Source organism: Nicotiana tabacum, chromosome 21, assembly GCF_000715075.1.
Source record: "Nicotiana tabacum cultivar K326 chromosome 21, ASM71507v2, whole genome shotgun sequence".
Taxonomy (NCBI): Eukaryota; Viridiplantae; Streptophyta; class Magnoliopsida; order Solanales; family Solanaceae; genus Nicotiana; species Nicotiana tabacum.
This window is the reverse complement of record NC_134100.1, coordinates 13,397,873-13,469,961: the sequence shown is the minus strand read 5'-3', so window position 1 is coordinate 13,469,961 and position 72,089 is coordinate 13,397,873. Positions and strand designations below refer to the sequence as shown.

The 72,089-nt window shown below is 40.0% G+C and overlaps 2 protein-coding genes across 2 annotated transcripts; both read right to left on the bottom strand.

Moving 5' to 3' along the window:
* Window positions 1-1,757: 1,757 nt before the first annotated feature.
* Window positions 1,758-4,008, bottom strand: LOC107778058 (amino acid transporter AVT3B-like). Its single transcript, XM_016598240.2, has one exon. The coding sequence runs from the start codon at window positions 3,367-3,369 to the stop codon at window positions 2,089-2,091; it is 1,281 nt and encodes a 426-aa protein (XP_016453726.1). The 5' UTR covers window positions 3,370-4,008; the 3' UTR covers window positions 1,758-2,088.
* A 45,171-nt stretch (window positions 4,009-49,179) lies between these two features.
* Window positions 49,180-68,706, bottom strand: LOC142175435 (uncharacterized). The gene is made up of 2 exons (XM_075242213.1): window positions 68,352-68,706; window positions 49,180-51,381 (listed from the first exon to the last, which is right to left on the bottom strand). The coding sequence occupies exon 2, from the start codon at window positions 51,378-51,380 to the stop codon at window positions 49,344-49,346; it is 2,037 nt and encodes a 678-aa protein (XP_075098314.1). The 5' UTR covers window position 51,381; window positions 68,352-68,706; the 3' UTR covers window positions 49,180-49,343.
* Between the last annotated feature and the right edge of the window lie 3,383 nt (window positions 68,707-72,089).

The following is a 72,089-nucleotide window of genomic DNA, read 5'->3' as shown; positions in this document are numbered from 1 at the left end:
TTATATATTTATGTTGAGTATCACTCATTCTTATCAAATTTGGAGATAAAGTAGTATTTCTAGTTGTTGGTGGGTGGACTATTAAAGGTAGATATTTATTTTGGTTAATTGATAAGGTCATTATCATTTGAATTGCTATTAGGATGTTTGGTTGCTGATTTGAGACAGGGAAAATTTTGGGATAGTCCAAAAATCAGGGAAACTCTGTCCAATTTTCTGTAAAATACCGATGAGGCTTACTTGGGGGCACTTGCTCCTAAGCGCCGGTCATGATCCTAAATTGGGTCGTGACATAAGGTAGGGGTAAGGTTTGCGTACACACTATTTTCCTCATACCCCACTCGTAGGATTATACTAGGTTTGTTGTTGTTATTGTTGTTGTATTAGAATGTAATTAGTTTGTAACTATATTTTTTACCAAAACTGTGATCTCACAAGTGGGGTATGGGGAGGGTGGGGTGTACACATACCATTTCCCTACCTTGTGTGAGGTAGAGAGTTTGTTTCCGATAGACCATCAGTTCAAAAAAAACATTTTTCAAGCATATTTAAAAAATATAAGAGAAAAAGTTATGATGAAAATACTGAAGAAAAGAGAAGTATTGACAGCAAAAATAATAAAGATAATCAAGCAAACGAATAGTAACAATTTGAAGAATTAGATAATAATATAATAAAAATAAAGTCTTTGTTGTCCTGAAAATCACCAAATTCCACTCAATGCTACTTGTAATTGACATCCCCTCCCATTTGCACAGCATAAAAAATTGTACATTAAAATGCAGTTAAATTTCTAACACAAATGATATCCTATGTATCAATGTGAAAATAACTTTTTCAAATTCTTTTCTTGTCAAAAGTAACAGAGCATTTCTATGGACATACACAAAATAATTCTTATCATTCATAATTGAGTATTGTTTCTATACATACAATTAAAATAATTAATTATAATCGAATATATGTCTGTAACAAATTAAACCATAAGAAATAAGTAAAATGAAATCTTTGTTTGAAGAAGTGCGTGCAGATTTATCAATTCTAGGTGAAGATACTTACAGAATGTAAGGATTATATTTACTCAATTCTGCCTTCCTTTTCTATGCACAAAAACATTTAAGGAGCTAAGCATAATCAATAATTTAGATTTGTGTAATCCATTTAAATCAAGATGCTTAATTCTATGAATTATGGCATTTTCTGGTCAAAGTTTCTGTTTTTAATCTTGGAAGCTTGAAAGTAGTGTATTTTTGTTCTTTCTCTCATTTGTTTGGTTTTATTCTTCATCATCTTTATAGGCTTGCATTGAATTTTGTATTTGTGCTGTTTGTTTGATTCAATTTATTAAGTGACTGTGTTTGTTGTGGTCTTCTGTAAAATCTGATGTGGGGTTTTGAAATAACAACCAGATATGTAATATTGAGCTGGTTTAGTCATAAGCTTTATGCTAAAGGTGTCATCTTTAATGTTGTTTGTAGTTTAAAGATTGTTGAAGCAATCAGCTTTTGTGTAGATGTAGAGAAAGATGAAAGGGAATGTATGTGACATAAATCACTTGAATTTAGATGTGCTTTTGCCTCCTCGGAAAAAGGAAGAATTTTGATGTTAATTCATATACATAGTCCCCTCCTGCTGATAATATTCCAAGAATTTAAACTAGTACTAAGAATAGAACCAAATGGTCATTTAATCAAACTATGACCATTTGCAATGAATAATAAATAGACATGATCATAAATCTCACTCAAATTCCATGATTGTACAAAGCCTATTATCAATAGCCTTCAATGGAAACAAATTTACAAGTGGTAGGAATGAAAAAAAAATGGACAACTTACTCTTTTGGACCCTCCTCTATAGTAAATTAAATTCCAATCTTAACCATAATAAGATTTCAATTTTCACACAAAAAGTAAAACAAACAGTTCTAGGCTCTCTATTGCTTCGTTTTACTGTTCTTGAACCAACGGTCGTGGTCGTTCGGAAACAGTATCTCTACCTTCATAAGGTAGGGGTAAGGTCTGCATACACACTACCTCCCAAGACCCTATTCGTGGGATTTCACTGGATTTTTGTCATTGTTGTGCTCTAAGCCTTGGCTCCAAAGATCTCCAGCATAGAAGAGAAAGTTCCATACACTGAAAAAACTGTAGCCATTACAATAATTGCACCATCACAAGCCAAACCATGCCATCTTAACTCATCTTTGAACACAATCAAATGAAACAAAGCAGGCAATACAAAGCCAAGAATAATGCACACACTGCTCCCAACAAGTGACAAGAAATCAGCAAAATTTGGTACCAATAATGCCACAATTGTCACTACTAAAACCACAATCCATCTTATCCAAAGACAATACCTCCCTTCACAAAATCTCCTTTCCATTACTTCATATACTGGATTCATCATAAGTGGAAATGTAAAGAATAAATTTATACAAAGACCAATTTGAACTAAGCTGCTAAGCCAACCTTGTCCAAGATTTGTGGTAATTATATCCTTTGTCTCTTCACCAAAAGCAAAATAGCCTAATACTCCAAAAGCACCATACATTAAAGATATTAAAGCCATTGACAAACCCAATATTTTACCAAATTTTGCCTTGTTTTTCATCTCAGCTTCTAAAGGCAAAACCATTCCAACACCTTCAAATGCATAAACAGCAACACCAAGACCATAGAAAAATACACTAAACCCACCAAAAGCTTCAAGAATATGACTACTTTTGAGATAAACCATCACATCTTCAACCATAACTACACCCATAGCTCCTAATTCAACAACATCAGCAAAAATACTCAAAGGGGCTAAAAGGGTAAGACTAGGAATTGAATTCAACCCCAACTGAAATGGAAAACAGCTCCAGATATACACTGTTTTAGGTGGAAACCCCAAGATTTTAGGACTTGGATTTGACTTGGAGTAATTAAAACAGTATGCTAAAGTATTAGCTATGAAAATCATGTAACTGATACAAAAACCAGCTTGTGATAACACAATCATAGCATCTACAGCAAACCTACCAATAGGTCCACAAACAGCAAATCCCAAATCACCAAAAGATGAGATTTCTGAAGTTTTAAGATGGGATTCAATTTTTCTTCTTGAAAATACAAGAAGCATCATACAATGGTAAGTTAAAAAGGCTACTGAAAATAACATAATAGCACCCATTATCCATCCTGTTCTTTTAAAAGTATAAGGAAGGCCAAGAACTCCTGCTCCAACTATAGCTATAAATACATTAGCAAAAGTTTTGGATGGTGAAGAAAGGTGTTGATTCTTGGCTAAAAGGGGTGTATCTTCTCTTGGGATTTGTAAGACATGAGAGGATGAACTTGCTTTATTATTTTTCTCAAACCCCATTTGGGAAAAATCTTAAATTCTTAATCAGGAATCTCAATACAAGTGCAAAAATCAGATAAAGATCAAAACTTTATTTCAAGATAGCCTCAAATTTGAGTGAAAATAGTGAATATGTGTTTTTGTGAAAAGGGGAAAAAGTTTTGAACTTTGCTTATGGTTTTTGCCTCTGCTAAAATCAAGAATCTAATACAAGTAAAAACCAGGGAGATAAAGATCAAAACTTTATATCAAGATTGCCTCAAATTTGGGTGAATATAGTGAATATTGGTTTGAAAAGGGGGAAAAAGTTTTGAACTTTGCTTATGGTTTTTGCTTCTGCTAAATTAATCAAGAATCTCAATCCAAGTGCAAAAATCAGATAAAGATCAAAACTTTATTTCAAGATTACCTCAATTTTGAGTGAAAATAGTGAATATGTGTTTGAAAAGGGAAAAAGTTTTGAACTTTGCTTATGGTTTTTGCCTCTGCTAAATTAATCAAGAATCTCAATTCAAGTGCAAAAACCAGAGAAAAATCAAAACTTTTATATCAAAATTGCAATCAAATAGTGTGTTTTTTGGAAAGGGGAAAAGGCTTTGAATTTTGCTTATGGTTTTGCTTCTGCCAGAATTCAGGAGTTTAGAAAGAGATTTAAAGGTGTCAAATCTTAAAATGGCTTTTTGGGAACTGTGGAGCTGTGGGCTGTCTTATCAACAGGAGTAAAACTTTCAAAAAGGACAAAACATGAAAGTGACAATTAAGCAATATTTATATTTGAATAATATTAAAGTTTATAGTTCGTACACGTCTCTTTTTTTGAAAAATTTGTAGTATTTGTTTGCAAAAAGAAGTATTCAAGTAAACAATAATCGTAGACGTGTCCATTTGTTAATTGAGAAAATATCTGCTTGCAAAAAGAAGTCATTCTCTTCCTCCTTTTTTCTTTTCTTTTTATCTCATTCTCTTTGTTTTATAGTTCTAGTTGAAAAGGACAGAATGCTATATTAACGACGCCTTTGATACATTATAGAACTTCTCAATAGTTTATGCATAGTGGTGATAAAAGAAAATAGGTATCCACTCATATTATTTATTAAAAAATAAATTATGATGAACTTTTTAAAAATAAATTAAATATAGATAAAAACCATATTATATATTTAGAAAATAGATAATCAATTAGTTTAATTTTTATATTTGTAAAGTTTCAAATTGGGGGTTTTCAAGTTTGGGAGACTAAGCTGGCGTTTGGCAATAGATTTCCCATTTTTTCTTTTAAAAAAAAACCTAATTTGGGTGAAGTTTGGTTTGAAGATTTAAATTTGTTTGGACATAATTTTTCAAAATACATTTCAATTTTTTTTGTTGAAAACATGAAACGTGACATATACCAATTAGTTCTAAAAACTATCAAAAATACTCATCAATACCAAAAAATAAACTTTTAATATTGTATTGGTCAAAATCTGACCGCTATGGTCGACCCAACCGGGACCCCATCCAAATGGCGGGGTAAGGAAAGACGCCCTGACTTGCTGCAAACCACGTACTCACAGTGCCCGCTAAGTCGAAGAACAATACTCAGGGAACGAAGAAAACGAACGTGGTATGGAGGTGCTTTGACCCGAAAACATAGCAAGGACGCCATGACTATATATATGGAGGAGATCTTCCTAGAATGGTGGGGAGGGGAGGGGTTTTTTCTCTCTTTCCTCTCCTCTGTAATCTTCTCAGTGAAAAGAAGGCAAAACAACTTTCCATTAATAATGTACAACAGTCATCTCCATCAATAAGTGAGAGAAGAAATGAAAAATCTGAATAAGATTGATCGCCCCTATTTCATCTTATACATCATTTTCTGATTCGTTTATAGATCTGGAGTTTATTATGTTTGACTAAGATTTACCTCTTCATCCCCATCAATTGATTTAATCAAAAAGGTTTCAATATCTTTTGGTCAAACAATTTGGCGCCGTCTGTGAGGATTTCTTAGTGAAAGCTTCTTAGTCTCCTCCAGATCAAAAATTGGAAACATGATCGCCCACCAAAAAGAACGGTAAGTAAACCTCACACACCAACCTAGATCATGATGTTATATACAAGCAGAAATTGCAACCAACATTCTTCGCCGCACGCCGGGCAGCCTATGAACCAGCCAAAACGAGCCTAACCCGCACAGGACAAAGACGTAAAAAAAAGGGAAGGGAAAGAGAGCTGAATACGGTTACCGAATTCAGAAAACATCACCCCCATCAACTATTAAAACGCCAAAAAAGCGAGCAACGCCACAGATCCACCTTCATTCACCAACTCATCAAATCGAGATAAGGAGAATATCGTCCTGGCCCACCTTCTGCTGATTGCTCAAACAAGAATGCAGGTGTCGCGCGGGCGAGCGAGCGAGAGAGGAAACAACCCAACCGAAGAAGGGGAAATTACTACAAAACAATCGAAATATCGTCCATCAGACAAACCCAACTCCTAGGAAATGATACCCCTTAAGTGATACCCCCTCTCCCTCGCCAAGAAGGCGTCCCAAGAGAATTTTCATGGGGTCTTAAAAACCAGGCAGACGAGGGGGAAATCCTCGAGGTCAAAGTGTAATTCATCGTCCCACCCACCAATGACATCTCCAGACCGAAAAGCGAAAAGATAGATAGGGAAACTCCAATATGTGCGTGAAACGAGTGTGAGCAAATCATCAACGTTTTCTTCTCTCCGACATCACACTCCCCGATGTAAATAAAATCAAGCGAACTGAGACTCCCCCAAAAGATACCAAACTCTCCAAAAAATCGAGACTCACGGATGGGTTAATATTTCGATGAAAGTTCGAAATAACACCATTTAGGCCAAGGGCCTTCGCCAAAAGAAGAGTTTGACCTCGATCGAACCGCGACGGGTTAATATTTCGACGAAAGTTTGAATCAAATAACACCCTTAAGGCCAAGGGCCTTCGCCAAAAAGAAGAGTTCGACTTCGATCGAACAACGACATGTTAATATTTCGACGAAAGTTCGAAATAACACCCTTAAGGCCAAGGGCCTTTGCAAAAAAGAAAGAGTTTATCTCGATCGAATCGCGACGGATTAATATTTCGACGAAAGTTCGAAATAATACCCTTTAGGCCAAGGGCCTTTGCCAAAAGAAGAGTTCGACCTCGATCGAACTGCAACGGGTTAATATTTCGATAAAAGTTCGAAATAACACCCTTAAGGCCAAGGGTCTTCGCCAAAAAGAAGAGTTAGACTTCGATCGAACAATGACGGGCTAATATTTCAATGAAAGTTCGAAATAACACCCTTAAGGCCAAGGGCCTTTACCAAAAAGAAAGAGTTCGATCCCAATCAAACAATGACGGGTTAATATTTCGATAAAATTTCGAAATAACACCCTTAAGGCCAAGGGCCTTCGCCAAAAAGAAAGAGTTCGACCTTAATCGAACAACGATGGGTTAATATTTCGACGAAAGTTCAAAATAACACCCTTAAGGCCAAGGGCCTTCGCCAAAAAGAAGGGTTTGATCTCGATCGAACAACGACGAATTAATATTTCGACGAAAGTTCGAAATAACACCCTTAAGGCCAAGGGCCTTCACCAAAAAGAAAGAGTTCGATCTCGATCGAACTGTGACGGGTTAATATTTCTATGAAAGTTCGAAATAACACCCTTAAGGCCAAGGGCCTTCGCCAAAAAGAAAGAGTTTGATCTCGATCGAACAACGACGGGTTAATATTTCGATGAAAGTTCGAAATAACACCCTTAAGGATAAGGGCCTTCGCCAAAAAGAAAGAGTTCGACCTCGATCGAACAATGACGGGTTAATATTTCGACGAAAGTTCGAAATAACACCTTTAAGGCCAAGGGCCTTCTCCAAAAAGAAAGAGTTCGACCTTGATCGAATAACGACGAGTTAATATTTAGACGAAAGTTCGAAATAACACCCTTAAGGCCAAGGGCCTTCGCCAAAATGAAGGGTTTGATCTCGATCGAACAATGACCGGTTCATATTTCGACGAAAGTTCGAAACACCCTTAAGACCAAGGGCCTTTACCAAGAAGAAAGAGTTCGATCCCAATCAAACAACGACGGGTTAATATTTCGACGAAAGTTTGAAATAACACCCTTAAGGCCAAGGGCCTTCACCAAAAAGAAAGAGTTTGATCTCGATCGAACAACGACGGGTTAATATTTTGATGAAAGTTCGAAATAACACCCTTAAGGCCAAGGGGCTTCGCCAAAAAGAAAGAGTTCGACCTCGATCGAACAATGACGGGTTAATATTTTGATGAAAGTTCGAAATAACACCCTTAAGGCCAAGGGCCTTCGCCAAAAAGAAAAAGTTCAACCTCGATCGAACATCGACGGGTTAATATTTCGACAAAAGTTTGAAATAACACCCTTAAAACCAAGGGCCTTCGCCAAAAATAAAGAGTTCAACCTCGATCGAACAACGACGTGTTAGTATTTCGACGAAAGTTCGAAATAACACTCTTAAGGCCAAGGGACTTCGCCAAAAAGAAGAGTTAGACTTCGATCGAATGACGACGGGTTAATATTTCGACGAAAGTTTGAAATAACACCCTTAAGGCCAAGGGCCTTAGCCAAAGAGATGAGTTCAACCTCAATCGAACAACGACAGGTTAATATTTTGATAGGAGTTCGAAATAACACCCTCAAGGCTAAGGGCTTTCACCAAAAAAATAATTCAACTTCAATCAAGTAACGAAGGGTTAATATTTTATTTAACGTTCGAAGTAACACCCTTAAGGCCAAGGGCCTTCGCCAAAAAGAAGAGTTCGACTTCGATCGAACAACGACGGGTTAATATTTCGATGAATGTTCAAAATAACACCCTTAAGGCCAAGAACCATCGCCGAAGAAAGAGTTTGAAATATCCTTGAGGCCAAAGGACATAAAAAAAAGGAAAGAAAACTGGGACTCACGACGGGATAATACTTCAATATAAGCTCGAAAGTAACATCCCTACGACTAAGGTCGCTATTAGAAAAAGAGTTCGATACCATTCAGACTATGATGGTACAACATCTCAACACAATTTCGAAAACATCATTCCGCTAGCTAAAGTCGTTATCAAGGTCCCACTCAACCCGAGTGACATTAAATTCCCAAAGAGTAGGGAACTCATCACGCGGAAATCTACTTCTTTGCACCAAAGTTATGAAAAGCAAAATAGGGAAAAAAGTACAATAGGCATATAACAATGGAAAATTTCTCTTTATACAAAGCTACTGCGCAAACATCCGCAGATTACATACGGCTAAAACCAACAAAGTCCAAGAATAAACAATAAACAACAAATAAATAAAAGATGACAAAGACAACAATTCTTTCACTCGGTGTTATCATCGCCACCTTCTTCACCACCATCTCCAAGAAGTCCTCCCTCGTCATCCGTGCCCTCATCAGCTTCCGGCGTCGCAGAGTCATATCCACAGGTAACACGAGCCTCTCGTGCCTTTGCCTGTGCTCCATCATATGCGGCCTCGGTAACATTGCCCGCCTCCAACAAACTCTTATATAGGTCCCGCTGGGCTTCAGCATGAACCCAAAGCTCGTGCAAATGATGGGGAACAATGGCGGAGGACGATTCAACTTGAGCCAACAGTTGATCCTTTTCGGCCTCAAGGGCAGCGACCCCGTCTCCTAAGGATGATGCCTTCCGGTCGATCTCACCAATACGCTCCTCGAGCCTCACTTCCCTTAGCCTGGTCGTCGCCCTCTCCAACTCCTGCTCGGATTGGAGAAAGCAGATAGTGTTCTCTAGAGCCGCAGCCCTCGCCAAAGCTGACGACCAGATGCTCTCGATGTTCTCCAACCCGGCAACCTTTCTCTCCAACTCGGCCAATTTTCCCATTCACTCTGCGCTCATCGCCTCGACCCTGATAAGATTCTGATCCATCTCAGACTACATCGATCTCAGCTTCCCATGAAGATATTCACACTCTGCAGCAACCCCTTTTCCCAACTCAAGCTCTTCATCCTTTGCACGAAGTTTCTCCTCGAGTGCACTCTTATTGCAAATAACCTGCATCAATTCCTGATCCCTCTTCTCCAATTCCTCGCCAAGAGATCGATCACTAGGGTTCGCCTTCAGTCGCTCATCTCACGGCACTTGTAGCGATAGCGCCGATACTTCTCTAACATCTTCAAGAAAATCTTAGCCTGAATGTCAGCCCTACGAGCGCTCTCAATTTCCATCACGTACGTCTAAAAAACGAAAAGATGGGTTAAGACCATATCACTGAGAAAAATGAAAAGAACATGAAAGAAAAGTGCAACATACTTTCAAGCCCATAGCGGCCACTTCATGCATCAAATCAATATCAGGAACGTCCCGAAAGGCTGCGTTCTCGGCGGCAGAACACAAGATGTCGAACTGCGGCACCAGGTCCTCCGTGTCCCCTAGGAGATTGATATCCGATGAGATCTCAAGAATACGGGACGGGCCTCCCGCATGAACCACCGAATGGGTAAGACCCTCTTCAAACATCCTAACATCATCAGGATCAAGGTTAGACTCAGATTCGTAGTCGTTGACTACGACACCCTTTCCCCTTTCTGCGGCCGATGAGGAAACACGACCCGACACCGAAGATGAAGGCCCATCCAAAGCAGCAACAATAGTCTCAGGAGTCTGACCCCCTGCCACGGTAGGCTGCTGGTCAATCATAATAGTCGGGATCTCTGTCGATAGGGCAGACACAACGATTGGCTCTATCTCTACAGGTGGATGGCATCAACTCCCACCTCAAACCCTATCAAGGGAAGGTCTTCCTCTAAATGTATCACGGCTGCATGAGCTGCTTCTGACTCCATTTGTCGCCTCTTTGACGCCCTCCCCTTTTGCAGCACGGGAAGATTCCTCCGCTGGGTGAGTGACCGGGGTCGGAATCCTGGTTTGAGGGGTAGCCTCCGTGCGTATAGCCACAACCATAGATTCAACTAAGGTGGCCCTCGACGAAGGTCGGACAGTAGACACTGAAGCAGGGCGAGCGAACAATGTAGGCTGATAAAAAGCTAGTGGATGAGCCCTCGCTCTCCGCACTCTCCCTGACATCGACGAACCTCACATAAGAAATTAAGTAAAAAAGGGAAAGGGGGAGAGTAGCGAACGAAAACGATATTACTCACCAGTAAGGGGCCTGCGTCCATATTTCTCATAGAAGGACAACCATGTGTGGATCCCTGCCGTATGAGGAATGATGACGTTCAACCACTCACAGATACCATCAATAAGTGCATGGGGTAGTTTCGCGGCTGTAAAAACATAAACAGTTTAGTACTACCCAAAGGAAAGCAGTCGGACATCATTCTGACCAAAAATATAGAAACCTATGTGCGAAATTCCATTTCTTAGGGAACCCTGTAGGATCCGCCACAAGGTGCTCGGTTCGCACATAAAAGTAATTCTCGTAGAAGCGATGGTTGGCTCCGTCGTCCATCTTCACCACCAGGCTCTTCGATCCTCAGTGGCACATGTGAATCATCGTGCCATGAATAAGTTGAGGGGCAAAGATATTGAGCATGTGCCCCAAAGTGATCTCACGACCGACAAGTTTCGCAAACTTGAGCAGCATGAGGAACAACTTATACATGTACGACGAAAGTTGAGCCGGGCATACCTCGTAAAAGCGGCAAAAATCTACCACTAAGAGAGGGAGAGGAAGCGTGTACCCAACAATAAAGGGGTAGGCATAGAACACTCAATACCCTGGGCGGTCAAAATTAACTATGTCGTTCCCCACTGCCGACAACATTTTGACGTAGTGAGGAATTGCCCACCTAGCTTTCAATTCTACGATCCCCTCCTCATTTATGACGGAGGAAGCAGGTTCCGGTTCCTCCCTTGCGGGACTATGAAAATCGTTCCATGCTTTCCTAGGGCGAGGCAAGATCTCAGCCACCGATGGGACCTCCTCATCTTCTACCACTTCTACTCCTCCAGTGGCCAGAACATCGCTTTCCGGCGTCGAAATTGTGGCGGGGAGGTTAGCGCGAGAAGAATCACCAGCCATTTGTATCAATTTGATAAAGCAAAGGGATAAAGAAAAGGAAAGATGAAAGTTCTTGGCTAACCGAAGAAAATCAAAAATCCGAAGTATCAAGAGAAAAGAAGATTTGCAAAGTTCTTTCAAGTAAAGGCAACGAAGTGGCATTCCTTCTATTTATAAGAGACATAAATTCCCCAAGCACGAAACCCAAGAGTCGCCAATCGAAGCTGATGGGGCATGAAACGGTTCAATCCCCTGGGAACGTGTGTCATAATGGCGGCAACCACGAACAACGTTTCAAGTTAAAAGATGTTTCAGTTCTGAAACGGCCGTAACGATTCAAACATATCTAAAGGGTGCCGTTACGTTACTTGAATCTAAAAATCATACCCAAGGGGTAGATGGTCAGATTTCTCTTAGATAAGCAAAAATCATAATCCGTCTACTGGGCCCGACAAGAAACGACCCCGGCAGACGGAGGGACTAACTATATTGGTCAAAATCTGACCACTATGGTCGACCCAATCGGGACCCCGTCTAAAAGGCGGGGTAAGGAAAGACGCCTTGACTTGCTGCAAACCACGTACTCACAGTGCCCGCTAAGTCGAAGAACAATACTCATGGAACGACGAAAACGGACATGGTATAAAGGTGCTTTGACCCGAAAACATAGCAAAGACTCCATGACTATATATAGGGAAGAGATCTTCCTAGAATGGGGGAGGGGAGGGGGAGGGGTGGCTTTTTCTCTCTTTCCTCTCCTCTGTAATCTTCTTAGTGAAAAGAAGGCAAAACAATTTTTCATTGATATTGTACAACAGTCATCTCCATCAATCAGTGAGAGAAGAAATGAAAATCCTCAATAAGATTGATCGCCCATATTTCATCTAATGTATCATTTTCTGATTCGTTTATAGATCTGGAGTTTATTATGTTTGACTAAGATTTACCTCTTCATCCTCATTAATTGATTTAATCAAAAAGGTTTCAATATCTTTTGGTTAAACAAATATCAACTGCTAATAATAACACAATTACTAACCACTATAACTTGTCAAGTCACAATAATATTACAAGATCTATCAGTCTAAAAGAAAATGATAGTAATTAGCTGGTGGATTAGTTGGATCGTAGTAGATGGTGAGCTTTTTTATAAAATACAAAAGTTTAGGGTAAGTTTTAAAATTATTAAAAAATCAAACAGTAATAATTTGGGCCAAAAACAGGTCTAGAGCTAGTTTTGGGATTTGAAAAATTTATTTTCAAAATCCGCCAAAACATGGATAAAATCTATTAACAAACATGTTTTGCCAAAATCTTTTTGGAAATAACTTGGCAAAATATATGGCCAAACGGGGGTTAATAATTCTCTTAAAAGTGATCATATTTAAAAAGCCATGAATAATATGAATATTTATATTTTAACCTACTTTTTATCCGTATTAAATATGAATCCAATCAAATAATTTATTTATTTTTGAATTATCTATTTTTACCCGTCTCATATCTAATTCGACTCGTCCGTTAGCCACTTATGCATATGCATCCACCTGTTAATGGCTTTGCAAACAGTCGTCTGTCTACCATTTATCAGTCGAAATACCATGACTTTTTCTAGCTCTTGGCATTGTGAGAAATTAAAAAAAAGGGGGATTTTCCGGTTAAGTCATGATTGTAAGTACAAGACTAATGAAAATATCTTAGGGGCCGTTTCGTACTATGGATAAATAAAAATAATTTCGGGATAAAATTTAATATTATCGTATCCTTTCTTTAATTACTAATTTTGAGATAAGTTATTACAAAAATTTATAGGCATATTTAAAATTAAAATTTTTAATTTAAATTTTCAAAATAAAATAAATAATAACTATTTTATATATAGCAGCTCTAAGAATGACTTTTTGTGTACTTCACTTTCGCTTCATAATATATGAAAATTTATATCCTTGGTGCACTCAAACATGACTTTGGATAGGAAGGGGTGGAGGTCGAGCATTAGGGTTGTAGGTTAAGAGAGAGTCGAGCACCTTTTTTTTTTGGGTTTCGGGGGCGAGACTGGCCTGTTGATGTTTCACTGTGGGTTGTTAGTCGTTTATGTAGTTTCCTTACTATTTCCTATGGTAGTATTACTGTTTATTGTTATTGCTTTTATATTTATTTTTCTGTTTCTTACGATGCTGTTACTATTTTTTATCTTCTATTGATGTCACTGATCTATTGTCTATTGTTTATTTTTCTTCTTCTCGAGCCGAGGATCTTTCGGAAACAGTCACTCTATCCCTCCTGGAGTAGGAGTAAGATCTGCGTATACTCTACCCTCCCCAGACTCCACTTATATGATTTTACTGGGTTATTGTTGTTGTTATTAGTATTCATCAATTTTGGTACAGCTAATTAGCTACCCAAATTGAACCAGGGGCCATGAACCTATGTTTACTTTTATGACAATGACCTAAAGAAAACTTGAACATAAAGATGTCGTGTTTTGTGTTTTCTTATTAGGTCGGTGAGGTTATTGATTCCTAGTTCGTACCATATTTTCAGAAAGTTTGCCTATTTGTATAAGATCACAGGAAGATCAAGATAAGCAACCATTAATTATCTGTCAATTTATTTACTAATCTTTATGTGCACAAAACCAATTTTTCCTCTTTGAATGATTATTTTGCCACTACCCCTTTTTCATCCTTGACTATTTTTTGGTCTCCAAATGAAAGAAAGAAAGAAACGTGTCAACGTGACACCTCCATTACTTATCAAGTGTTTAATTTTGGAAATTAATTGGTTGAAACTTGGTATGATTTCTATTTCAACCAAAATCTCTTTATAAATATTCGAGTTAAGAATCATGACATCTTCGGTTCATATTTTAATAGAGATAAAAATATTTAGCAATTTCTTTTCACATTTTTAAAAATCTTGATGGATAAAATTATTTAATACTTTTTTAAAATATATATAAACGGACCCGAATACCAGAATTATCAAAAAAACATGATGGAAGCCCTACCTAGTTAATTATCATGTTTCTCGAGTGGGATGGAGTTGGCTACTTCCACGGCAAATGTTGTTGCCTTCTACCCGATTTTCTTTGTTGATAACGATTCATAATGAATGGGTCCATGAATGGTAATGAGGAATAATATCTTATTCTAGCATGTGTAAAAAGAACATCAATAATATTTGGAAGTCCCCCTCATTATAGAATTCATCAACAGGTGGACTAATAAAAAATAAGCGGTCTCTATCTATGATGTACTAGTACCCCCACCAATTTTTGTCTTCCTGTGATACACAATCAAATTTCTCTATAAAAGTCTCTTTTGTTTCGATAACTTTTTGGCTGCTATAACGAAATACTATTATAAAAAATACAATTCTCTTTATAATACTCTCGTTTGTTCCGACAACTTTTTGGCTGCTACAATGAATACTATTATAAAGAACATACATTTTAACATGATAGAAGAAGTTGGTTCCAAAAAGAACTTACTGTTATAATCCTTTTGAAACCCAATTCTTTGTCACTTTCAAATGAGAAACCCTTTTCAACCTTTACTAAATCTTTTAATATTTTAAAAGGTTAAGTGAGGTTTGTAAGAAAAAAAAAGGGGTGTGACATCTCTAGCGACCCTGCTGGGAAATTGCAGGTTCGAGCTAGTACTTGATCTTGTTGTTTTTTAGGATATTCAGTTGAGATTTTTATGTGTTTTGTTTGCCTTTTATTTTGTTTATGTCGTTTTTATTTGCTTGTTGCTTATTTGTTTACAGTTTTTCCTTTATGTGTTACTGCTTTATAAATTGTCATCATTTGCATAACCATGAGTCTTCTTTCTGCAACAAGTCTCGGAGCATGCGTTGCGTGCACGAACTCTTTGTTGAGTCACCTTTAATTTAAGAGGGGGGCCGTCGGACGTATGGAGTGGGTGGAAAGCTTGAGCAGCTACCATCGACCATACGCTCCCCCGAATTGCCTTGTTAGTGAACCCCAAACTTAGGTCAGTCTTTAGGTCATTTTTATTTGCATCATATCATTTAGACCTAGTAGGGCTCGGTCCCAGGCACCGTGTCCCTTTGTAGGAAGCCTATCCAAATTTTGTCAAAAATGGGTCCGTGGCCCAAAAAGATATTCAATCATCCCTATGTGATACAAGTTGCATCTTTGAGGGTAGAAGGTCATTTGGCGGACCGATGTTTGGGAAAGAAGGGTGAAAAATGAAGCAAGTAGGGCCCAGTTATATTTTTCTTTCACGACTTTTTCAAGAAAAGACAAAAAAATTGGAAATAGAAAATCCAAAAAAGATTTTACACTTTTCCATTATTTTTCAAAAATTCAAAAAAAAATGAAAATAAAAAATCCAAAAAGATTTTGCACTTTTCCGTTATTTTCCAAAAACCCAAAAAAAGGAAAAAAAAATCCATTTTTTTTACATTTTCCAAAAATTCAAAAAAAGGAAGAAAAAGAAAATCCGAAAAGATTTTATATTTTTCATCATTTTTCAAAAAAAACAAAAAATATATTTTTTTCAAATTAGTGTCATTTTTTTAAGCTTTCTCCCATGTCCGATATTCCCGAACTACGCGAACCTGATTCTCGTCTTTCGAGACGCGATACGTAGGTAACCCACATAGGATCCGGTCTTCCTAGTGAGTCTTAGGTTCTTGGCTTTGCGGGGTCTTAGCCAAATCTTGCATGTCTGGCCACTTTTGGCCATGTCGGCCATTGTTGCAAAATGGGGTCATTTTCGCAAAAGTGGTTCAATTACCTATGTCTTAGGATCTTGAGTCCACAACTAGGAGTCATATTACTTTAATGCACGCCCTTATTGAGTTTGCATCTTTAGCCACTTTTGGCCACATCGGCCATTCTTGCAAAATAGGTCATTTTCGCAAAAGTGGTTCATGACCCATGTCTCTAAATCCCGAGTTCGCAACTAAGTGTCCCACTACCTTAATGTCCGCCCTTTTGAGTTTGCATCTTCAGCCACTTCGGGCCATATCGATCATTTTTGCAAAATGGGGCATTTTCACAAATTAATTTTGGGCCATGATGTTCGTAGTTTGAATCCATAGAAGCCTTAGTGAGGCATTTTCCTTGTCCATGAGGTCAATCTTCTTGAGTTTGCATTAATAGCCACTCTTGGCCACGTAGTTTAATTTTCAAAAATAGCCTAAGCTTGTCTTGCATGTGTCTAATAGGAGGTGTGGTCTCACATAGTGTCTCGAGTCATTTAATCTGTTTGGTCTTATTTTTTTCATTCAGGTATGGATTCATTTACCAGGACTTGATCATGACAAATACCCCAGGACCATTCTAGTCAAGACCATTGCATGCACGATCTACTTGAGATTTTTTTTTATTTTTAGTCTATTTTATGTTGTCTTTTAATTATTAGTCTTGTACAATAGTATCTAGTCTGTCAGTCTAGTTAAGATTGTCGAGTTTTTTGTTATAGTATTTCCTTTTTTGTATTTGAAAAACCAAAAAAAAAGTTATAAGTGGAAAATCTAAAAGATTTGTTTTAGTTTATTTTATCCATCATTTTTTTCTAGAACTACGCTTGATCTGATTCATGAGGGACATGATACGCAGGCAACCTACATAGGGTTCGATCGAATCATTATTAAAAAAAAAGAAAAAAGAAAAAAAGAGAGAATGAAGTTGTGGGACGTGAGAAATAGGAGGAAAGAAAAGAGCGATGACCAGAAAGAAAAGAGGGGAAAAGAAATGAAAAATCAAACGGTGTTAGAAATGAAGATGAAGAGGAAAAGGGGCAAGAAGAGTGAAATTGGGATGATGCCATATGATCTTCATACCCTCGAAGCCATTCTAGAACCGTTAACTGTGACTAGGGGCATTGCACGTAATGTGATATTTCTATCTGATAAATGCTCTAACGCTAACATGTTGGCTCTGTTTTGCCCCTCTTTGTCATTTTCATTGTTATTATAACAGAGGGTGGTTAGTTTGTGGCACTTTGGTGATTCGTCCATACAACACCAGAAAGCACAAGGCAGTCATGGCTAGCAAAGAAACAGACACTGGGGTTGTAGACCCACCAAAGGAATTTGTCGAGTCGGAGTCTGAATTGAAAGAGGAGGTCCAAAGGTTGAAACAACAGATGACAGAAATGTATTAGTCTTGGGTCAGGGGGCATCCCTTACCTTCATTCCCCACTAACTACACTGAAAACCCTGCAACTATCCTGCCACTATCACAAGCCCAAGTTTCCACTATCGTCGACCTTTCCCCTCAACATGCACTGGGATTTACCCCTTACCACAGTTACCCTGACACTTCCTCCCAAATTTTCCATGCTCCACCAGCCAAAACAACCTCATACCATGCTTCAACATCTGCTCCTATTTTTGTAGCTCCTCCACCAGCTACCCTTCCTCGATCCTCTAGCGAGACTGTGTTCAAAGTCCCCAATGCCCAAGGAAAGAGACCCAAGAAGGTTTTAGGGAGTTTTGGTTAAGATGGAACGAACAAGTTGCTCGGGTCAATTCTTCGATTAATAGAAAAGATGTTGTCGAACCCAGCCAACGACATGATCCAGTGGGCATCCCTTCTAAACGCTTTCAGCCTCAATACCGACCCCATAAATATCCTCGTACTCCAAATAATCCTCATAAATGCTACTTTCCTCCAAGAATCCCCAAAGTCATACCTTCCCTCCCCAGTACTCTATCTATAATGCACCGCCATATGCTCCACACTCACAAAACCCGCAACAGCTTGCACCGCCTCCACAAACGTCATACCCACCTCAACGAGCATATCAACCCCCTAACCGAAAGAGGTTCCAACCAAGGCCGGAGTACAAAATGAGAAGGCAACAATAAAGAAAAAAGTCTTTCACTCCTATACAAGCTTGTTTGAGAAGTTAAAGCATTATGACCTGATTGCACCTATTCCTCTGAATCATGTGGACCCGCATGCAAGAAGCTTTGACCCTTCTAAAAGGTGTGAATACCATTCCAATGCTCAGGGGCACAAGGTCGAAAGTTGTCGGGATTTTAAAAGGGAGATAGAAAGAATGATTCAAGAAGGGATGATTGTGGTCCAGGACAGTGACATCCAGAACATTTCACAGAATCCTTTACCTGCACATGATGATGTACACTTTGTGGGGAAGATGCATGGTGACAAGGAGTATGAGAATCCTCTTGGGAACTTGCTGACTGAAGTTAACGATATTGAAATTGGTGAAGGTCCTAGTAATTTTGATGTGCAACTTAGTGGCTAAGATATCGATCTTGGTAATTGGAAAGACACTCCTTTCTTGGCTAGCCAGGGAGGAGTTTTGATAGTTTATTTTGTTGTCATTTCTGTTTGTCCGGGTTATTTCAGGGTTGTAATCCGGATATTATCTTGTGGCTCAAACTCTTCTTCTTCTCATTTTGTCTAGTTCATTTAGTTATAGTAACCCGTTTAGTGTTATTTAAGATTATTCTAGGGTTATAACCCATGTCTATTTTGCTTGTCTTGTTCAAACCCTTTTCATCATCTGTCTAATGCAATCTCTTAGTTTCTGTTAGTTCTAGTCAATTTTTATTTAGGTCATTTTTCCTTTTATAGTTTTTCTCATGCTGACTCTAGTGACATGACATGCATGCATAGTTCTCAGCATGATCTTGAAAGTTAGTCTAATCATGAAGCAATGGCACGGTTTTTTGAATATGATAAATGGATGCATTTGAGGAAACACGTAAAGATTCACGCATTCTGAGATGACCTAAATTTTGAATTGAGCGAAACTGAGGCAGTAAGTCTGGGAAATCAAGAGGTTGATAAGAGCATACAACAAGAAAATGTCTCTCAAACAGTTTGAGGTAAATCAGTCAGTGCTGAAATGCATTCTTCCATATCAAGATAAGGTTGAGACACTCTTTGTTTGTATTGATACCATCAGTAGTTACTATGTGTGATTTGTTTGCTTATCTTCAAGTGTATGTTTGTACTTGGCATTTTTGAGTTTGGTATGACGAAAGCATTTTATTCTGCTAGCCAAACACTTTTATCCTTTGCTACCTATTTGAGCCCTAATTTTTCGTTTCATACCCCTCTTTTGGAATCATAAATAGAGTGGGAACTAGAAAAGGAAAAGAAAAGAAAAGAAAAAGTAAAAAAAAAAGAAAAAGGAAAAAAGGGACAGGAAAAAAGGGAAAAGAGAAAAAGAAAAAAGAAAAGAAGGAAAAAGAAAAGAAAAATTTCTTTTGAACTACGTTCGACCTGATTCTTGACACCTTAAGATACGTAGGCAGCCTTACGGTTCGGTCGCACCAAATAAAATATTTCATAATCCCCAAAGCCAAGAGTGGAGATGTTTTTCTTAGAAATCCCATCAAAGCAAAGATCCAAAAAAAAAGTAAAATAAATAAATAAATAAAAAATCCCAGACTCTAGAAACTGGGACAGAAGTTTTAATTTTGCCAAAAGATTTGATTCCAAAAGTTGTAATTTTGAACCCTTTCATCTTAAATTATTTTGAGCCTTCATGCCACCCTTTCTTTCCAACCCTGTCCAAAAGCCTACATTACGGCCCAAAGAAAGACCTTTTGACCAATCTTTGAGGATGTCAAATCAAGTGTGTGGTGAAAGTATGATCTTTCTGCATCATGGGTAATACCTTTGTTCTCAGCACAATGAGAGAAAATCATAAAATGAGAGTCTTATCGGTGAAAACTCTCAGGGGCACCGTAAGGCGACGATGGGTTGAGAAAAGAGCAAAATGAGAGAGACTTGATGGTGAAAACCTTTAGGGCACTACAAGTCGACTGAGGATTGTGGATCAAATGGGACAATTGAAGCGCTGAAGCCCAGTTTCACATCGAAGAGGTACAACAAGAGTTGAATATTAGACTTGCTTGAGAGATTAGGCCACTTAATCCAAAGGTGCATGTCATGGTCATTAGAGTTGGTATCCATATCCGATAAGTTTTCTACTTTGTAATTTTCTTGTAGGTATCATCTCTTTGCCTTGTCCCTTATTTTGTTCCTCTCGTTTTGTTTGAGTCCCTTCTTGAGTCTGTTTGGTCATAACAAGTGAGAAATGACTTCAAAATTTGCTACCAGCTTTCCAATTGCACAAAACGAATTTGGCTAGCACATCAAAGTGGCATGAGTCAGGGAAAAGTGGTATGCACATTGAGTTGGTAACAATCAACATGCTTTGGGATTCTTGTGACATGCAAGGGTTTGGTAAATGTCAATCCATGAGCAAAACGCAACAGATAGAGGATATTGGGAACGAATGGAGCAGAGGTACTTTCTGTGATAAGGGTTGAAAGAAAATGGGCAGTCGATAACAGTCAAGGTCGTCCAAGTTGAAATCAAAGTTATTTTGGCAAGTGTATAAGCAGCTGCTCTCAAGGTCAAGGCCACAAACTAACCACCACGTTTTCAAATTGACAAGATTTTATTTGTCTGAAACAGGGGCAAGAAAATTTGTTAATCCACAGGGACCTCCCATGAAAAAGGTATGTCTCAGGGACAAGAAATTCTTTACAGAATCCTCCAAGAAGAGAGAATGGCTTACGTAAGTTCATTCTCGTCTTTTCAGGACCCTCCTGGATAATGAGATTTAATTTTAAAAGTTCTTAGGACCCTCCTGGATAATGAGATTTAGTTTAAAATTTACAGGACCCTTCTGGATAATGGGATTCAATTTAAAATTTTCAGGACTCTCCTGGATAATGAGACTTAATTTTAACTTTTTAGGACCCTCCTGGATAATGAAATTTAATTTAAAATTTTCATGGGCCCTCCTGGATAATGGGACTTAATTTTAACTTTTCAGGACCCTCCTGGATAATGGGACATAATATTTTAGGACCCTCCTGGATAATGGGATTTAGTTTTACATTTTCAGGACCCTCCTGGAGAATGGGATTTAATTTTTAAAAGTTCTCAGGACCCTCCGGGATAATGGGATTTAATTTTTAAAGTTTTCAGAACCCTCTTGGATAATGGAATTTAATTTAAAATTTTCAGGATCCTCCTGGATAATGGGATTTAATTTAAAAGTTTTCAGGGCCCTCCTGGATAATGAGATTTAATTCAAAAGCTTTAAGGACCCTCATGGATAATGTGATTTAATTTTAAAAGTTCTCAGGATCCTCCTGGATAATGAGATTTAATTTTAAATTTTCAGGACCCTCCTGGATAATGGGATTTAATTTAAAATTTTCAGGACCATCATGGATAATGGGATATAATTTAAAATTTTCAGGACCCTCCTAGATAATGGGATTTAATTTAAAGTTTTCAGGACCCTCCTGGATAATGGGATTTAGTTTTAAGTTTTAGCGTAAGTTCTCCCTTTAGAAAATATAATTTAGCTTTAAAGTTATCACTCTTAAGATGAGATTTAATTCGAAGTTTTCAGGCCCCTCCTGGAATGGAATTTAGCTTTTAAATTCTTAGAGCTCTGTAGGTAACATGATCTGATTAACACTCACAAATATGCCTAGATCCCAAATTGGGCCAGAAAAATTTCTTTTGTTTTGTCTGTTTTGTTGCAATATCAGGCGCCCACCTGGATAACAAGGTAATACATTTCAAGTTTGGTAATCAGGTGCCCACCTGGATAACAAGGGAATACATATCAAGTTTTAGCAATCAGGCGCCCACCTGGATAACAAGAGAATACATATCAAGTTTTAGCAATCAGGCGCCCACCTGGATAATAAGGGAATACATTTCAAGTTTTGGTAATCAGGCGCCCACCTGGATAACAAGGGAATACATATCAAGTTTTAGCAATCAGGCGCCCACCTGGACAACAAGATAATACATTTCAAGTTTTGGCAATCAGGCGCCCACCTGGATAATAAGGGAATACATTTCAAGTTTTAGTGATCAGATGCCCACCTGGATAATGAGGGAGTACAGTTTCAAGTTTTGGTAATCAGGCGCCCACCTGGATAACGAGGGAATACAGTCTCAAGTTTTAGCAATCAGGCACCCACCTGGATAACGAGGGAATACAGTTTCAAGTTTTAGCAACTAGGCGCCCACCTGGATAACGAGGGAATACAATTTCAAGTTGTTGGCACTCAGGCGCCCACGTGGATAATGAGGGAATACAGTTTCAAGTTTTAGCAATCAGGCGCCCACCTGGATAACGAGGGAATACAGTTTCAAGTTTCAGCAATCAGGCGCCTACCTGGATAATGAGGAATACAGTTTCAAGTTATTGACAATCACGCGCCCACCTGGATAATGAAGGAATACAATTTAAGTTTTAGCAATCAGGCGCCCACGTGGATAACGAGGGAATACAATTCAAGTTTTGGAAATTAGGCACCCTCTGGATAACGAGGGGATATAATTCAAGTTGTTGGCAATCAGGCGCCCACCTGGAGAATGAGGGAGTTCATTTCAGAGTTACTTTCAATTCACAAATTTATGAAGTATCAGGAGCCCGCCTGAAGAACAGGGTCCACTTTTCAGTATCATGTTGAAGATTAAATAGAGATTCAAGGAAGGAACCGCGGACCGAAACCTCGACGGCACCTCAAGCTCTCCACCTCAGTATACTCCATCACCTCATTCACTTCTGAACTACACGTGACCTGATTCCTTTATAGCCAAGGATATGTAGGCAGCTCAGACACCAAGGCTAGGTCACACTCTCTTTTCTTTTAGTTTTTGGTCTCTCTAAATAAGGGTCGGGTCAAAAGACCTGTCTAGTCGTTCTTTGTTTGAAAATACTTCGTATTTCCACTCAAAGAGGGGCAACTGTAGACATGTGATTTTTGACCCTCCCCAAAATTTTGCATATTTTAGCAGTTAAATGACTTAGTTTAGGCCTAATATAGTTATTTTAACTAGTTTTAACTCTTTTACTCTATTTTAAGAACAAAAATTAAAAATTACAAAAATAGTTCCATATTTTTCTATTTAATTCAAGTGTTAGATATTTTTAGAAGGATATATTACTTCGAACCTATTTTATTTTAATATAATATTTGAAAAATACAAAAAATAATAATTTCATATTATATATATAATTTAGTTTAATTAATTAGATCAATTTTTGCATTATGTAATATATTTGTCTTATATTAAGAGGGATTTAACTAAGATTTGGACATCTGTTTTAGCCCAATGTTAAAGGCCCAAATTCGAATCCCACCCTTCACTAACCCAACAAGACCTAACCTAGATGAACCTTTCTACTTCCTTATCGAGACTACAAGAAAACCGAGCTTCATCTTCTTCTCCAAGACCATAGGAGCAACAAAAAAACCATAGAGATAAAACCCTAGAAATACACAAACACACAAGACAGCCATGGCTTGATCTTCTTCAACCTGAGACTACAACAAAAACCCTAGACACCATAAAAACCACTAGTAGCCGCCAATCCACCCCCATCGTCGGATCTCTCACGCCGCCGACCAGCCACACAGCTGCTGCCATCTCCAAAAAACAACCAGCCCCGTCGCCGCTGAGCAACTACCAGCCCACGACCATAGCTCCAACTTCTATCCATCGTCGTGCCACCCCAAACACCAACAAACGAGCCACGCTTGACCACCACCAGAAAACCTCCATTAACGTCGCCACATGAAGCTCGAAACTATCTGAAAAACCAGCCACCCAGCTCGCCGGAATCAACCAGCACACCCCCTTGTCGCCGCTGGACAGAAACCGACGAGCAGCATAGCCATTGCTGCTTCTGCTTCTTCCCTATTAAAGACCACCCACTCGATCTTCACCTCTCCCGCTGCCAACGTTGACAGCAAATTTCAGTCACAACATCAGCTCTTGAGTCGCCGGAATCAATGGCGTAAAAAACAGCAAAAACAGTTAACAAAGAAGAAAAAGGAAAAACAGAAAATTTTTTAAAAAAAAGAGAAATTTTTTGCTTATTAACTTTTCAATTCCAGAATTTTGTTCAAGGATAGATTTTGATTTAAATGTGGGTCCGAATCCGCGTTTGGTTGAGTCTTTGGTGACGATTTGAGATTCTGACCGGTTTTTCAGCTTCTCGGTCCAGTTCGGGTTCTTGTTTGGTGAGATTCGTCCGTCGAGTTGCGATTCTGGTTCCTGACGTGTTACTGTAATTGCTTGAGGTTCACTCTAACTTCCCTCTTTGTTGATATATTCTGTCACATGTTCCTCTTTGTTACTACATTCCATTATATGTTAAAGTGGTGCATTTGCTTTCAATTCTACTGATTTGATGATCCTTGATGGTGTTAGCATTTATTAGACTTTATTTGTTTGTGATATTTGGGTCAGGTAATTAAATCGAAAGATATTAGAACATAAATGTTTCATTTAGTTTCGTTTTATTGCTTTGACCGCTAGGATCATGTTTAGGCCGTCATCACCTGGGTAGGCAAACTTTAGGATTTTTGTTAATTTTGAGGCGAGAGGTCGTTCCCGTAGTTAAATTTATCCGGAGAATGCCCCGTGAAGTTTGTATATATTATTACCCGGAATATGCCCCGAAGAACTATGTAAATATTTTGGAGGCCTTGGCGTGCACTGTCGTAGTATAGGTTAGCTTAGGATTTTTCTTTTCCTTTCCTTCTCATTTTCTTTCATTTAGGTGGGGACGACCTCGAGCCTCTTGTGTGTTTATTTTATTTCTGTGTGTTTTACCTCAATTCGAATGTTTTGAAAGCCAACTAGATCGAGTACGCAACCGTGACCTTCACGGGACTTAGGGAGTGTCTAATACCTTCTCCCCGAGTCAAATGAACCCCCTTACCCTAATCTCTGGTGCAGACTTTGTTTTAGAGTCTGAAACGTTTTAAAAGGAAAAATCATTTTTAGAAAAAACGGTGACCTGACACACCGAAATTAAATGTCAGGTGGCGACTCAGAGTTAATCCTTTTGAAACTCAATTCTTTGTCACTTTAAAATGAGAAACCCTTTTCAAGCTTTACTAAATCTTTTAATATTTTAAGAGGGTTAAGTGAGGTTTGTAAGAAAAAAAAAGGGATGTGACAAATGAAGTGTTATTATAGATGATATAATTGTTATAAAGAAGTTTAACTGTATGTATCTCCAAAAAAGACAAGAAAAAGGGGGGAAATTTTACTTCATTTACTTAAACATTTTCGAGTCATAAGTCTTTTTTTCTGGTCAGAAAAATTATAAGTGAAAACAACCAGCGTCTAAGCTTTCAATGGATGATTTTTTAAACAGTTGTATCTAAATGGGTTCAACACAAAAAACAGTAATTATTGAATTGATAGAGTTAAAATCTTGAATTCGCCTGTCTGCCGCTATCCACTCCAAAAGCAAAGAAGATATTCGCCTCTGACCCTCAAATGAAATGGGAAGAATAAAAGAAAAAACCAACAAAAAAACATCACATAAGTTGGCGTTCCATTTTCTCGCTACCAGACATGATGGTAGTTATCCCTCTTCATTATAATGTAGTAGGTTTTCTTAAATATATGTCCACGCCAATTTTTACGTGCATCCACTGTTTTATCGGGTACCTAATATTTTATACCAGTATAAGTATCAAGTAGTGCACTGTTTAAATAGATCGAAAGAAACCTCTTAACTTTTTTCGTTTCTGCTCAAATTTAAATCGTGATTTTCACTTACATCATTGACAACATTTTAAGGTGTTTTCTCTATTATAATGAAGTTGGCTTTACATGCATCTTCAACTACAACATAAAAATGTCCATGGACAGACATTGCAATATACATATGTGTCAAATCCTCGAGAACAGGAGTTGGATTAACCAAGTAGAAAAGTGTGATCCAACACAATGTAACCCCATCATAAACCACGAATATTGATCCTATCCAAACCAATCAAAATAACACGGATCGGTTCAGATTTTCAAGTTGACCCAAATAATGCACGGCCCTAATTAGAGTGTTCATAAGACAATACTTTTTCCCAAAACTTCATCCTATAAGACATACATTACAAATTACCTCAAGCCCTAACACCCAAAATATCAACCCAATAATTACTGCTGTCCAGTTGCAAATGCAAATCATTTCAAGCTATAGATGACTTGCTAATTGCTATCTAAACTTGATGACACATGAACATCATTAGTCTAGACCACATACCTTTATGTCCAAATAAAACTTAATAAACAAGCTCTATAATTCTTGTTTTCCTTCTTTCTCATGTTAGCAAGGCAGGCTCTAAAGTTATGAATAGTAAGCCTTGTGCTTTAGGCTCTCAAATTTGGAGGGTCCTATTTTTCAAAAATAATAGGTTTATAGGTATTTAAAAAATAATATCTTAGTACTTTTAATAGAATTTCAAATATAAAAATGTTCTGTAGATATATAAATAAAGTAATAATTTGACTTACTTGAAAATGGATAGATGAATAATTCTTTTAATGTTTAATTTTTTACTTTTTTCATTAGATTAAGTGTCAAAATGTTACTCTCCCTTCTTAGTTTGTGCAAATAAATTTTTCTTTCTCCGATCTATTCATATTTCAGAAACACCTACATATTTTCTTTCTCTTTAATATTCTTTTTGATCACCTTCTGTGATGACCCAAAAGGTCATCACTTGTGTTGCAATGAAATTCTACGTTCCGAGACCTTAAAAACCACCCTTAGCATCACCTCAATTTGCGTGCACAGTCCGGACGCGTAGCCGGAAAGCTTAAATGTGAAAATCTGTGAAAAATGACAAGTTTTGACTGTAAAATAATAAATTTGACTTCAGTCAACGTTTTGGGTAAACGGACCCGGACCCGTAATTTGACGATCTCGGAGGGTCCGTAGGAAAATATGGGACTTGGACGTATGCCCGGAATCGGATTCCGAGGTCCCAAGCCAGAGAAATGAATTTTTTTAAAGAAATTGTTTTACTGAATTATCTAAGGAATAAAGAAAAGAATTAATGTTTGAAACCATTGTTATCGGGCTAGTATTTTAGTTCCGGATCCCGGTACAAACTTGTTATAGTATTTGAAAGATAACTGTGAAATTCGGTGAAAAACGGAGTTTATTTGACGTGAGTTAGACTTCCGGTTGAAGAGTTATGAACTTTGAGAGTTCTTGATAAAAATGTTGAGTTTTGAGGTTTAATTCATAATTTTACATGTTATTTTGATGATGTGATCGCACGAGTAGGTCCATACGATATTTTTGAGTCAGTATGCACACTTGGTTTGGAGTTCCGAGGGCTCGGGTGAGTTTCGGATAGGTTCCGGGATGTTTTAGGCTTAAAACTCGAAGTTGCACGCCTCTGAACCCGCCAATGCGGTCCGTGGTCGACCTTGTGCGGTGCACGGTGTAGGGTTGTGCGGCCGCAGTCGACTTTGTGCGGTCCGCACAGGGGCGCTGCTGTGCGGCCGCAGTCGACTTTGTGCGATCCGCACAGGGCACTAAACCGCAGTACCCTCAGGAAGGCCTGTGCGATCACAGTTCATTTCGTGCGGTCCGCACAGGGGGGGTCTGAGAAGGGTATAAATAGACGGGATTTTCAGTCATTGTGCATTTTTCAAAACCCAAAAACATAAGAGGCGATTTTTCAAACAACCTTTCTTCTCCAAATCAATTGTAAGTCGTTTTTAACTAGTTTTCTTCAATCATTAATATCTTTTAACATGATTTCAACTTCGAATCAATGATTTTCATGGGGAAAATTGGGTGTTTTAGGTAGAACCTAAGTTTTTCAAAAATTGGGGATTTGGACCCCGATTTGAGGTCCAATTTCAAAACAAATTACATATTTGAGCTCGTGGGAGAACGAGTAATCGGGTTTTGGTTCGAACCTCGGATTTTGACCACGTGGGCCCCGAGGCAATTTTGACTTTTTGGGTAAAACTTTGGAAAACTCATTTTCATGCATTCAAATTGATTTATTTAGCATTTATTGATGTAATTAAGTAACTTGTGGCTAGATACGAGCGAATTGGCGGAGGAATCAAGGGGTAAAGCTATAATTGAAACTTGAGTTGTGTTCGAGGCATTGAGGTAAGTGTTTAGTCTAAACTTAGCTTGAGAGATTAGGAGTTGTGTCTTATTTGCTACATGTTAATTGTGGAGTACGACGTATAGGCTATCACACCTCTTTTTTTACAACCTCACTAAACCCTCTTAAATTAATAAAAAGATTTAGTAAAGCTTGAAAAGAAATTTTTAATTAAAAAGTGACCAAATGTGTTCAGAAGGAATAACTCAAAGTCGCCACCTGACATTTGATTTCGGTGTGTCAGGTCACCATTTTTTTTTCTAAAAATATTTTTTCCTTTCAAAACACTTAAGACTCCAAAACTAAGTCTGTACCAGAGATTCGGGTAAGGGGGCTCATTTGACTCGGGAAGAAGGTGTTAGGCACTCCCCAAGTTTCGTAACTGGTACGGTTGCGTACTTGATCTAGTCGGCTATTAAAATATTCAATTGAGGTAGAAAACCCAAAAAAAGGAAAATAAATACACAAGAGGTTCGAGGTCATCCCCACCTAAATAAAAGAAAAAAAATAAAAATAAAATAAAAATACTACGAGTTTCTACTTTTGGCCTCCATTTACATTCACTTTGGGGCATACCCCTGAATAAAATATATACAAATCCTTCGGGACATTCCCCGGATAAATTTAACTAAGGGAAACGACCTCTCGCCTCGCAATTAACACGAGTCCTAAGCTTGCCTACCCAATGTGGTCAGCCTAACATGCTCAAAACGAGAATAAGTAAATAAGAGAAAAACTAAAAGAAATTCAACTCGGGGTCGTGTTCTATGTATTTAAACCAAGCCCAATTCCTAAAACATGCGAGCAAATTTTAATCACTAATGGGCTGCCCCCCTTGATTCCCACATCCCCAACAACATCCAAAGCAATTAGAGAAACAAGAATATAAGAAAAAGCTAGTAAAATTAAAGGTGAATCACGAGAAGTGCCATTAAAAGATGTATTACCTCTTAATCCTTAGTTAATCTTCACTGTGTTAGGTCCCAAAACTAGGTATGAAGACTAAATACATGATTCCACAGGCTTACTTACCTTAAACTATTCTCCACGTAACTCGATATAAATATTTTAATATGCATCAAATTACTCCAACCAATTAGTACAACAATATTCTTAAGACTAAAAGAAAAGTTTTGAAATCAGATGTAGCTAACGAAACCAACATTTAAAGAATGTCTCGATTCTCATAGAGCCTCACTTTTGAACCACCTATCCATTTATCTTAAACAAAACTGCAAAAGATACTATTCTAATTTAAAAAAAAAAACTAAGAAAAACTTTCTTTGAGGAGGATCTTAAAAAAATCAGAAATATACTTCAAAGCACCTAAATAAATTAAGGATCCGAAAAGAATCAGTTGCCGTCCATTTTCAGTAATATCAGAAGATGCCAATCTAATGTAGAGGTTTAAGGCCAAAATTAATATTTGGAGTCGGACCCAAATTCCTAACGAAGACATGGATCCACACGTTGGGGTCGAAATGTGGAGAAAACTCAAAAATATGTAGAATACTCAAGCATGATCCTAATGAACTCAAAATAACTTCTAAAATTAATACTAGTATCTAAGCATCTCCGGGCAAGAAATCAACATCCATTCATAGTTCATATAACTCAAACCCATCCTAAAATAGCTCCTCTAATGCTCAGATTCAAAACACTAATAGCAAGTAAATAAAAGAGGGGAGGGACGGACCTGAAATTAGCTCTTGATTAATCAAAGTTCCGGCAATTACAGAGAAGTTAATAAGTCGCAACTAGAATCAAACTCGAAGCAGCAATGAAAATTGATTGAAACCACAAACCGAACCTCGAGACCGATAGCTTGAAACTCTCACTCGGACACATCAAGCAATCTCCATGTTTGCAGATCAAAAATTTAAAGTTGAAATTCTGAAATAGAAAAACAGTAAAGAGATATGTATAATATTTTTTGTGCTATTTTTTCTGGAAATTTGCAAAGAAACGAAAAAGACTTGAAGAATTTCTAAACCCTCGTTTTCCTTTCTTCCTCCTCTCCCAGACTGACCCCCTCCACTATCTCTCCCTCCTTTTTGTTTTTTATCTATCCTTTTTTGCTTGGAGAGGAAGTCTCCAGAAATCAGAAAAAGACGTGTGGTCCCCACTAATAAAAATGTCGTATGTTTGTGCTCTCCTTGGTTATAAAAGAAACAAAATTTAAAGATGATGTGTCATATTCTAGAAGGTAAAAGAAGGAATAAAATAAGGCAAATAGAAAAATATTAGATGTAATTCACTAGTAAAATCACGTACTAACATTTTAAACTGTTATTTTCCTATCTTTACTTTAGCTTTTGCCTTTTCATTCTTTTCCTTTTTTTTCACGTCTTCTTTATTTTTTTTTATTTATTTCTTTCTTTTTTCTTCTAAGATTGAATTAAAAATACCATTATAAGTATACTAGTATATTTAAGATAACACAAATATTAAAAGAAAACATAAAATTACTATATTAATGAAACTTAAATACTACTCAATATATACTAGAACCTACAACTTTAAAACTAAACTAAGTAAATATTTTATTTTATTTAAAATTTTTCTTCTTAATTTTTATAAAAATAAAATAAAAGTAAATAGATAAAATACCAATAAGCTAAAATATTTTTTTTTGTAGTTTTCATTTTAAGAGAAAATAAAGATGAAAGGTCAAAAATAGGTAAATTAACAATATTAAAACTAAAAGAAATATCTAAGCACTGAAATGGTATAAATTTCTAGGAAGGGTCAAAATTACATGTCTACAACTGCCCCTCTTTGACTGGAAATACGAAGTATTTTCAGGCAAAGAACGGCTAGACATATTTTTTGACCCGACCCTTATTTGGAGAGACCAAAACTAAAGAAAAGAGAATGTGACCGAGACCCGGTATCTGAGCTGCCTACATATCCTAGGCTATAAAGGAATCAGGCCACGTGTAGTTCGGAGTGGGAAGAGCGATGGAGTATACCGAGGTGGAGAGCCGAGTGAAGTGCCGTCGAGGTTCCGATCCGCGGTTCCTGCCATTACATCAAAAATAAAAGGAAAAATTACAGCAGAAGTAAAAGAAAATACAAGATCCTATCTACTTCTTGTCTTGAATCTTCCTTGAATCTCTATTTGATCTTCGACATGAGACTGAAAAGTGGACCCTGTTCTTCCAGCGGGCTCCTGATGCTTCTTGAATTTGCGAATTGAAAGTAACTCTGAAATGAATTCCCTCGTTCTCCAGGTGGGCGCCTGCCAATAGCTTGACTTTGGTATAAAATGAGTTCCCTCGTTCTCTAGGTGGGTGCCTGATTTCCAAAACTTGAATTGTATTCCCTCGTTATCCAGGTGGGCGCCTGATTGCCAACAACTTGAATGGTATTCCCTCGTTATCCAGGTGGGCACTTGATTGCTAGAACTTGAACTATATTCCCTCGTTATCCAGGTGGGCACCTGATTGCTAAAACTTGAATTGTATTCCCTCATTATCCAGGTAGGCACCTGATTGCTAAAACTTGAACTGTATTCCCTCGTTATCCAGGTAGGAGCCTGATTGCTAAAACTTGAAACTGTATTCCTTCGTTATCCAGGTGGGCGCTTGATTGCTAAAACTCGAAACTGTATTCCATCTATCCAGGTGGGTGCCTAATTGCTAAAACTTAAAACTGTATTCCCTCGTTATCCAGGTGGGTGCCTGATTGCTAAAACTTGAAATCGTATTCCCTCGTTATCCATATGGGCGCTAGATTACCAAAACTCGAAACTATATTCCCTCGTTATCCAGGTGGGAGCCTGATTGCTAAAACTTGAAACGTATTCCCTTGTTATCCAAGTGGGTGCCTGATTGCTAAAATTTGAAACTGTATTCCTTCGTTATCTAGGTGGGCGCCTGATTACCAAAACTCGAAACAGTATTCCCTCATTATCCAGGTGGGCACCTGATTGCTAAAACTTGAAACATATTCCCTCGTTATCCAGGTGGGTGCCTGATATTGCAACAAAACAGACAAAACAAAAGAAATTTTTCTGCCCCAGTTTGGGATCTGGGCATATTTGTGAGTGTTAATCGGATCATGTTACCCATAGAGCTCTAAGAATTTAAAAGCTAAATCCCATTATCTAGGAGGGCCCTGAAAACTTCAAATTAAATCTCATCTTAAGAGTGATAACTTTAAAGCTAAATTATATTTTCTAAAGGGAGAACTTACGCTAAAACTTAAAACTAAATCCCATTATCCAGGAGGGTCCTAAAAATTTTAAATTAAATCCCATTATCCAGGAGGGCCCTGAGAACCTTTAAAATTAAATCCCATTATCTAGGAGGATCCTGAAAACTTTAAATTAAATCACATTATCCAGGAGGGTCCTGAAAATTTAAAAACTAAATCCTATTATCCAGGAGGGTCATGAAAATTTTAAATTAAATCCCATTATCCAGGAGGGTCCTGAGAACTTTTTAAGATTAAATCCCATTATCTAGGAGGGTCCTGAGAACTGAGAATGAACTTACCTGAGCCATGCTCTCATCTTGGAGGATCCTGAACAAAATTTCTTGCTCCCTGAACCATGCTTTTCCATGGGAGGTCCCTGTGGATTAAAAAAAAATTTCTTTCCCCTGTTTCAGACAAATAAAATCGTGTTAGCTTGAAAACGTGGTGGTTAGTTTGTGGCATCATTGCTGAGCGTATGCTTCCGTCACTGCCATGCTTCATTTTGATTAGCTGCTTCGGGCTAGCAAGGAGTTGTTTGACCTTTTGATCGGAACTGGACCACAAAACCTCTGCATGACCTGAGTCTCTCACACTCACTTGTTCCATTGTGTTTTCATTTTAAAAGTTATTGAATCTTTGTATTTTCTTAAAATTCAAGATTCACTTGGTTGCCTGAACCTCAGTTATCACCATACTGCTTATCCTAAATCAAGTCAATTGTGATGTGCCTGGCCGGACTCCGCTTTGTGCAATTTAGAAGCTGGTAGTAGGCTTTGAAATCCTTTCCTACTTGTTCAACAAGGGCTGACTCGAAAGAGACTCATAAAGATAGACTCAAAGAGCAAAGTGAAATGATTTTAACAAAAGGAACAAAGGAAAATTCTGAACACAGATGACTATATGAAGAAGAATGAGAAAAAAGAGATTTATCTGTGGGAAGCAGCTAGCTCCAATGATCATGACATGTATTCCGGACTGATCAGCCTAATCTGTCCAAACAATCATATTTTCAGTTTATGTCACGTCTTCATACTTAAAAAACCGGACTTTCACTAATCCAATTTCTCTGTAAAGTCATGAGCCTCATTCGACTTGTAGTGCCCTAAAGGGTTTTCACCGACAAGCCTCTCTCATTTGTTCATCTCTGAACTCATCATCTCCTTACGGTGCCCGTGAGGGTTTTCACCAATAAGACTCTCTCATTTTAAATTTTCTCTCAGCTCACCATCGCCTTATGGTGCCCGTGAGGGTTTTCACCAATAAGACTCTCTCATTTTAAATTTTCTCTCTTACGCCCACAAGCAAAGTGTTACCCATGATGTAAATAATACCTCTATCTCGCTTGACCTGGCATCCTCAAAGATTGATCGAAAGGTTTTTCTTTGGACCGTAATGTAGGCTTTTGGACAGGGTTAGAAAGAAAGGGTGACATGAAGGCTCAAACTAACTTAAGATGAAAAGGGGTCAAAATTACAACTTTTGGAATCAAATCTTTTCAAAACCAAAACTTCTGCCCTAGTTTCTTTGGGTCTGGGGAATTTTAATTTTTATTTTGATGGGACCGAACCGTAAGGTTGCCTACGTATCCTTAAAAGGAATCAGGTCGAACGTAGTTCAAAAGAAAGTTGTTTGTTTTTGTTGCTTTTACTTTTCTTTTCTTTTCTTCTTTTTCTTTTTTTCTTTTTTTTCTTCTGCTACTGATTCCAAAAGAGGGGTGTCACACCTCCTTTTTCCGCGCCCGCAGGCGCAGGGGGAGTTTTTCCAATTAAAGGACAATCGAAACGGGATTTGTTTATTTATTTCAGAGTCTCCACTTGGGATATTTAGGGTGTCCCAAGTCACCAATTTTAATCCCGAATCGAGGAAAATAATGACTCTATATTACAGTCTGCATACCAGAAATCCGGATAAGGAATTCTGTTAACCCGGGAGAAGGTGTTAGGCATTCCCGAGTTCCGTGGTTCTAGCACGGTCGCTCAACTGTTATATTCGGCTTGTTTATCTGATGTTTAATACAATTATGAACCATGTGCAAATTTTATCTTTTAACCACTTTATTAATTATTATTATTAGGAATGTGAACGTCGCTTAAAACATGTCTTTGGACTGCGTCACATGAAATGCACCCACAATCCGGAACATATCTTATTTGACGTTTTGGGATTTGGATTTGGGTCGCATGAAATGCACACCCCAAGTTTTAAGAAAGTAAATTATTAAACACGCGCCTAAAAGACTATCGCGTTATTATTTTAGGAAGGGCCGTGAAATTTGCTAAACGGCCCATCCCGGAATCTAAGTATTTAATATATACATTTAGAGGGCCCCGCAGATTCTACATTTTTGTTTGTCGAGGCTCGTCTCATTTTTATTTTTAAAGGATAAACCTATAATGACTATATTTCCTATTAAGTTCGTCTCTAAAATAAAAGAAAATCTCTTAATTATTTACATGCTTGCAGATTATTTACAGCAGGATCCGAAACGTTTTTACAGAATAAGGAAACATGACCATGCATACGGACAGCTGATCGAATATTATGGGCCCAAATCCAGCTCATGCGGGATGGGCCAGACCTGGGCCATTGTTTATCCGAGGCGGGTCTGTTTGGTCCGTTTTGACCTGGGCTCGACCTTCATAAGGTTGAGGGGCGCGGACTTGTGCTAATTGTGATAAGGGTGTGGCTTGATAATTATAACGAGGCAGTTTATCAAAAGAGAATGAAAATTAACTAAGGCGGATAGTTTTATTCTTTGACATGCATTAAAAGAGAACGCTAATTGCAAAACACAACTAATTTTTCAAGACATAGCCTAGTATACTGCCAATCCTTTTGTCTGTTAACCTAACCAACATATGATATTAAACCATACTACCTTTTTTGTATTCACTATATGAAAGGACCAAATCCAATACCCAAACAAGATTATAAACCATTACACACTACATAATCATCTATATAGCAACTACATGTGGACATAGATGTCTTCAAATCTTCCCTTTTGTATTCATGCTCGACTTTCAAATTACATGGACAGTATTAGTTGTGTACCTGGTATAGAGGAACAAAAGAAGAAAGAAAAGGATCAGCTGAATAGTACACAACAAACAACAACACAGCAGATTCACAGCAACAACACAGCAACAACACAGCAACAACGATGATGAAGCTCAGCAAAGAGTCGAACAACAAATGGGCAATCCCAGTAAACAGAGTAGGAAATAACAGCCCAGAATGTTGAATGTAACAGCAACAAAAATCCAATGACCACAAGAAAACTTGGCAAACGACAGAAAAAGCAAAGCCACGAAGACAACCTGATCAAACTGGATTCTTACACAGTTTCTTCTAGGCAATACTCATTCACAATGTTCTGAAATTTATTCCTGTTTTTTCCTTTTCCAGTTTTCTTACTCACAGACTCTCTCAAGACTCGAAAATCAACTCCCTTTTCTAATGGAAGGTCTCCTCTTTTATAGCCTAACATTAACACTTTACAGTCTGTTTTACAACTCAAAATTGCCCCCCCTGTTGCTTTTCCACTCACTTGTTTTAAATAACCAAGCTCCCATGAAATCCCTGACAGCCCCTATCTCTTTTTGGTTGTTAAAGTGTACTGATCACTTGTTTATTTGTCTAAAGTATGGGCAGTAGGAATATAATCTGACAGCACATGCTGTCCAATTATTTTAATCCCTTAAAGCTAACCATACACATGCTGCCCACGGTTTAAACCAAATGGCATTGTGTTTAAAAACCAAAATCTGAATCTGCCATTATAACCTTTCCCCTAGATGTTCTTTTAATTTAATTTGAACAAAATCAACAGGCAATACAATTCAGTTCCTAATGAGACTCAAATACGATCACAGCAGAAATAAGCAATACGAATCAAGTTGTTACCATTAACGATTGAAACTAATTGACGACATATATCGACTCGACTATATTAATCGTAACACATAACAATCAATCGTTCATATAAACAACACGTATAGAGTCTCGAATGACCTCAGATAAATTTGTTCAAACACTGGGAACTTATATGAATTAAACTCGCTTGACGATTAATCTAATTGATGAACACGTATATCACAGGGTATATTCAGAACACAAACAGAAGACAATTGGCCAAATAAAAGGCCTTTAATAGAGATGGAAGAAATCCGAATGAAAAATAACAAAATAACAAACAAACACAAAGAAATATACTGACAACTTATTTAGAAATAAAACAAAAGAAAGGAAAACTTACCGAAAATGTTTAAATCAAACAGACCCAAATCTGATTCAACTTCGAACTTTTGAGGCCGAACAAACTTTAATCAGGGTGTTCTATCATGAGAACACTTTGATTAAGGTCTATTAGACCTCAAACCCATGTCCAAACCGGCCGGATTCCCCATGTGCATGTGTTCTAAAGTCTGGATTTTCAGATCTGGATTTTTGGGAGTTGTGGGTAGATTCGGACCAAACCAAGCTTGGTTTGGTCACGAGGACGGTCAGGGGGGTGTCTGGTATGAAGATGGGGTGGTTTGGCATAGATCGAGTTTTGTCTCGAATCTTCAAATCCAGATTCGAGACGATAGGAGGTGATTCGAGGTTCGTGGTTAGTGGATTCGTGTTCAGGGTGGTTGGATGCTTTAGGGGTGTGAAGGGGGTGGTCACCGGCGTTCGTGCCGCCGGGTTTTGGTGGAGGGGAAGCTAGGGCGGCTTGCTAGGGTTTGGGGTTTCAGCTTGGGGAAGGAGATGACTGAAGGGGGGGTTCGGATAGGGGGTGCGGGGTAAAGGGTCAAGTTTATATATGGAAGGGGAAGAGAGATTGGAGCCGTTAGATCAAGTGATCTGAACGGCTTAGATCTATTGGTGGGTAACAGGACGGGGTCGTTTGGTATGGGAACGGGGTCGTTTTGGTTTAGGTGAGGGGTTGGGTTAAACCGGCTAAATAGGTCGGGTCATGAGGGAACCAGGGACCGTTGGATCAATGAGGTTGGACGGCTCAGATTCAACTTGCCTGAAACGGCGTCGTTGAGGTGAGTTGGACAACCTGATCTGGACCGTTCCTTTGAATCAGATCAACGGCTTCAAATGGGGACGCCGATACGACGTCGTTTGAGTCCGTGCCTGGGCAGGCTGGGTTTGGACCGGGTCAGATCGTTGGTTTGGGCCTGTTTTTGTCTTATTTTTTGGGCCCAAATTGATTTCAACTTTCTTTTGTTTTCCAATTTAAAATAAAAATAAAAATAAAAATAATTAATAAAACAAATGAAATTAAAACAAATAACAATATGGCATTTCAACATAATTATCATACCAAGTAAGTTAAATCACAACCTAAAACGGACGATGCACATATATTTATATTTTTTGAATTTTCTCTTAACGCCACATATATTTTTTGTATTTTTGTTTGATAAGGACTAGATGCAAAATGGACAGACTCACAAACGACTAACAACACATGTCACGGAAAGATCGAAAAATTGTACAGCGAAATCATTTGTCACTATTTTTATTTTCTTTTGGAGCGATTGCTCGTAAAGCAAAAATCACGTGCTTACAGCTGCCCCTCTTTGCACGAAGACACGAAGGGTTATCGCGCAAAGATAAGCGAGCGATTTTTGCCCGTCCGAATACTCCGTGTGAAGCATTTTTTGAAAAAGATTTGACCGAACCTTTGCTTCAGAGGTTTCCTACATATCCTGGGCTGAAACAGGAATCAGGTCAATGTAGTTCGGGAAATTTTGGTAGCTGGGACTACCGTGTGAACTGTAGTGTTTGCTGTTGTTGTGCGCTGTTGTATGCTGCTGTAGGATGCTACTGCTCAACCGATCTCCCTATTACATTGCTCTAAAAGGAAAACAAGAAGCTAAGTTAAACTGAGGATCCTGAAATTTCATCCATCTTCAACTTGTTCTTGTTGCCTTGCTTTCTTGTCGGCTAATGCTTTCCTCCGACGCCTTTATTTTGTGAACTTGGAGATGATGCTGGTCCTTCACCTTTTCTGAATGTCAGTTCTCATCACTTTGCTTGATTTGCTGGGGACACGGCTTTCTTCTTTAGATCTTCCAATGGTTTCTTCAGTGGTATGGCTTTTCATCAGAATTGTTATACTGGGCATGCTACAACGTTCCCAAACTACTTCTTTTGAGACGCGTTCCTTCTTCCCTTTGAATGTGCGCTTGCTTTTGCAGTTGTCTGCTTCTTGGTGCTGGGGATTTTATTGTTTCCCGTTTGGGGATCTCTGTTGTAACCTTCTGTCTTCAGGTGGGGTGACTGATTCCAAAATCTAGAGCTGAATGTATTCCCGCATTATACTGGTGGGCGACCTAGAACTTAAATGTATTCCCGCATTATACTGGTGGGCGACCTAGAACTGAAATGTATTCCCGCATTATACTGGTGGGCGACCTAGAACTTAAATGTATTCCCGCATTATACTGGTGGGCGACCTAGAACTTAAAAGTATTCCCGCATTATACTGGTGGGCGACCTAGAACTTAAAAGTATTCCCGCATTATACTGGTGGACGACCTAGAACTTAAAAGTATTCCCGCATTATACTGGTGGGCGACCTAGAACTTAAAAGTATTCCCGCATTATACTGGTGGGCGACCTAGAACTTAAAAGTATTCCCGCATTATACTGGTGGGCGACCTAGAACTTAAAAGTATTCCCGCATTATACTGGTGGGCGACCTAGAACTTAAAAGTATTCCCGCATTATACTGGTGGGCGACCTAGAACTTAAAAGTATTCCCGCATTATACTGGTGGGCGACCTAGAACTTAAATGTATTCCCGCATTATACTGGTGGGCGACCTAGAACTTAAAAGTATTCCCGCATTATACTGGTGGGCGACCTAGAACTTAAAAGTATTCCCGCATTATACTGGTGGGCGACCTAGAACTTAAAAGTATTCCCGCATTATACTGGTGGGCGACCTAGAACTTAAAAGTATTCCCGCATTATACTGGTGGGCGACCTAGAACTTAAAAGTATTCCCGCATTATACTGGTGGGCGACCTAGAACTTAAATGTATTCCCGCATTATACTGGTGGGCGACCTAGAACTTAAAAGTATTCCCGCATTATACTGGTGGGCGACCTAGAACTTAAATGTATTCCCGCATTATACTGGTGGGCGACCTAGAACTTAAAAGTATTCCCGCATTATACTGGTGGGCGACCTAGAACTTAAAAGTATTCCCGCATTATACTGGTGGGCGACCTAGAACTTAAAAGTATTCCCGCATTATACTGGTGGGCAACCTAGAACTTAAATGTATTCCCGCATTATACTGGTGGGCGACCTAGAACTGAAATGTATTCCCGCATTATACTGGTGGGCGACCTAGAACTTAAATGTATTCCCGCATTATACTGGTGGGCGACCTAGAACTTAAAAGTATTCCCGCATTATACTGGTGGGCGACCTAGAACTTAAATGTATTCCCGCATTATACTGGTGGGCGACCTAGAACTTAAAAGTATTGAAATTGCTTCCCCGTTCTTCCGAGAAAATTTTCGACAATCGGTAGAAAATTTTCTGCCCCGATTTTGGTGACTTCCTTGGCGTTGCATCTCGCTGTCCTCATCAACCCTTTGTTTTCCTGCAGCAGACAAAAGGATTTAATCAGTTTTAATCGTGGTGGTAGAGGGTGCCTTTCTAGCGAGCCGTCTTTCTCTCTTCCCCCTTTCTTGCTCTTTGTCCCCATAATTGGTTGGCGGGCAAAGTTGCCTATTGGGGGTCTCTAGCCTGCTGGGGATTGGTTTTCAATTTATCCCCTTTTCTGCTTTTTCTTTAAACACATGATGTGGGAGTCTGCTTCTAACTCCCGGAACCACTCCCTTTTGGAGCTTACTTCTTCCAAAAATTTCCGGGCACAATCACTGCATTGCCTGGGACCGGCCCTTAAGACTGTTTGTATTATCCTGCATTGGGATGAATTCCCCTTCGGTTTCTGGTAGTAAGCTTTGAAAAAAAGTCCTTTAAAGACACATTTTAGGAAAAAGAAATAAAGATATGGAAAAGAGAAAAACTTTCTGAACCAATATTTTGTGGGAGGAGACAATCCAAAGAACTTATCTGGAGGACACAACTGGTCCCCGTGATCATGACGTGCGCCATAGATTCCCGACCCAGTCTATTTGTATCAATCGATTTGCCGGATGGTCTGACTTGCTGGGGATGATAAATGACTGTCCATGCTGTTGCAAATGTGGTAGCTTTTGTTGATTCGTCTTGTCGCCTCATAGTGCCCTTCGAGGGGTTTTCACTAATGAGACTCTCTCCTTTCTCTCATCTCCCGGCGCCTTATGGTGCCTGTGAAGGTTTTCACCAATAAGACTCTCTCATTTCATATCCCTCATCTTACATCACCTCTCGGTGCCTGTGAAGGTTTTCACCGATAAGACTCTCTCATTTTATTTCTTTCGAGGAATCGGGGCGTTGTAGATACGACCCTCTCTTCTGGAGATTCTTTTGACTATCAACTCATTCTCAGTCTCACGATCCTCTTCTTTGCTGGGGATCAGTGTATTATTCTCGGTCTTATTCGCCGGACTTGGCATCTCTCGAACATTGATCGGGAGGTCTTTTGGATGTTGATGTTGGTTTTGGTGTGGTATTGAAGAAGGGCTATAAAAATGAAAACAACTTGAAGGGTGATGTGCTACAACTTTTGGAATCAGACCTTTGTTGGAATTTAAAACATAACCTCTGCCCCGGTTTTCTTGCTTGGGGAATTTATTTTTTACGCTTATGTTGAGTTACGTGCGTTACGCACATTGTGCTATATTGTGCACACTATGTACATTATGCATCCTATATTTGCTATGATGCATACTATGACCGAGCCGTGAGGCGCCTACGTATCCTCTTTGAGGAATCAGGTCAAACGTAGTTCCCACGGTTTTATATTCCTTGATTTTTCTTTTCTTTCTTTTCATTTTCTTTTCCTTTTCTTTCTTTTTCCTTTCTTTTCTTTTTTTTTCTTTCGTATCTCTCCCATTAGTGATTCCAAAAGAGGGGTATTGAAAGAATTTGCTTAAGGCTCAAAGGGGGAAGCGAGGGTTAAAAGTGTTTGGATAGAAGAAAGAATTGCCTCCGTCATCTCATTATTCAACAAATGCCAAATACAAACAAATAAACCAAAAATTGCCATAATTAAAGAAGTTACGCATAATATCTCTTGACTGCATCTGAATTGATAGCCATGTCAACACATCTACCTTCGACATCTGTCAAACACAAAGCACCGTTGGACAATATTCTGGTCACGATATAAGGCCCTTGCCAATTTGGGGCGAATTTGCCTTTTGCCTCGACCTGATGTGGGAGGATCTTCTTTAATACCAACTGCCCTACTTCAAACTTCCTGGGGCGCACCTTCTTATTATACGCTCTTGCCATTCTCTTCTGATACAGTTGACCATGGCACACTGCTGCCAATCTTTTCTCATCTATCAGGCTCAACTGTTCCAAGCGAGCTTTGATCCATTCATCATCATCAATTCCGGCTTCAGCGACAATTCGGAGGGACGGAATTTCGACCTCCGCTGGTATCACGGCCTCAGTTCCATATACCAACAAATAAGGAGTTGTGCCTATGGAAGTCCGGACGGTAGTGCGGTAACCCAACAAAGCAAAGGGTAATTTCTCGTGCCATTGTCTGGACCCTTCCACCATTTTTCGCAGTATCTTCTTGATATTCTTATTGGCTGCTTCGACTGCTCCATTTGCCTTAGGACGATATGGGGTGGAATTGCGGTGTGTAATCTTGAATTGTTGGCATACCTCTCTCATCAAGCTGCTATTAAGATTCGCACCGTTATCCGTGATGATCACTTTTGGGATCCCAAATCTGCAGATGATATGGGAGTGAACAAAGTCCACCACTGCCTTCTTGGTTACTGATTTGAAGGTTTTAGCCTCAACCCATTTGGTGAAGTAATCAATGGTCACTAGAATGAACCTATGACCGTTGGACGCTGCTGGCTTGATGGGCCCAATGACATCCATGCCCCATGCCACAAACGGCCAGGGTGCTGACATCGTATGTAACTCTGTTGGCGGAGAATGAATCAAATCTCCATGTATCTGGAACTGATGGCATTTCCTTACGAAAGTGATACAGTCGTGTTCCATGGTTAGCCAATAACACCCTGTTCGAAGGATCTTTTTTGCCAATACATATCCGCTCATGTGCGGCCCACAAACTCCGGCATGTACTTCCGCCATAACCGTTGTTGCCTGCTCGGCATCTATGCATCTCAACAATCCCAGATCCGGGGTTCTTTTGTACAATACTCCTCCACTGAGGAAGAAACCATTCGACAAACGCCGAAGGGCTCTTTTTTGGTCCCCAGAGGCATGTTCTGGGTATATTCCCATTCTGAGGTATTCCTTAATATCATGAAACCAGGGTTCGCCATCTGCTTCTTCTTCTATGGCATTGCAGTAGGCGTGCTGATCACGGACCTGGATGTGTAGAGGATCAACATACATTTTGTCAGGGTGGTGCAGCATTGATGCTAAGGTGGCTAAGGCATCCGCAACCTCATTGTGAACTCTCGGGATGTGTTTGAACTTTACCGATCGAAATTGCTTGCTCAGATCATGCAAGCATTGTCGGTATGGTATGAGCTTTAGATCTCGTGTTTCCCATTCACCCTGAATTTGATGTACCAAGAGGTCCGAGTCTCCCAAGACCAAGACGTCTTGGACACCCATGTCAGCAGCCAAGCGCAGACCCAGAATGCAAGCCTCATATTCGGCCATATTGTTGGTGCAATAGAAGCGCAGTTGAGCCGTAACAGGATAATGCCGTCCTGTTTCAGAAATGAGTACTGCTCCTATTCCAACCCCTTTTGCGTTCGCAGCTCCATCGAAGAAAAGCTTCCAACCCGGTTCCTCAGGTAATTCCAACTCATTCGTATGCATCACCTCTTCGTCAGGAAAATACGTTCTTAAGGGCTCGTATTTTTCATCAACGGGATTCTCTGCCAAATGGTCTGCCAGCGCCTGGGCTTTCATGGCCGTCCTCGTCACATAGATGATATCAAACTCTGTGAGCAGAATTTGCCATTTTGCCAACCTTCCCGTGGGCATAGGTTTCTGAAAGATATACTTCAATGGGTCCAAGCGGGATATGAGATAAGTAGTATATGAAGACAGGTAGTACTTCAACTTCTGAGCTACCCAAGTTAGGGCGCAGCACGTTTTCTCGAGTTGAGTGTACTTGACCTCATGCACTGTGAATTTCTTGCTAAGATAGTAGATGGCCTGCTCCTTCCTCCCTGTGTCATCATGTTGCCCCAGTACACAACCAAATGAATTTTCCAAGACCGTCAGGTAAAGGATTAGGGGTTTCCCGGGCTTAGGCGGGACCAATACGGGTGGATTAGACAGATACCCTTTGATTTGGTCGAAGGCCTCCTGACACTCTGCTGTCCAATCTACTGCAGCGTCCTTTCTCAGCAGCCGAAATATGGGCTCACAAGTTGCTGTGAGTTGAGCGATGAACCTGCTGATGTAATTGAGTCTACCCAGCAAATGCATTACCTCTGTTTTGTTCCTTGGTGGTGGCAAGTCTCGGATTGATTCAATTTTGGATGGGTCTAACTCAATCCCCCGTCGACTGACGATGAATCCTAGCAACTTTCCTGATGGAACCCCGAATGCGCATTTGGCCGGGTTAAGCTTGATATCATACCTCCGGAGTCTTTGGAAAAATCTCCTTAGGTCTGCAACATGGTCCTCCTGATGCCAAGATTTGATGATCACATCATCGACGTACACCTCTATTTCTTTGTGTATCATGTCATGAAACACAGCAGTCATTGCTCGCATGTACGTTGCCCCAGCGTTCTTTAACCCGAACGGCATTACCCGATAGCAGTAGGTTCCCCATGGCGTAATAAACGCTGTCTTCTCAGCATCCTCTTCGTCCATTAGGATCTGATGATAGCCCGCATAACAATCCACAAAGGATCCGATCTCGCGCCCAGCGCAATTATCGATCAGGATATGAATGTTGGGTAGCGGAAAATTGTCCTTGGGACTTGCTTTGTTGAGGTTGCGGTAGTCGACACATACCCTGATTTTTCCATCCTTCTTAGGGACTGGTACCACATTGGCCAACCACTCGGGATATCGAGTGACCCGAATGACCTTCGATTGCAACTGCTTAATCACTTCTTCTTTGATCTTTACACTCATTTCTATTTTAAATTTCCTTAGTTTTTGCTTGACCGGAGGGTATGCCGGGTCAGTGGGTAGTTTGTGAACCACTAAATTGGTGCTTAATCCAGGCATATCATCATATGACCATGTAAAAACTTCTTTGAATTCCCTGAGAGTTTTGATCAATTCTGCTCTGACATTTGGCTCAATGTGGATACTAATTTTGGTCTCTTGGATGTTATCAGCGTCTCCTAGGTTCACATCCTCAGTGTCATTTAGGTTAGGCTTGGGTTTCTCTTCAAATTGGCACAGTTCTCGGTTTATTTCTTCGAAGGCTTCCCCTTCGTCACATTCAGATTCATTATCACAAACGACCTCTTGCATCATTGAGTCAGATTCAGATTGATTTATTAGACTAGGTCGAAGATCCGATGTGCATGCCATGTCATTAGGACCAGTAAAAAGAGAACTGTTCAGAAAGAAAAAGAACAAAACAAGAAATTAAAATGGGACAAAAGAAAAGAACTTTATTAAATTTGCAGGATAAAAAGGGTTCACACTTTTACAAAACGAAAGTAAAATTTGGATTACACCCTTGAATAATCCGATCAAACAAATAAACAAACAAAACATTAATCAAAGCCTACTACCAAGACTCCCCTCGGACAGGAAGAGGAGTAACCGTCCAATTGTTGGTCTTGGCCTCAGGCCCCACAAATTGTATCTCTGCTCTGCTGGAACCCTCTCCAGCTTCCACCATACTGACATCCGCGAATAGTCTCTCAAAACTCTGATTCAGGTTTTCATTTATACCGATCAAAGGTCCTCGAATCTTTGGGATCACTGACCCCTTGGCACTTTCTTTAACAAAAGACCTTGAGAGGCGTGGCACTGGTTTAGGCAGAAACCAGACCCTCTTCTTCATTCTTCGCGCCTCCTTCCTGTCTGCTGCGGTTGGTTTGAACCCCAACCCGAAGGTTTCCAGATTCTTAGGAAGGGAAACAGGTTGGACTATCCCTTGAAGTTCAACTCCCAGGCCTTTTCCCGGCACAAATCCATTACCCAGCATTTCTGATACCATCATGACTGTTGCGGCAGCTACCCTAGGGTGCGGGATGATTTCTCCTTCAGAAATTTTGTTGGCTGACCCTGTATCGAGAATCTGGTAGACCCCGGGACCCTTGTCATCAGTGGTCTCTATGAAAGGCACAATGGTTCCGCCCATGGTGCATGTTGTATCCTCACCGTGCAACACGACCTCTTGTCTTTCCCACTCGAACTTCACTGTCTGATGTAGGGTGGAAGGCACCGCTTTAGCTGCATGAATCCAAGGTCGTCCTAACAGCAAGTTGTAAGATACCGTGGCGTCCAATACCTGGAATTCCATGGTAAACAGGACCGGGCCAATGGTCAGTTCAAGTACAACATCCCCCACAGTGGCTGTTCCGTTTCCGTCAAACCCCCGGACACAGATGCTATTTTCCCGGATTCTTCCACGGTCAATCTTTAACTGGTCCAGGGTAGATAATGGACAAATATTGGCGCTTGAGCCGTTATCCACCAATACTCGAGTTACCACCGAGTCTTCATATTTGACAGCTAGGTATAGAGCTTTGTTATGCTCCGTACCTTCCACCGGCAGGTCATCATCTGAGAATGTTACCCTGTTCACCTCGAAAATCTTGCTGGCAATGGTTTCCAGGTGGTTTACGGAAATCTCACTGGGTACATGGGCCTCGTTCAGTATCTTTAACAGGGCCCGGCGATGTTCCTCGGAATGGAGGAGTAATGACAATAGTGAGATCTGGGCAGGCGTTTTTCTCAGCTGCTCAACCACAGAATAGTCTTGTACTTTCATCTTCCTCAGGAAGTCTTCAGCCTCTTCTTCTGACACTGGCTTCTTGGTTGCCACTGGGTTGGTTTTTCTTAACTCCACCGGAGCAAAACATCGACCTGATCGAGTCAGCCCTTGCGCTTCACAACTGACTTCTTCCACCTGTTTTCCTTGGTACGTCACCACTGCTTTTTCATATTTCCAGGGCACAACCCTGCTGTCAAGCATAGGCAGTTGGACCACCGGCTTTATGGTCACCCGTTCTCTACATACCCCTTTCAACATGACTGCCGGTGTGGGCAGGATCCTTGGTATTACCAACTTGCTTGGCTCGGGTTTGCTTGCTATGACGGACGGGTTCTTCCCCCATATTACTACCGGCTTGACGCCTTCTCCCTGCGACTGTACATTTGTTCCTCCACTGTTTAAGACTTCTTTTGGGGCAGCTTGGATCATCATCACTGTTTGTGAGGGTTTTCTTAATTCTCCTCCCTCACACACCAACTCAATCATGTGAGTTTCGTGGTGCGCTGGCAGTGGGTTTTGGTTGATGTTAGGAGCCTCCGGTGTCTAGACCTCGATCTTATTGGTGTCAATAAGATCCTGTATGGCATGCCTTAACTTCCAACACTTCTCGGTATCGTGCCCGAGCATCCCTGAACAGTATTCACAACTGATTGAACGATCCAAATTCTGAGGCGGGGGATTTGGTTCCCGTGTATGGACAGGACTAACCAAACCCAATTGCCGCAGCTTGTGGAACACAGCGGTGTAGGTTTCTCCCAGTTCGGTGAAGGTTCTTTGCTTCCGCAACCTGTCATTTCTGGCATCTGGATTTCCCCGGAAACCTGCCCCTGAAGGATTTCTATATGCCCTTGGTGGAGGGTAAGTGTTTTGTGGTGGTGCATATATGTTCTAGGGAGCCGGTGCGCGCCATTGTGGGCGAACCGGAGGCTGAGTGTATACCTGGGCTTGGTGTACGGAACAATGTGGTTCTCGAGGTGGATAGAAATTTTGTGGTGGGTTGTATGGGTAGTTTGACCTGTGAGGCCTGGGTTGGTTGTAATGTGGCCTGCCAGCCCTGGACCAACTGCCTGCCTCGATCGTGGCAACCTCTTCTTTCTTTCTTCTCAACGCACCTCCCGTGCCGCTTTGAATAGCCTGGGTTGTGGCCTTAAGCGCCGAATAGTTCAAGATCTTGTCCGACCTCAAACCTTCTTCTATCATGACCCCTATTTTGACCACCTCGTTGAACGATTTTCCAACCGTTGTCACCAAGTGACCAAAGTAGGTTGGATCCAATGTCTGCAAAAAATAGTCCACCATCTCTCCCTCTCTCATGGGAGGATCGACTCTAGCTGCTTGTTCTCTCCAGCGGAACCCGAACTCGCGAAAACTTTCTCCGGGTTTCTTCCCAGTTCTCAATAACGTGAGACGGTCAGGGACTATCTCCAGATTGTACTGGAAATGACCTGCAAAAGCCTGCGCCAGGTCATCCCACGTGTACCACCTGCTGAAATCCTGCCTGGTATACCATTCCAGTGCAGATCCGCTCAGACTTTGGCCGAAATAAGCTATCAAAAGCTCATCCTTGCCTCTTGCCCCTCTCATTTTGCTACAGAATCCCCGCAAATGTGCCATGGGATCACCGTGCCCTTCATATAAATCAAACTTGGGCATCTTGAACCCAGCCGAGAGTTGGACATCTGGGAAAGGGCACAGATCTTTGTATGCCACGCTGACTTGATTGCCCAGCCCGTGCAAGTTCCTGAAGGATTGCTCCAGGCTTTTGAACTTTTTTAACACTTCATCCTGTTCAGGGGCCTTAACCGGCTTCTCAACCTCTGCCGGTATTTCCAAATGGGGATTGTAAGCCTGTGGTTCCGGTGCGTGGAATGTAGGCTCAGGGGGATAGTATTGTGTATCGTGAGCCTGAAACAATGGCTCACTGGTCGTTCGCTGCAAAGGGGCTGATGCAGGTCCCACAAAAATGGGAATATTGGGTGTTGGGAGAGGTTGATGGGGTGGTGGAGCTTGGGAATCATGAGGGCTTCTTTCTTGATGATAGAGGGGATTTGGGCGGCTTGTGGAAGGGCCAGAGTGAGGGTACTCCGGCACGTGTCCCAATGTCTCAGGGCTCTTTTGCGTTTTGGCCAGGGCTAGCTGCATTGCATGCATCTCTAGTCCCATCCTTTCAATCTTTTCCATTGCCTCTTTTAGCAACTGGCTCATCGGCCTTTCTTCCTCATTACTATTCTCAGAAGTAGTCATGCTTGTTGCTACCGGTCCTTTGGATCTGGTTTGGTATGAATGTGTTGCCAGAATTCTTTAACAACTAACTGTCTGGTATCAGACAACAACAAACTTTGTTAGTGTTAGAGCTTAACAGATTTGATCATAACACATAGAGGATGCAATGCACCTAGGCAGTTAACCGTTTCTACATGCTTTGCTTCAAACCACATGCGTCATTCCGGCTCGTTCATTCGTCTCTTTAAAGTATTTTGCGAAACTCTGCGTTTTATTTTATTTACATTTTCTTTTATTTATTTATTAAAAGCGGTTGAATCTTATGGGGATTGCCTACGTATCACGTCCTCGCGTGAATCAGACCAGGCGTAGTTCTGCCTCAAAGCAAAGACACACAGTAATTCTTCTGGAGTCACTTAATTTCATTATCAAAATTTGCTATTACACAGTACTTAAAATAAAAATAGCAGAAGTACAGACTCCACGGTTTTAAACTTGGTTTGATGAAAAGAAAACAACATATGGAAAAAACAACCAAAGCCAAATAAACAGGACTTGACCAAAACTAATTCTCCCATTTAAGGGCCCGCGAGACATCATTCGGCCTTTCCGCGGCTCTAGGTGTAAGGTCTCTTTGCAGGTTCTTCAACTCGTTCATAATCCGGCGGACGCAGCCCATGATGGAAACAAGGAGGGTCTTCCGAGGTGTTTGCTCACATGCCAAGCATTTCATGTAGATGTAATGCCCTATTTCATCAATCCTTGCTCGGATGTCATCTCTTTCACTGAGCAACTGCCTGATTTGTTGGTTTTTTAACCTCAGTGCCTGAGCATTGTCAGCAAGTTGATCCTGAAACAACTCCATTTGTCTTTCCATGCAGTCCATTGCATCGTAGCACTGTCTTCTGTCGGCCTGGGCGTCTCGTGCTTGTTTGACGATCCGATCATGTAGAGTGGAGCTCGTCTCCCTTAATATTCTGACGCTTATTTCATAATCCCTTATGACCTGTTGCAAATGCTGCTTCCGGGCCATTGCGTACTTTGCCCCTCTGACCTTCATCCTTGTTATGCAAGCTCTTGATTGTTCTAATTCTTCTTGGCCTTGGATGACCTGATTTCTCAAACTTGCTATCAATCTTTCATCAGAGCGACGCTTCTGTCGGTCAACGTTACTCTTACTGGCTTGGCGAAGGCGGGCCTTCAAGGTTTGGTTTTCTTGGGCTAACTTGTTTCTTTCAGCCTGCTCCGAGGCGACTTGTACATTGTTCTCAAATACAAGCCTTTCAACTTGTTGCTTTAGCTTCCCGATTTCGACCCGGTAACCTTTCTCCCTTTTTAACCATCCCCATTGCTCTTGTGAATCATTGGTGAAGTGTTGGACGTGGGCCCTTTTAGCAGGTCTTCGCCGAGTCTGAAACCTTCTTTCGAACCAAGCACCGTACTTTGGGTCTACCTCACCTTTAGCTAGCTCTCGTACCATGGTTTTGGGCTCCAAGAATCTACATTCATGCCACAGTTTTCTAATCTTCCCCTCGGGGAATATGACTCCCGGGCTCAATTCCAAGGCATGCTTGCTCAGATTTTCATCATTAGGGACTACTTGAAACCTGCCCAGTTGTCGTAATACCCGATGATGGGCATATGGCTGGATGCTGCGAAGCCCCATTAAGAGAACATGACATTCTTCAGCCGACATGTAGATAACCTCAGTATCAGTCAACCAACCAAATGCCCATTCAATTTGGTCAGATGTTGTTGACCTTAGCCGTGTAAACCATTCTTCGACACCTTCAGGAAATCTGGCGCCTGTCATGCGCTTCTTGAATCCGCTGATACAGCTCCTCTCGGTCAACCCGTGGTTCATGTATCCTACTCGGTGATGGAGGTGTTCCTGCATCCATAGCTGAAGTAACAGGTTGCAACCTTGGAAGAACTTGCCTCCTTCTCGGCATATAGTCAGAGCCCGGTAGATTTCGGACAAAATCAAAGGAACCACAGTACTATTGGTTCTTTTGATTGCCACGTCGGCCATCCCTACCAGACCTATCTCTATCTTTTTGTCCTTCCTTGGGCAGACCATGACTCCCAAGAATGCTGTGATAAAAGCCAAAATACGTCTTGCTTCCCATTTGTTTCTGTTCCCGCCGTGAGTTAGCCCAAGGTTCGGTTCCTCGAAACCCTGCGGGGTCCCGTACCGCTGATACAAGAAATGGAGATCACAACACCCTCTCGATAAATCGTCATGTTGTACCTTCCGACTAATGCTTAGTAGATCCAGAAACGCATGTGGGGACACTGGCCTTGGCGAAAGCAAATATTGCCCTCTTAACCTCTCATTCAGTCCCGCATATCCGGCAACTTCCTCAAGTGTCGGTGAGAGTTCAAAGTCAACAAAACGGAATACATTGCAGGTGGGGTCCCAAAATGGTATTAGAGCTTCAAGAATATCTGTCCTCGGCTCAACACCCAACAAATTTACAAAACCTCCCAATATTCTTCCTATTACCCCTTTGCTATCGGCTTCCAAGTCATTCCACCACATGTGGAGTTGTAGAGGGACCTCGCTAAGGGCTGAGAATGGTTCATTTTGCTCTGTGTTCATCCTGCACATTTATTAGGGTGACCTTTTAGGTGAAAACAAAAACCTTTATTTTGACTCTAACCAAAAATCTTTGGACAAAAACAAAAAAATTTATTTATATACATGTGTATACATATATACATATATGCTTTATGGTATATCATTTTTGGTAAAAATGGAAAAAGAGTTGGACCCGATGAGGGTTGCCTACGTATCTCACATCCGGTGAGAATCAAACCGACGTAGTTCGGGTGATAAACTAACTGGTCTGTTTATTTCTATTTTTTATTTTATTTTATATATATATATAATTTTTTTGTAAAAATTTCCCAACATTCAAAACCGGTCATCATGCATGTTTGAAGCAAATAAATGCACAAGCAGTGAGTAGGATGCATCAGGATGGCCCTTTTCTATTTCAGGTTGCTATTCCTAGACGGACCCAACCCCTGTGTTGAGTCCCCTAAGTCAAATGCACGTGATGCAAATAAACGCTCCTACTAGGGATCCGGCATGTGGCTTTGTTATACTAGGTTCAGAACCTGGGTGTTTGTTCTAGACCTGGCTTACCCGAGCGGACAGCTCGAGCCGAGGGGGGGCAGCGTACCGGGAATACAGAAGCTTCACCGGCTTAGCAACTTATCCGAACCTCGTTCTAAATTGGGATTTGACACTATACAGAAAAGAAGTCATACGAAGTACGCCCTTCTTCATGATTTAGAAGACTCAGAGAGAAGATGGATTTCGGCACAATTTATATACAGTTCACATAGTATCAAAGCGGTAAAAGCAACATTTAGCACATTAGGCTTAAAACATGTAAAAAAATCAGATAAAGCCAAATATAACAATTTATCTAAGCTCGAATTTCTAACCCTGAACCAGTGGTTCTGGGTAGATCCCCAGCAGAGTCGCCAGAGCTGTCACACCTCCTTTTTCCGCGCCCGCAGGCGCAGGGGGAGTTTTTCCAATTAAAGGACAATCGAAACGGGATTTGTTTATTTATTTCAGAGTCGCCACTTGGGAGATTTAGGGTGTCCTAAGTCACCAATTTTAATCCCGAATCGAGGAAAATAATGACTTTATATTACAGTCTGCATACCAGAAATCCGGATAAGGAATTCTGTTAACCCGGGAGAAGGTGTTAGGCATTCCCGAGTTCCGTGGTTCTAGCACGGTCGCTCAACTGTTATATTCGGCTTGTTTATCTGATGTTTAATACAATTATGAACCATGTGCAAATTTTATCTTTTAACCACTTTATTAATTATTATTATTAGGAATGTGAACGTCGCTTAAAACATGTCTTTGGACTGCGTCACATGAAATGCACCCACAATCCGGAACATATCTTATTTGACATTTTGGGATTTGGATTTGGGTCGCATGAAATGCACACCCCAAGTTTTAAGAAAGTAAATTATTAAACACGCGCCTAAAAGACTATCGCGTTATTATTTTAGGAAGGGCCGTGAAATTTGCTAAACGGCCCGTCCCGGAATCTAAGTATTTAATATATACATTTAGAGGGCCCTGCAGATTCTACATTTTTGTTTGTCGAGGCTCGTCTCATTTTTATTTTTAAAGGATAAACCTATAATGACTATATTTCCTATTAAGTTCGTCTCTAAAATAAAAGAAAATCTCTTAATTATTTACATGCTTGCAGATTATTTACAGCAGGATCCGAAACGTTTTTACAGAATAAGGAAACATGACCATGCATACGGACAGCTGATCGAATATTATGGGCCCAAATCCAGCTCATGCGGGATGGGCCAGACCTGGGCCATTGTTTATCCGAGGCGGGTCTGTTTGGTCCGTTTTGACCTGGGCTCGACCTTCATAAGGTTGAGGGGCGCGGACTTGTGCTAATTGTGATAAGGGTGTGGCTTGATAATTATAACGAGGCAGTTTATCAAAAGAGAATGAAAATTAACTAAGGCGGATAGTTTTATTCTTTGACATGCATTAAAAGAGAACGCTAATTGCAAAACACAACTAATTTTTCAAGACATAGCCTAGTATACTGCCAATCCTTTTGTCTGTTAACCTAACCAACATATGATATTAAACCATACTACCTTTTTTGTATTCACTATATGAAAGGACAAAATCCAATACCCAAACAAGATTATAAACCATTACACACTACATAATCATCTATATAGCAACTACATGTGGACATAGATGTCTTCAAATCTTCCCTTTTGTATTCATGCTCGACTTTCAAATTACATGGACAGTATTAGTTGTGTACCCGGTATAGAGGAACAAAAGAAGAAGGAAAAGGATCAGCTGAATAGTACACAGCAAACAACAGCACAGCAGATTCACAGCAACAACACAGCAACAACACAGCAACAACGATGATGAAGCTCAGCAAAGAGTCGAACAACAAATGGGCAATCCCAGTAAACAGAGTAGGAAATAACAGCCCAGAATGTTGAATGTAACAGCAACAGAAATCCAATGACCACAAGAAAACTTGGCAAACGACAGAAAAAGCAAAGCCACGAAGACAACCTGATCAAACTGGATTCTTACACAGTTTCTTCTAGGCAATACTCATTCACAATGTTCTGAAATTTATTCCTGTTTTTTCCTTTTCCAGTTTTCTTACTCACAGACTCTCTCAAGACTCGAAAATCAACTCCCTTTTCTAATGGAAGGTCTCCTCTTTTATAGCCTAACCTTAACACTTTACAGTCTGTTTTACAACTCAAAATTGCCCCCCCTGTTGCTTTTCCACTCACTTGTTTTAAATAACCAAGCTCCCATGAAATCCCTGACAGCCCCTCTCTCTTTTTGGTTGTTAAAGTGTACTGATCACTTGTTTATTTGTCTAAAGTATGGGCAGTAGGAATATAATCTGACAGCACATGCTGTCCAATTATTTTAATCCCTTAAAGCTAACCATACACATGCTGCCCACGGTCCAAACCAAATGGTATTGTGTTTAAAAACCAAAATCTGAATCTGCCATTATAACCTTTCCCCTAGATGTTCTTTTAATTTAATTTGAACAAAATCAACAGGCAATACAATTCAGTTCCTAATGAGACTCAAATACGATCACAGCAGAAATAAGCAATACGAATCAAGTTGTTACCATTAACGATTGAAACTAATTGACGACATATATCGACTCGACTATATTAATCGTAACACATAACAATCAATCGTTCATATAAACAACATGTATAGAGTCCCGAATGACCTCAGATAAATTTGTTCAAACACTGGGAACTTATATGAATTAAACTCGCTTGACGATTAATCTAATTGATGAACACGTATATCACAGGGTATATTCAGAACACAAACAGAAGACAATTGGCCAAATAAAAGGCCTTTAACAGAGATGGAAGAAATCCGAATGAAAAATAACAAAATAACAAACAAACACAAAGAAATATGCTGACAACTTATTTAGAAATAAAACAAAAGAAAGGAAAACTTACCGAAAATGTTTAAATCAAACAGACCCAAATCTGATTCAACTTCGAACTTTTGAGGCCGAACAAACTTTAATCAGGGTGTTCTCACATGAGAACACTTTGATTAAGGTCTATTAGACCTCAAACCCATGTCCAAACCGGCCGGATTCCCCATGTGCATGTGTTCTAAAGTCTGGATTTTCAGATATGGATTTTTGGGAGTTGTGGGTAGATTCGGACCAAACCAAGCTTGGTTTGGTCACGAGGACGGTCAGGGGGGTGTCTGGTATGAAGATGGGGTGGTTTGGCATAGATCGAGTTTTGTCTCGAATCTTCAAATACAGATTCGAGACGATAGGAGGTGATTCGAGGTTCGTGGTTAGTGGATTCGTGTTCAGGGTGGTTGGATGCTTTAGGGGTGTGAAGGGGGTGGTCACCGGCGTTCGTGCCGCCGGGTTTTGGCGGAGGGGAAGCTAGGGAGGCTTGCTAGGGTTTGGGGTTTCAGCTTGGGGAAGGAGATGACTGAAGGGGGGGTTTGGATAGGGGGTGCGGGGTAAAGGGTCAAGTTTATATATGGAAGGGGAAGAGAGATTGGAGCCGTTAGATCAAGTGATCTGAACGGCTTAGATCTATTGGTGGGTAACAGGACGGGGTCGTTTGGTATGGGAACGGGGTCGTTTTGGTTTAGGTGAGGGGTTGGGTTAAACCGGCTAAATAGGTCGGGTCATGAGGGAACCAGGGACCGTTGGATCAATGAGGTTGGACGGCTCAGATTCAACTTGCCTGAAACGGCGTCGTTGAGGTGAGTTGGACAACCTGATCTGGACCGTTCCTTTGAATCAGATCAACGGCTTCAAATGGGGACGCCGATACGACGTCGTTTGAGTCCGTGCCTGGGCAGGCTGGGTTTGGACCGGGTCAGATCGTTGGTTTGGGCCTGTTTTTGTCTTATTTTTTGGGCCCAAATTGATTTCAACTTTCTTTTGTTTTCCAATTTAAAATAAAAATAAAAATAAAAATAATTAATAAAACAAATGAAATTAAAACAAATAACAATATGGCATTTCAACATAATTATCATACCAAGTAAGTTAAATCACAACCTAAAACGGACGATGCACATATATTTATATTTTTTGAATTTTCTCTTAACGCCACATATATTTTTTGTATTTTTGTTTGATAAGGACTAGATGCAAAATGGACAGACTCACAAACGACTAACAACACATGTCACGGAAAGATCGAAAAATTGTACAGCGAAATCATTTGTCACTATTTTTATTTTCTTTTGGAGCGATTGCTCGTAAAGCAAAAATCACGTGCTTACAAGGGGTGTGAAAGAAAATAAATAAGGCTCAAAAGGGGTAGCAAAGGATGAAAGTGTTTGGGTAGTGGAACAAAATGCCTTCGTCATTTCAACTTCGAACATGCCAAGTACAAAGTACAACTGAAGGTAATCTAGGAAATCATATATAGTACCTCTTAGCTGTATCAACATTGATAGCCATATCTACACATTTGCCTTCTATGTCTGTTAAATACAAAGCACCATTGGGCAAATTATTGTCACAACGAACGCCCCCTGCTAGTTTGGGGCGAACTTGCCTTTGGCTTCCACCTGATGAGGAAGGATGCATTTCAATACCATCTGGACCACTTCGAATTTCCGAGGACGCACCTTTTTGTTGTATGCTCTTGCCATTCTTTTCTGATACAATTGACCATGACATACTGCAGCCAATCGTTTCTCATCAATCAAACTCAACTGCTCTAAGCCGGGTTTTGACCCACTCATCATCATCAATTTTAGCTTCTGTAACGATCCGAAGGGATGGAATCTCAACTTCTGCAGGTATAACTGCCTCAGTTCCATATACTAGAAAATAAGGAGTTGCACCTACTGAAGTGCGAACAGTAGTGCGATAACCTAGTAAGGCAAAAGGCAGATTTTCATGCCACTGCCTAGAACCTTGAACCATCTTACAAAGTATCTTCTTTATGTTCTTGTTGGAAGCCTCAATAGCTCCATTTTCCTTGGGGCAATACGGAGTGGAGTTCCGATGCATGATCTTGAACTGTTGGCATACCTCTTTCATCAAATGACTATTAAGATTAGCAGCACTGTCTGTGATTATCATCTTGGGAATCCCGAACCGACAAATGATGTTTGAATGAACAAAATCCACCACTGCCTTCTTGGTCACGGACTTGAAAATTACATCTTTGACCCACTTGGTAAAGTAATCAATGGCCACCAGAATAAACCTATGCCCGTTTGACGCTGTCGGCTCAATTGGTCCAATAACATCCATGCCCCAAACAACAAAGGGCCAAGGTGCAGACATTGTCATCTTTTAATGGCACTTCCCATGGCTCAAATTCACCTTTAATTTTACTAACTTTTTCTTATATTCTTGTTTCTATAATTGCTTTGGATGTTGTTGGGGATGTGGGAATCGGGGGGCCCATCCCATTAGTGATTAACATTTGCTCGCATGTTATAGGAATTGGGCTTGGTTTAAATACATAGAACACGACCCCGAGTTGAATTTCTTTTAGTTTTTGTCTTATTACTTATTCTCATTTTGAGCATGTTAGGCCGACTACATTAGGTAGGCAAGCTTAGGACTTCTGATAATTGCGAGGCGAGAGGTCGCTTCCCTTAGTTAAATTTATCCGGGAAATGTCCCGAAGGATTTGTATATATTTTATTCAGGGGTATGCCCCGAAGTGAATGTAAATGGAGGTCAAAAGTAGAAACTTGTAGTATTTTTATATTATTTTCATTTTTCTTTTTCTTTTATTTAGGTGGAGATGACATCGAACCTCTTATGTGTTTATTTTCCTTTTTTTGTGTTTTCTACCTCAATTGAATATTTTAAAAGCCAACTAGAAGAAGTACGCAACCGTACTAGTTACGGGACTTGGGGAGTGCCTAACACCTTCTCCCCGAGTCAAATGAGCCCCCTTGCCCGAATCTCTGGTGCAGACTTAGTTTTGGAGTCTCAAGTATTTTGAAAGGAAAAATTATTTTTAGAAAAAAAAAATGGTGACCTGACACAGCGAAATCAAATGTCAGGTGACGACTCTGAGTTATTCCTTCTGAACACATTTGGTCACTTTTTAATTAAAAATCTCTTTTCAAGCTTTACTAAATCTTTTTATTAATTTAAGAGAGTTTAGTGAGGTTGTAAAAAAAAGGGGTGCGACATCTCTGGCGACTCTGCTGGGGAGTTGCAGGTTCGAGCTAGTACTTGATGTTGTTGGCTTTTTAGGATTTTCGATTGAGGTTTTTATGTGTTTTATTTGCTTTATTTGATTTTTATTTTGTTTATGTCGTTTTATTTGCTAGTTGCTTATTTGTTTACATTTTTTCCCTTATGTGTTACTGCTTTATAAATTGTCATCATTTGCATAACCCCGAGTCTTCTTTCTGCAACAAGTTTTCTGGAGTACGTTTGAGTGTACACGGCCTTTTTGTGAGTCACCCGTGTCTTTAGGGGGTGGCGTGGGAGCGTGGAGTGGGCGGACAGCTAGAGTAGCCGTCATCGACCACGTGCCGCCCCAAATTGCCTTGTCTAGTGAACCCCAACCGTAGGTCAGCCTTTAGGTCATACTTATGTGCATCATATCATTCAAACCTTGCAGGGTTCGGTCCCGGGCACCGTGTCCCGTTGTAGGAGGCCTACCCAAATTATGTCAAAATGGGCTTATGGCCCAAAAAGAAATCATCCCTATGTGCTACATGTTGCATCTCTTTAGGTGTAAAAGAGTCATTTGGCGGACCAAGGATATTTGAGGGTGAAATATAAAATAAAGTAGGTGATTTTACACTTTCCCATTATTTTCTAAAAATGAAAAAGAAAATCCAAAAAGTTTTACACTTTTCCATTATTTTCCAAAAAGACAAAAAAAATAGAAAATAGAAAATCCAAAATGATTTTACACTTTCCCCATTATTTTCCATAAAATGAAATAGAAAATCCAAAAAAAAAATATTTTACACTTGTCCATTATTTTCCAAAAAAAAAATCAAAACAAAATTAAAAAAAAGGGAGAAAAAGAAAATTCAAAAAGATTTTACATCTTTTATCATTTTCCAAAAAATTCAAAAAAAAGGAGAAAAAGAAAATTCAAAAAGATTTTACATTTTCCACCATTTTCAAAAGGACAAAAAATGGTTTTCCCAAATTAGTTGCATTTTGTTTTTGAGCTTTCCTCCATGTTCGATCTTCCCGAACTACGCGAATCTGATTCTCGTCTTTCGGGAGGGGATACGTAGGTAACCCACATAGGGTCCAGTCTTCCTAGTGTCTTAGGTTCTTGGCTTTGCGGGGTCTTAGCCATATCTTGTATTTCTAGCCACTTTCGGCCACATCGGCCATTCTTGCAAATTGGGGTCATTTTCGCAAAGATGGTTCAATAACCCATTAGGATCTTGAGTCCACAACCAGATGTCATATTATTGTAAGGTCCGTCCTTTTCAAGTTTGCATCTTTAGCCACTTTTGGCCATATCGGTTGCTTTTTGTAAAACGGGTCATTTCTGCAAATTAGTTTTTTGGCCATGATTATTAAGAGTTAGAATTCATATAAGCTTTACTGAGGTATTCCCATGTCTTTGAGGTCACCTTTCTTGAGTTTGCATCTTTAGCCACTTTTGGCCCTTCAGGCCATTTTGCAGAAATAGCCCAACCGTCCCCTAGGAAATGTCGTGGTGTCACATAATGTCTTGAGTCATTAACCATGTTTTTCCCATTCAGGTATGGATCCACTCACCAATGCTAGAATATCAATGGTGGTCAAAGTCCCTAGAAGGCTAGTAAAATGATGGAACATGTTCACATTATTGGAGCAACATGATTTGATGGGTAAATTAGGGACTCTTATTTCTTTGATGAACATCGCTCCCCGTACCGACCTTGTAGAAGCAATGTTGACTTTTTGGGACCCACAGGGAATGGTATTCAAGTTTGGGGATCTTGAGATGACACCCACCTTAGCTGAGATAGCCGGGTTAACCCGCCTGCCATACCTAGACAAGGATTTGATTTACACAAGGGCTCATTCAAGCACCAAGTTCCTTAAGATCATAGGGATGGATTTGGAAACTCACATGGGATGTCTAGATCAATCTTGGGTACCTTTGGACTTTTTATTCGAGAGGTTTGCTCGTCCTACGGGGTATGAGACCTTCGTAGATGAGTTTTCCAAATCATATGATTCTTGGAAGAAGAGAAGTCCTATGGTCTTCACTATTACATTATTGGGTCTCCTGGTATTTCCTTTGGAGGATAGATATATTAGCACGCGTCTGGGGTCAATAGCCTTTGCACTCTTTCATGATAAACACAGTAGTAAGGTCACCGTGGTTCCGACAATTTTGGCAGAGATCTATCGTGCTTTGACCAGAATTCGAGAAGGTGGGAGGTTCTTTGAGTGAAGCAACTTGTTGCTACAGCTGTGGATGATGGAACACTTACATCCCGCCACCATGTTTGAAAAAGATGTGATTGACCGTTGTCTGAGAGATCGAGTGAAGTGCATCGAGCATATGATGATGTTTGATAAGTTTGCCTTACCACTCGGAGTTCAGGATTGGGTTGATTATTTAGGATCCTTGACTGAAGAGAAGATTTTGTGGTCATACCTATGGATTGATTTGGACGTGATCTTAGCAGGATCTCGTGTGCAAGACTTCTTGGTACTGATTGGACTTTGGTGTACTAGACCATATACCCCTGCTAGAGTGATGCGTCAGTTAGGGAGGCGGCAAGAAGTCCCCTACATTCCTAATTCTCATGACTTCATTAGGGAATTTGACACTATGCCGCATAAGGAGGTCGACATCCAAACCTATTGGCGTCATGCAATGAAGATGGGTAGGGATACTTTAGCTGCTGACCCACATTCACCTGGGTATACCCATGAGTACTTCATATGGCTACAATCTACTCAGCGAGGGGTTAGCAGACGATTGCCCCGACGTGTTAGAGGAGTATTTGACGAGGAGGCCACCTCACAGATATTGCTTAGACAGTTGATGGATCGATTTACCCAGGCAGAGAAGGCCCATGCAGCAGAAAGGGTTGGGGTTCGAGCTACACTTCAGTCACTGAGATCACAATTGGCAGGGTTGGTAGAGAACATAGGACAGCACCGTGAGTACCTTACTAGAGTCAGCCTTCCAGATGCAGGCGCGCATTCCAGGATTCTCATTCCCAGCTTCGAGGTGTCCTTGCAGGGTATAATACAGAGCTTAGATTCGACAGGATTGACAGGGCCATCCGGATCTTCATCGGACCCGTCCCAGCCAGGACCGTCGAATTCAGGAGCAGTTTGAGGAGTCATTCTATTTAGATGTTTTGAGATTGCCTTATGTTGTCCTTTACTTTCGTGTCTTGTCTAGGAGTACTGAGTCCTTTAGGTAGTGTCAGAGCCTTTCATAGTGTAGTCGAGTCTGTCATGTTTCTCATTATCATACTTCCCATTGTATTTTAATATCGAAACGTTTTTAAATGAAAAATCCCCAAAAAAGATTTTATTTTTAGTTTATTTTCCATCACTTTTCCAGAACTACGCTTGGTCTGATTTATGAGGGACATTATACGTAGGCAACCTACATCGGGTTCGATCAAATCATTTTTGGTTCAAAAAAAAAGAGAAAAAAGAAGAAAAGAGAGGGAGAGAGAGAGAGAGAGATAAAAGAGAAAAAAAGTGATAAGAGGTGTTGGAAAATAAAGAGAAGGAAGGATCAAAATGAGCAAATCAGGATGATGCCATATGACCCTACGACCCTCAAAGCCATTTTAGAACCGTTAATTGTTGCTAGGTGCATTGCACATAATGTGATATTATCACATGATAAATGTCCTAACGCTAACATGGTGGTTTTGTGTTGTTGTCCTCTGTTATCTTTATTTAAATTCAGGAAGGTGGTTAGTTTGTTGGCATACTAGCAAGTCATCCATACAACACCCGATCAAAGCGTAAAATAGTCATCGCTAGCAAGGAAGCAGACACTGGAGTTGTAGACCTGCCAAGGGAGATAGTTGAGTCGGAATCGGAACTGCAAGAGGAGGTCCGAAGGTTGAAGCATCATATGGCGGAAATGTATCAGGCCTGGATTAAGGGACACCCTCCACCCTCGTTCCCTACCAACTACACAGAAAACCCTACTTCCATTCCACCACTCTCTCAATCCCAGATGCCCAATACCATTGATCTTTCCCCACAACATGCACTCAGCTTTACCTCTTACCACAACTACCCCGACACTTCAGCCCAAACTGTTCATGCTCCGCTAGCCAAAACAATCTCATACCCTACTCTGATATCTGCTCCTATTTTTGTACCCCCTTCACAAGCTACCCTCCACCAATCCTCTAGTGAGCTCGCATTCCCCGCTCCAGATGCCCACTACTATGCACCGAAGCCCACCTTCAAAGTCCCAGATCCTTACTCTTACACTCCCTAATTTGAGCCTCATGTTGAAATTGACAAACCACCCAAGAACGCAGAGCAAAAAGAGATGTTTAGGAAGGTACAGAGTCTGGAGCAATCATTGAGAAATATGCAAGGGTTAGGATATCAGGTGAGTGTGGCCTATAAGGATTTGTGTTTGTTCCCCGATATCCAACTGCCTCCCGAGTTCAAGATGACCAAGTTTGACTTGTATGATGGCCATGGGGATACTGTAGCTCATCTGAGGGGTTATTGCAGTAAAATGAGAGGCGCTGGGGGAAAAGACGAATTACTAATGGCATACTTCAGCCAAAGTCTGAGTGGAGCAGCTTTAGAATGGTACACCCGCCAGGACGCTAGCAGGTGGTACACCTGGGACGATATGGCTCAGGCCTTCGCCCGACACTTTCAGTACAATATAGACATTGTTCCAGACCGCCTATCTCTGACCAAGGTGGAAAAGAAACCCAGTGAAAGCTTTAGAAAATATGGGTTCCGATGGAGGGAGCAAGCTGCACGAGTCAATCCTCCGATGGAAGAAGACGAGATGGTTAAATACTTTCTTCAAGCCCTGGAGCCCACTTATTATGGCCACTTGATCTCAGCCATTGGTAAGTCTTTCAATAATGTGGTGAAGATGGGAGAAATGGTGGAAGAGGGGCTCAAGTCGAGTAAGATCATGAGCTATTCTGCTATAAAAGCAACCACCCAGGCAATCCAGAGTGGTACCAGAAGTTAGCTAGGCAAGAAGAAGAAGGAAGATGCCGCTATGGTTGTCTCCGGATCATGGCATGGCCAGAGGGGTTCACCTCATCAATACACCCATCCTCAACCCCGACCTCAAACCTACGCCCAAGCTCCATATAATCCACCTCAACATTACTTTTCCCCGCAAAACCCCCAATACTCAGCCATGCCATCCCAATACCTTGTTCACTATGCACAGTCATATGCTCAACCCCCTCCTTACCCGCAATGGCGTGCTCCAGCTCCGCAGAATATCTACCCAGCCCTACAAAATACCTATCCACCCCCACAACCCTATCAAAACCCCACTGGTTCAAATTTTTGATCAAGGCTAGAGTATAGGAGAGAGAGGCAGCAACGGAAACAAGCTTTTACCCCGCTTGGAGAATCCTATGCTAATTTGTTTCAAAGGTTATGGCAGTTGGATGTATTGAGGCCGATTGAGTCAAAGATACCAAATCCCCCTCCAAAGAACCTCGATTATTCCCTAAGATGCGCCTATTGTTCTGATGCTCTAGGGCATGACATAGAGAAGTGTTGGCATTTGAAACGGGAAATCCAGGAGCTCATTGATACAAACAAAATTGTAGCCCAAAGCCCAGATATGCCAAACATCAACCAAAACCCTTTGCCAGCCTATACAGAGACACACATGATTGAAATAGTTCATAAGGATGGGGAGTCCAAGAAGTCTTCTAAGTCCGTCATGATGATTCGGGCCAGTGAAAGCAATTTGGTCAAAGCTCCAGACTCTACCAAAGCAACGCCCTTGACAGTTGAAGGGGTGACATAAAAGCCGAGATCACTCAATTTGAAACCACCAGTGTTGGTCGTGAAAGGGCTGTCGAAAGATATCGGGGCAAGTCCAGAAAGTTCAAAAGTGGTAGTACCAGGGATACCAAGTAAGCCTGTCATAGTTGTGAAGGGGGCTCTTATTACCCTTGTCATTATTTAACCAGTAACCCAGCTGCCAGTGGTGGATGCCAAGGCTGTTTCGTGGAATTATAAACAAGTGATAGTGACATACAAAGGAAAAGAAATAGAGGAAGAAGTTAATGAAATTAGAGGATTGACTCGTTCTGGGAGATATTTCACCCCAGAAGAATTAAAGAAAACCAAACCATTCAAGGACAACCAAATTCCAGTAAAGAATTCGGTCACCGAGGAAGAGGCTGAGGAGTTCCTGAAAAAGATGAAAGTGCAGGATTATTGCATTGTAGAGCAGTTAAGAAAAACACCAGCTCAGATTTCTCTTTTGTCTTTGCTGATACATTCAAATGAACACCGCAGGATCTTGATGAAAATTTTGAATGAGGCACATGTTCCTAATAATATCACAATGAATCATTTGGAAAATATAGCTAGCAAGATCTTCAAAGTAAACAGGATCACTTTCTCAGATGATGAACTTCCTATGGAGGGTACAGAACACAACCGAGCTCTTTATCTCACGGTGAAGTGCGAAGATTCTGTTGTCTCAAGGGTTTTGGTTGACAATGGCTCTAGTGCGAATATTTGTCCCTTGTCTACTCTGCAAAAATTGAAGATTGACACCAAAAGAATCCACTTGAACAACGTATGTGTTCGAGGCTTTGATGGGGGAGGTAAAGATTCTGTTGGAGATATAATGCTTGAATTATCGATAGGGCCAGTTGAGTTCACCATGGAATTCCAAGTGTTAGATGTGGCTATTTCCTACAATCTGTTGATGGGCAGGACCTGGATACATGCTGCTAAGGTAGTCCCATCTTCTCTGCACCAAATGGTGAAGTTTAAATGGGACATGCAAGAAATAGTTGTGCACGGTGACGAGGACTTGTCAGCTTTTAATGATACAATTGTTCCGTTCATCAAAACTGAAGATGATAAGGGACCTTGGCTCTATCAGACTTTCGCAACAATGTCTGTTGAGAAAATTCCTGAAGGAAAATGCATTCCGGGCCCTAAGCTATGTGAAAAGGGTTAAAAATCTGAAACAAAAGGTATGGTCGCTCCCCAAGCCCGTCCCACACATCTCTAAGTCTTTTGTCAGGCCAAGGGCCAAAAAACCTCCAACCTCTTCAATCCCAAAACCTGTGGTCGATGTTGATGAAGAGCTGATCAAGAGGTTCCAAAGTCTGTTCGAAGAGGTCAATATGGTAGAAGTTGGTGAAGGCTCTAGTAAAGCAGATGTGCAGCTCGTTGGCCCAAACGTGAAGCTTAGCAATTGGGAAGCTACTCCTCTCCCCACCATGAAGGAGTTTTGGTAGTTTGCTTTGTTTTCCTTTCTGTTATCTGGGTTATTCCAGGGTTGTAATCCAGATTTTTAGTTTTTGCTTGTTTTGATGTTAAAACCCTTCTATCCTTTTATTTTCAATGAAATGCAATTTTCCGTTTTCCGTTATTCTTAATAGTGTTTTATTTTGCTCTTTTTCTTTTATACAGCTCTTTTTATGCTGGTTGCAGTGACGTGACATGCATGAAGAATTTTCAGCCGAGTCGTAAAAGCCAATATAATTCTGAAATAACAATCCAGGAAGTAGAATATGATGAAGAAGCAGCATTTGAGGAAATTAGTAAAGAGCTAAAACAATTTGAAGAAAAACCAAAGCGTAATTTGAGTGAAACTGAAGCAATCAATTTAAGGGACCAGGATGATGTTAGGGAAACCAAGATAAGTGTGCATTTAGAACCGCAAGTTAAGGAGGAAATAATTAAAACACTATTTGAGTACAAAGATGTCTTTGCATGGTCATATGAAGATATACCGGGCCTGAGCACTGATCTGGTAGTTCATAAATTGCCAACTAATCCAGCATTCCCTCCTATCAAGTAAAGTTGCGAAAGTTCAAGACTGATATGAGTGTGAAGATCAAAGAAGAAATCACAAAGCAGCTTACTGCAAAGGTAATTCGGGTCACGAGATATCCCACTTGGTTAGCTAATGTTGTGCCAGTACCAAAGAAGGATGGTAAGACCAGGGTATGTGTTGATTACCATGATCTTAACAAAGCAAGTCCAAAGGATGATTTTCCATTGCCGAACATTCACATTCTGATCGATAATTGTGCCAAGCATGAGATTGGGTCTTTTGTGGACTGTTATGCGGGATATTACCAGATCTTGATGGATGAGGAAGATGCAGAAAAGACAGCATTCATCACGCCATGGGGAACATACTGTTATCAGGTAATGCCATTTGGTTTGAAAAATGCTGAGGCAACTTACATGAGGGAGATGACCACCATATTTCATGACATGATACATAGGGAGATCGAGGTTTATGTAGATTATGTGATCATAAAGTCAAAGAAGCAGTATGACCATTTCAAGGACCTGAGGAAGTTTTTCCAAAGGCTCCGTAGGTACAACCTCAAGCTCAATCCAGCAAAATGTGCATTTGGTGTCCCGTCTAGGAAACTGCTGGATTCGTGGCCAGTCGACGCGGTATTGAGTTGGACCCATCGAAGATTAAAGCCATTCAAGAGTTACCGCCGCCAAAAAACAAAACAGAGGTGATGAGTCATTTCTCGCATGGACCCTCTAAAGTATATCTTTCAGAAGCCTATGCCCACGGGAAGACTGTCAAAGTGGCAGATTTTACTTACAGAGTTTGACATCATCTATATGACTCGGACCGCGATGAAATCCCAAGCCTTGGCCGACCACTTGGCCAAGAATCCGGTGGATGATGAATATGAGCCACTGAAGACTTATTTTCCTGATGAAAAGGTCATGTGTGTTGACGAGATTGACCATGATGAAAAGCCAGGTTGGAAACTCTTTTTTGATGGAGCTGTTAACATGAAAGGGGTCGGAATAGGGGTTGTACTTATCTCTAAAATAGGGCAACACTACCCTGTAATGGCCCAGCTTCAATTTTATTGCACCAACAACATGGCTGAGTACGAAGCATGCATTCTGGGTTTGAGGTTAGCTATAGACATGGTAGTCCAGGAAATACTTGTTTTGGGAGATTCAGATTTGTTGGTTCACCAGATTCAAGGAGAATGAGAGATTTGAAGCTCATACCGTACCGACAGTGCCTGCATGATCTTTGTCAACGATTCAGGTTGGTTGAATTTAGACATATTCCCAGGATTCATAATGAGATTGTTGATGCCTTGGCTACTCTAGCGTCAATGTTACATCATCCGAACAAGGCTTATGTCGACCCCGTGCATATCCAAGTTCGTGATCAACATGCTTATTGTAATGTGGTGGAAGAGGAAATCGATGGCGAGCTTTGGTTCCACGATATCAAGGAATATATCAGGTCGGGGGTATATCCAGTACATGCTACAGGTGACCAAAAAAGAACCATTCAAAGTCTGGCTAGTGGATTTTTCTTGAGTGGAGGAATCTTGTACAAGAGGACTCCGGATTTAGGACTGCTGAGGTGCATTGATGCTAAAGAAGCTTCAACTATCATGGTCAAAGTGCATTCTGGAGTTTGCGGGCCGCATATGAACGGGTATGTCTGGGAAAAGAAGATACTTTGAGCAAGTTATTATTGGCTCACCATGGAACGGGATTGTATCAGTTTTGTTCGCAAGTGTCATCAATGCCAGGTACACGGTGATTTGATTCATGCTCCCCCATCTGAGTTAACCTCTTAATCCTTAGTTAATCTTTCACTGTGTTAGGTCCCAAAACTAGGTATGAGGACTATATACATGATTCAACAGGCTTACTTACCTTAATCTATTCTCCACATAACTCGGTATAAATATTTTAATATGCATCAAATTACTCCAACCAATTAGTACAACAATCTTCTTAAGACTAAAAGAAAAGTTTTGAAATCAGATGTAGCTAACAAAACCAACATTTAAAGAATGTCTCGATTCTCATAGAGCCTCACTTTTGAACCACCTATCCATTTATCTTAAACAAAACTGCAAAAGATACTATTCTAATTTAAAAAAAAACTAAGAAAAACTTTCTTTGAGGAGGATCTTAAAAAAATCAGAAATATACTTCAAAGCACCTAAATAAATTAAGGATCCGAAAAGAATCAGTTGCCGTCCATTTTCAGTAATATCAGAAGATGTCAATCTAATGTAGAGGTTTAAGGCCAAAATTAATATTTGGAGTCGGACCTAAATTCCTAACGAAGACATGGATCCACATGTTGGGGTCGAAACGTGGAGAAAACTCAACAATATGCAGAATACTCAAGCATGATCCTAATGAACTCAAAATAACTTCTAAAATTAATACTAGTATCTAAGCATCTCCGAGCAAGAAATCAACATCCATTCATAGTTCATATAACTCAAACCCATCCTAAAATAGCTCCTCTAATGCTCAGATTCAAAACACTAATAGCAAGTAAATAAATGAGGGGAGGGAAGAACCTGAAATTAGCTCTTGATTAATCAAAGTTCCGGCAATTACAGAGAAGTTAATAAGTCGCAACTGGAATCAAACTCGAAGCAACAATGAAAATTGATTGAAATCACGAACCGAACCTCGAGCCCGATAGCTTGAAACTCTCACTCGGACACCTCAAGCAATCTCCATGTTTGCAGATCAAAAATTCAAAGTTGAAATTCCGAAATAGAAAAACAGTAAAGAGATATGTATACTTTTTTTTGTGTTATTTTTTCTGGAAATTTGCAAAGAAACGAAAAAGACTTGAAGAATTTCTAAACCCCCGTTTTCCTTTCTTCCTCCTCTCCCAGACTGACCCCCTCCACTATTTCTCCCTCCTCTTTATTTTTTATCTATCCTTTTCTGCTTGAAGAGGAAGTCTCCAGAAATCAGAAAAAGACGTGTGGTCCCTACTAATAAAAATGTCGTATGTTTGTGCTCTCCTTGGTTATAAAAGAAACAAAATTTAAAGATGATGTGTCATATTCTAGAAGGTAAAAGAAGGAATAAAATAAGGCAAATAAAAAAATACTAGATGTAATTCACTAGTAAAATCACGTATTAACATTTTAAACTGTTATTTTCCTATCTTTACTTTAACTTTTTCCTTTTCATTCTTTTCCTTTTTTTTCACGTCTTCTTTATTATTTTTTTTTTCTTTCTTTCTTTCTTTTTTCTTCTAAGATTGAATTAAAAATAGCATTATAAATATACTAGTATATTTAAGATAACACAAATTTTAAAAGAAAACATAAAATTACTATATTAATAAAACTTAAATACTACTCAATATATACTAGAACGTACAAATTTAAAACTAAACTAAGTAAATATTTTATTTTATTTAATTTTCTTCTAATCTTTTTATAAAAATAAAATAAAAGTAAATAGATAAAATACCAATAAGCTAATTTTTTTTTGTTTTTGTAGTTTTCATTTTAAGAGAAGATAAAGCTGAAAGGTAAAAAATAGGCAAATTAACAATATTAAAACTAAAAGAAATATCTAAGCACTGAAATGGTATAAATTTCCAGGAAGGGTCAAAATTACATGTCTACATAGGCATGGTGATGAGTATCTATACGTTGCTATCAAACACGCCCGTGAGTCTTGTATTATAATTGTTATGACTCCGTTGTGGTTTATTGCGCTTACTATGTTATTAGCACCATTGTTCCCTTGCCGGGATGTTTGTTTGATATTAATGATCCCTTGTCGGGATATTTGTTTTGATAGTATTGTTCCCTTGCCGGGATGTTGTAGAAATATCATTGTTCCCTTGCCGGAAAGTTGTTATATTACTCTGGTTCCCTTGCCGGGATTCCTTGTGATTATTGTTGGCTTGAAATGGGAGCGGGTGGTACGCCTACCACAAGATATAATGAAATGGGAGCGGGTGGTACGCCTACCACAAGATATGATGAAATGGGAGCGGGTGGTACGCCTACCACAAGACATGATGAAATGGGAGTGAGTGGTACACATACCAAAAGATATAATAAAATGGGAGTAGGTGACACGCCTGCCACGAGATACAGGAAATGGGATCGGGTTGCACGCCTGCAATAAGATATGAAAAGAAAGTGAAATCTGCCTTTGTTTTCCTTATTCCTGTTAGTGGTTGGATTTTTGATTCTCTTGTAATTCTCTTGATATTCTGTTTTTACCTGTTATTCTCCCGAAGCATGTTTCCCCCCTCCCATCTTTACTTGTTTATTCCTGCTTTACTTTCTGCTGTATATTACATAACTGCACAGGTTTATTTGGTAGTCTGGTCCTAGCCTCGTCACTACTTCGCCGGGGTTAGGCTAGGCACTTACCAGCACATGGGGTCGGTTGTGCTGATGCTACACACTGCACTTATGTGCAGATACCGGAGCAACACTGGGTCAGCAGCAGTAGCTTGGGAGTCAGCTTTCAGTCCACCGAGATTCCGAGGTAGTCCTGTAGGCGTTCGCAGGACTGACGTCTCTTCTATCAGTTATTTTGTTCTGTTATCATTGTATCCGAGACAGATAGTGTTCATTCTTTCAAACGTTTGTATGTAGTAATCATAGATAGTCCATGAATGTTGTGGCACCAGTTTCTGGGTAGAGGCATATGTTGATTTCCGTATTATTTTGGTTTATTTTGTTTAAGTCTTCTGCTTAATCTCATATTCCGCTATTATTTAAATGATTATCACCTGTTAAAACAAGTTGTTAAAAGGAATAAAACAAAGTAGTAAATAATTTTCAAAATTTTGTGGCTTGCCTAGCTTCTACGAGTAGGTGCCATCACGACTCCCGAGGGTGGGAAATCCGGGTCGTGACACCTTCTTTCTCAAAGATTTCATTACCCACATTCTTTCTCCAAGATTTGATTAGTTCAAGTGTTCAACAATACTTTTAAGCTTTCAATAGTTCTATACTTCTATTGCTCTCTAAAATCTTATCCAAAATCTCAAGAAAGGTTAAATAAGTTCACTATATTATCAATTGAAAAGGAATTATTAGAGAAAATCGATTATAAAAAAAAATTATTAACTTTATGTCTCGGAAAGCTAGAAGAATAGACTTCAAACAAAAATATATCTTATAACTTTCTTTTAAAAATTTAGGTCTCATATTAAATTTTGACTTTAGGCCCCGCATGTGCTTGAACCGCCCCGCATGTTAGGACTCTAAAAAGTGTGCCAATTCTGTAAAAGGCAGACTGGGTCTACTCATCTTAAAAACTTTGATTTGTTAAGATACTACTAAACTAGCACATTTCTGACTTTCAGCTAGTTCTTCAAAATGGGCATGTTAATAATTGATAAATCTGACAAAACATCAGCAGATGATAGTAAATTCAATGTGCTTCAACAGAAATAAACATGCTAAATGCTCACTGCACATATTAAACGAGTTTTTCTTAAAGTTCGTTTAGCGTCCTACAATTCGAACTTATAAAATTGATATCGAGTAAAATCCATGACACGTTCTGGAGTTCGTACTTATACAAGTGAAACTGTAGGACAATGTCCTGAAATTCGAGACACGAAGAAAAGAAGAAGAGCATAGGGGAGAAATGTCTTTTCAAGCTTATTTTAATGAAGAACTGGCTATTTTTCGTCTATTTTATGCAAATGTCTGTTATATTATTAACCCGAATAGCAGCCCACCCAATCACTTTAAACTAAAAATAGCCGTTTGAGGTATAATACATGCATAATTTATATATTATATGTATATCATTATGTATAATTTATGTATATGGCTAGAAAAAATAAACAATAAATATGATCGGCTATTTGCGTAAAGATACCACATTTCAACAAGCAAATTTTTACGGGACTAAGGTAGGTGTTGATTGGGGTTTAGTTGTAATGTTTAAGCCCAGGCCCATTAGTACTCATGCAGTGGGTTCTCTCTCTTGGATTCATATGATCATTGCAAACCTCTACATCTGCCTGTATACTTGACTTCAAATGGTGATTCAAAAAAGTGATTGACTGGTAGATAAGAAAAAACAATAGAAGAATAACTAGAAAGCTCAAAAGAGATTTCAATGCGGTAGTTGTGTGTGAACAAAGTCTTACGTGAAAAGCAGAGAAGAAAAATAAGCTAATTATAAGGAGTTGGATACTCTTATGATTATTTGGTTTGAAGACAAGTTATGATGCAATTAGTTATGCTAGTATTAGTTACACTGGAATTAGTTACGCTGATTGTTTGGTGTTGTATTAATCATGGAATTGT

Bases quoted from the DNA above. Each gene is read 5' to 3' on its own strand.
- LOC107778058 (XM_016598240.2), bottom strand. From the start codon at position 3,369: ATGGGGTTTGAGAAAAATAATAAAGCAAGTTCATCCTCTCATGTCTTA.
- LOC142175435 (XM_075242213.1), bottom strand. From the start codon at position 51,380: ATGAACACAGAGCAAAATGAACCATTCTCAGCCCTTAGCGAGGTCCCT.